Source organism: Ischnura elegans (assembly GCF_921293095.1).
Source record: "Ischnura elegans chromosome 13 unlocalized genomic scaffold, ioIscEleg1.1 SUPER_13_unloc_4, whole genome shotgun sequence".
Lineage (NCBI taxonomy): Eukaryota > Metazoa > Arthropoda > Insecta > Odonata > Coenagrionidae > Ischnura > Ischnura elegans.
The window spans coordinates 8,398,208-8,470,296 of NW_025791660.1; the positions used below are offsets into that span (position 1 = coordinate 8,398,208).

The following is a 72,089-nucleotide window of genomic DNA, read 5'->3' on the forward strand; positions in this document are numbered from 1 at the left end:
CTATTTTATGTACTAGCTTGCAAGTTTAAAAGAAGGGAGTTAAGATTCTTTGCATGACCTTGATATTCCCGGGGTAACATGAGTTTGCTGTGAATGACACGATTTGAAGGCCTTCTCATGGCCCATGTGATGCTATAATAAAGCCATAATAGTATGACCTGAGTTTCACCAAGAATCTTCTTGCCCAATGTTGATTCTAACAGCCATGTAGTTTATGGCTGATTGATTTGCAGACGCATTCCAATTTTCATTTAATGGCATTGATAAAATTGCAAAAATCCTGTTTCATCGAGATTATCGGCATTCCTTAATTGTTGATTTTGAAGTGGGTGAGTTGTTTATCAGTGTTACTCTCTTTGCAGAGTATTGGAGGAAAGGAGGCAGTTCATGACAATTTGAGGTCTTCTGCTGAAACTAAGGACTGCATTCGAGATGCGATTGTAAGCACTTCAGAGAAAGCATGCTCAGTCCAACCAAATGAAATATTCATTCCTGTGCCAGACATCCAACTGCCCACTGCCAATATGTTGGTAAGATTTATTCTCATACACAGTAAAATCTGTGTCGGAAGATTCATTATTTTAGCTTTTGCTGTATTAATATATCAATTGTATGATGAAAATAGGTTTGCCTAGCATAAGTATATGCATTTCTATGGGGACTCTTCTTTATCATTTGGATCATAAGTTGTATGTTAGAAGGTAAAGTGCTTATCCATTTACTCATAATTCAATTTAACCTTTTCCCTACTACACACATGTTTACATGTGTGGAAGTTTCCTGACCCGGGAGACGACAGCCGTATATTTATGTGTGACATTTTCCTGGCCAGGAGAACAAAAGCCATATGTGTATTCTAGTTCTCCCCCACATAGGACGGTGTTGGGTTTACGTTGTCTTTGTCTCGGGACTCAACCCTGCGGGGTTTAGGAATAAGCCTCAGAATCTGGGAGGAGGTACCCGGACCCCTTGTCTTTTATTAACCCTCTTAGCGGTAAGGGACAGGAGTCATACAATTGTTTATTCAGTCAGTTTTCCATACAAATATTTGTTCATTTCTCAAGAAAAATAGACTAAGAATTGAATTCTTGGTCTTTTGAACAGCATTTCCATTTTTAAATGAAATTGTACGAGAAATATTAACTTAAATCTCAAGTTATGTATAAACATCAACATGGAAATTGTTGTTGCATTAAATGCTTTAACATTGACCGTAGAACTTTGCTTAAATTTTGACAATGCTCAGAAAAAAATGAGGAATTCAATTCAAAGTCTGCAATTTACGTGCATGCAACAATTATTCATATGCTAAATACGTATTAGCAATACATAAGTTGACCGCGAACCAATGCCGCAGGTGTGGTCGTAAACCCAGAAAGGAGGGAGCACAACTACTCTCGGAGTCCAAGATAATGCGAAGTCCCTGCGTGGAGGGGTCGAAAAAGGTTCCGCAAGATCCTTCTTAATGAATGCCCTCCAAAAATGCTCCGTACCACGAGAAAGAAGATTCTCTTGGGGCTCAGTACAGCAGTCATGCGAAGACAAAAATTCTGCGCTCTCGAAAGGGTTAAGTTGCACGATACGGCCAATGTTAAATGACCTTGGTTTAAAATATAAGCGGCTCTCAAGTGAACTCTCGAGCGATGAAACTCATTATTAGCCGATTAAAAATAAAGTGTGTCTCATTGATCCCAAAAGAGACTGGCAGGTCGTAAAGGAAACCATTAGGTGGTCCTCTTTGGGACTGCAAGGATGATAAATGTTATTTTATGTGCATTGCTGTGAAATAGCCACAGTAAGTTAATCCTATGGTGCACAGAATTTAAACTACACTGTCTGAAATGCATCTCTCACATACCATGGCACTTTTTGGGACGATATCTGTAGTGTTCAGTGGGAGTGACTGTTACAGTTACAAATATTAGAGGGAAAGAATTATTTGTGGGAGACCCCGATTTCCTTTTAAGAAGAAAAGTATTTCGTGAGGCTCTCAACTGGTTGCGGGTTCATTAACCCGGCCCATTAGACCCGGTAGTCGCGCCCATTTTCCGAACATAAACGGTCGCGTGGGGTGTCTCTGTCACCCCAAAAGATTTTCTTCAATTTCTTTCAAATAGTATATATTATTTAAAAATTTCACATCTCGACATATCCTTTGTTTATTTAGGAATGACTGTACTATATATTTCAAATCATAAATTCAACTTTTATTTTTTTGAGAAAATATTTTTGAATACCCTATTTTCCAGTAGGCAGTCACAGTTCCTCCGGAAAAATTGCCAATTGTTTTTGTTTCAGCCAAAGAACACAGTTAAATGCTGAGATATAAATACATGGCATACACTTTTATACACATCAATCACTGTATATCATCATATTTTCAGCGTCGACCTCTATTTGCCTTACGTAAATACTAATAAATGTACTAAATTAATTTACTTATCTATATTGAATCGATTTCCCAAAATGTATTCTTGAGGAAAATTTTTCAATGATATTACGGTCACTTATTACTATTGAAATACTCCTGTTACAAATTATATACAGCATTGGAAAGAAAAACTAACAAATATATAGTCCTCAGCAGAGGTTCAATTTCGCACTGTTGAAAAGTTTTATTGAGTCTAAAGAATGCAGAAAATAAATTATGTAAACTATTTATTTCCTTCTAATCACTTCTCAAAATTTTCAGCAAAAGTGTACCACGCGTTAGTCTCTAACACAGTTCACAGTATTATTTTGTTTTTATATCTGTCGGAAAAAAAACACATCTTCCAACATTTTTCTTTTTTTCTCCTCATCCTTTTCTCAGGCTCATTTTATGCACATTCCTTTATTTTTCAAGTCTCTAGAGATCGTGTTCGATATCGATCTAATTTTGCTGTATGGGAAAGTTAACGATCGAGTTATCTCATGAAGATAACTTCTTTGCAATGTGATAGTGAATTGGAATACCAAGGTATAACAAATGCACTGATGTCAGCAATGTTTGGCAAATGAAAGAAAATGGCTATGGACCATCTCCTGATGTTTCTGTTTGTATGATAGGTGCTGCCTATTTTGTCTAATGCTAGACCTCCTTCAGTGCAGCTATAAAAGGTCAATATTCCCGTTTTTCTTTTTTATCTGTTCGTCTTGGATTCATTGACAGAAATAGCTATGTGAATTGTTGGCGTAAGAATTACATTCTTTGACCATTTTACGACGCAGGAAACTAGAGCTTTTTTCTTCCTAAACCAAAATAAGCTGCTATTTTCTTCTTTCTTTTACATATATGGCTTTCGATGCCAAATCTCTTTTATTTTTTGCATTCTGTTCTCCCAACCGTCAAATTATTGTTTAGAATTACATCTGCTTGCGGAATATTATTGAACCAGTAGTTCAAATTATGATCCTCCCGTTTCTGTTTACAAAAGAAAATATTCGCTTTAACTCCTTTTTTGGACTGGTATCTACAAAAAATGGACCCTCTGGTTGCCACCCTGAGTAGGTACATTTTCAAATACAATCGAATTTGCCGATGCAAAAATTTTGATGCTATATTTTGCGGGTTTGGAAGGTAAATATTGCCTATATGAACATCTTCTTTGGAAAGGAATCAATTGCTCATCAGCTTTTTTTCATGGCCCAATTCTATAATGTTGCCGTGTATTGCGAGCAAACATCTCAAATACATCTCTACTTTGTGCTAATTTGCCACTTTTCATTTTCTCTACTCTAGCAGTCACTTGTCGAAACGAAAAGATAAAGGGGAAAAGAGAAATATGTTATGGCTCATGGAGGAATAACATATTTCCACTTCTAATCCATTGTGGTTCCAAAACAATAAAAAATTCTGTTACTCAGTTTTATTAGCCTTGGCTAAAAGTAAAATACTATTCAGGAACACTAAGTCTTTCCTGTCTGTTTCACTATCTCTTTTACAAGTATAATTTTGAGTAACTTTCTGTACCTGAATATTAGTGTAATTTACAATTTTCTCTGCCATTCTTTCAATGAACATCATACGAAAACAAACCATTCATGTTTTGAATCCAATTTATTTAGCTAATTAGTCCACTCCTCTCAGTAACACTGCTACAATTTTATGTTCTCATGTTTGGTCTTGATCCCTGCGTATTACATGTTGCAATTCCATACTTCCCGGCGTATATAAGCTCCCTTCCCATTTACAAAAGTTCATCATCTCTGAACTGTTGTTCAGTGTAAGTGTCATGCACAGCTATATGACACCCGTCTTCGTTGTCATCAGAATCAATCTTCTTCCCTCAAAGATTCATTCAAAAGACAAAGACTTTCTTTTAATCTAGAGGTAGCTGACATCTAGTATGAATTGAAAACGATAAAAGTAAGTATTACAAGGCCAACCTACAATGGTAAATTCACAGAAACATGTAAATAATGAATTTTTTAATAACTACTGCACTAACGTAATTGAACGAAGTCTTCAAAAAATCACTTCTAAAAATCGCAATTTCTATAAAAGTAGACGTCAGAAACAAATAATTCCTCATCCAAATTTTCAATCAAAAGTCAAAGTATATTAGCTTTTTCCTTTTTTTAGAAAGACTGCAGGAATCCATAATGTACTGAATGAACGTGCTATAAGTATTACATGATCGATTTTTCGTGGCTCACTTCAAGAAAAATCACTGTAACATTATAAGAAATTACTAACTTTCTATTTGTTTACCTACATTTAGGCGAACAATATACCAATAAATAAATATTTATTGATGTAAACGCAAAAAGACAACTTTCATGGCCAGTTTCCGAAAAGAAGCTATCAAATGCGATGAAAATGGATGAAAAACATTCAAGGCGACTTTAAATACTAGGCGGCAAACTGTAATGAGAACGGTCGCGTGGGGTGTCTGGGGCACCCCACTCTGCATAGCTTTGACGAAAGCATTTTTTCGTAAAAACTTGCATTGACTTTAAAGTAATCTTTTATATGTATCCTCAGAAAGCTTAAAAAATCAGCTAGAGGAGGTTACAGGTCATTTCAGTCTCAGTACCAGGAAAAAATAGTGCTTATATAAGGCTGCCGGGCGACCACTGCCGGGTTAAGGAATAATGCAGCTGCTGAAAGTTTTAGTTTGGATTTCCACAAAATAGTTTCATTGTCAGAAAATTCAATTTTCTAGAAAAACAAACGGCCCACTAAAAAGTTCACCAACAAAATTCATAAAAAAACATTCTATTTGACGAAATTTTCAAATATTTTCACTTAAAACCCCGAATGTCCACCTCTTTAAATTGAAAAAAAAAATAATAATTTTTCCCTCGCTCTCCTCAATACACGTGTAGCAGAATATGAGATCATTTTTAAAATGTATATACTTATTTGAACCGCCGGACGGGAGTTAAAAATTTGGCATAGTTTTATCCAATTACAACTCTATGAGGGTGAGCCAATATAAATAAGTCGAAAATGAGTGTGTGCCTTATGCCGTAAGAAATTACGCGCCCACCTTTAGCTAGCAGATCCATCCAACGTACAGTCCTGACTTAATTGAGTGCTTTTTTCCGTTTTGGCTCCTATAATATCATCTAGGTGACCGTCACTTAGGTACAGATGATGCCGTAATCTAACTCGGCTGCAAGAGCAACCGAAGAACTTCCTTGCTACTGGCTTTCAAGGACTTGTGAAGAGGTGGCATAAATGCCTGAATGTACGTGTTGAATATCTGAAAAAGTAATATAAATTTTAGAAAATTACTTGGATCATTTTTTCCTCAGTGTAGTTTTGCGACTTAAGCTAGAGTGTTGGCTTCCTGCCCCGTGGGCTGGGGTTCAAATCCTGGTGGTGGCATAGAATTTTCCAACACTAGCACATTCCCTGCTTCAATGTTGTGTGGAGGACATTTCAAACACAACACTCCGTCCGACGGATACGTGGTCCCCTTGGCACCTTTCGTTGAGAGCAGGCGGATGCCGACGCCACATTCCTCTCTACTCCTCCTTACCTACCCTACCCTAATGGCGCAAATGACCTCAGCTATCGATCGCCCCATCCAAATACTATGCCATGCTGAAACGTTGTAAAGAAATACATTTAATTTGGAAGTGATTGCCTTTTCCTTCAACACGCTTATGAGGGCTACTTTATACCCGAAATACGTATAGGTACGTCTAGTACCTCGTCCCCTTGGCGATCCTTGACCACACTCTTTTTGGAGCTATTTTTTCTCCCGGAAATGTGAATCCATATGTGGGTGATTGAATGTGTGTGCGGCTGCTTATTGAGTGCACGCGTTTCCGCAAACCACTGCCTATCATTTGCAGGCCTTTAGTGAGTAAATTCCCGATGTTTTTGTGGAACAAGAAGCCTTTGTGGAGGTCCATACAGCCCTTACAAAGGATCTTGTTTTGTGTGTTTGTTCTGGGTAATGTGTGTCTGTGTGATTTTGGTCTATTCGGGTTGAGAGGCTGGGGTTGTGCCCCTGTGGTCCCCCTTCTCACACACCAACACAGTGTCAATTTCTACTCGCAAGGCGGACGAGCTGTGGGAGAATTATACGGCCATTTGAGTATCTCCCTTTTCTACATCTTTGAGGTCGTAGAGCTCATTTAAAAACTTTAAGACCTTAAACTCAAACACACTAATCGATAAATAAACATTAAAACATAGTGTTCAAGGGGAAGAAAAAGTAAACCAAATTATAAAAATTAAGGGGAAGCTAATTAAATGCCTTACTTTTTTACTTTTCAGGATGGAGACATGTCCTCTCCAGGATGGCTATTTCCATGGATTTTTTCGTCTTCATGATTTATCAATTTTGGTTTGGTGTTATTTTTGCGTTATTGAATTGATGACTGTCACACAGGATCTCAAAATCTCAAGGACTGGACATCATGGTGTTATTTATACACCAGTCGTTTAATTGAATTGAAATTTTAAAATGATTTTTTGCTCAATTCCTGATTTTACATATTTTGTTTTGTAGCGTGGTGACAATGTTTTATTGTTACTGGGCTATTCCATTTGTGACAGAATAACTTTTAGAGAAAACTATGCATTAGGATATTTAGATAAAATTGTAAAATACAAAAAAAATCAAAAATTCTAACTGTGCATGATATGGGCTAAAAATATTTATGAAGATGATTTTCGTACACATAAACAAAATTAATTATAGAAATACCTTCCTAATATTTCGTAACTAATATGTGACAAAATTACTATCAGGTGAACCTTCTATGTGTGGTGATTTCAAACATCTTCAAAACTCAGTGAATCTAAGCGAAATTTGAAAACTTTTAATAAGGCTGTGAACAACGTTTGAGTCGTTGCTTATGATAACACAATTTGTCGAAACTAAAAATTATGCAGAATGAATAATTTGTAGTTTCGACAGCATAAAATGTATATCATAGTCCTAAACAAACACGTGACGGAACTACCAATTTCTTCTTGTTTCAAATTATTACAAGTTAAAATGAAAAAGTGTAGCTTCTACATAATCAAATTCCCACATCCAGTGTACTCTGAGCTTTCTGAAGTTTCAAGTCTGTGTCAGGCTAACTAGCCCTTCTGGTCGCAAGACACGCTAGCAAGTTTTTCCAGGACTTTGCCTACTTCTATATGGAGATGCTAAATTTGAAGACATGAAATTGAGACAGTATTAATTGAACCTGAGTTTGTAGATATTTTATTTGTGCTCATGCACATGTTCCGTCTGCGCAGCCAATTTTAAAGCAATGCATTTTTATGGTAGGGATAAGGAGATATTAATCAACTGTTCTTAAAATGGTTTTTACAGCTTACCCACAAATAATTTATCTCTTTACCTAGCATAACCTTGCTACAAAGTTAATTATATAACTTAAAATATGAGCTCAGATGTAGGCAACTATGCGACTTATTCAACGCAGATATATAAAATGAATTCTTATTAAAAACACTTATTGCCTAACTTTAGGTAATTCTGTCACCCAGTTATGTGGCCTCGATTAAGCATTGCCCTACTGCAAAAGCAAAATATCTCCATTGAATGGCTGCTTTTTCGCTTCTATTTCCGTATGATTCTGGTATTCACAACATAAGTCAACGCATGTCGAAAATAATTAGCCCCATATCATTGAAATTTGTAATATTTGTTACAAGAATGTAAAACTCCTAATGTTTTCTTTTGCATGATAAAATAAATTGTTTGAACTACGCTTGAGTTTTATTTCAGTTTAATCCAAAGGACCTAGATCGCACTGAAATTGGGTATTTTAATTAAAAATATCATTTCTATTCATAAAAGCAACTGAAGGCTTTTATTAAGGCTCACATTTTTACAATGAGTGATTTAATGTGTTATATTAATTTATGTAATGAATATTTTTTCTATCTCAGGTTTCATTAGATGCTCATGATGAATTTTCAAACACGCTCTTGAATTTTATCGCGTTGTTTTTCACTTTTTTTGACATCAGTATTTAAAAGGCTTTTTATATCTTTATTGCCGCGGACAGTTATTGGCTGCTACGATCAGTCTACTACGTTGATTAAAGTTGATAATGGCCAATAGTTTGTTAAAACGTTTATTATCTCCAAAACGATAGAAATCCTTTACGACGGCAGTTCATTACCATCATGGACTTTTGAATTTATTTGGACATCGAGAGAAAATAATGATTTCAAGGTAAAATACGGAATGATGGCTGCGCCCACTTGAGGCATGACGGGTCTGTTGATTTACTGGCGTATGATCAAAATTTCCAGCCCAAAACGATTAAAATCCTGTACCGAAACTGTTAAACGATGTACAAAAACGTCGAACTTTAACCCTCATTTGAAAATAAAAACGATGAAATGACCGTTGGAGGCGATTTATTGCATCAGGTGTGTCCAGGTTTATCCATAAAATACACTTCATTTTCCGATACAGCTTCCGCGAAATATATCCTAGTATCATTCAGATTTCCCCAGTATTCTGCATGCTACTCATGCGTCATTAAAAATTAGCCAATAAAGGAATGCATAGGGAAATGTTGTATTATGTTAGGGAACCTTACGTTGTGTTCATAAAGGAAATCTGTATGTAATCTATTAAAAGATACGGTTTTCCAATCAAAGTCGATGTCTTAGAAAGTATAAACTAGCCACCAGTTATTTAACATCGCATAAATTAAAGGAAAGGTTTTCAGAAAGTATACCATTAATGTATCGACACAACTTCACGAACCTCAATTCCAGCACCACACAACTAACCAAAGAACACAGTCATAAAAAAACTATAAATAGCTAATGTTGACGTAACATCGTCCATAACACTAAGTGACACCGAAACATGAGCTTTAATAACAATGGGGAACAGCCATTTTGTCGTCCTGGATCTGAGACTTGTTTATGACTAACTATTGACCACTGAATGAGAAAAATACCTCTTTTTTTGCCTATCACTCGAACTTTTTAAGGTACAAGATAACCTCTTTTGTCGTATAGCTCATTAAGAATATGCAAATAAAAGAATCTAAAGGGATAACTTACCTTTCATAATGTCCATTCAGGAAATTTGTTTGTTATTTATTAGCAGATATAGTTTACTAATGCGCGTAGATTTAAAATAGTAATATATCCTTTTATGCAACCCGCAAAATTCCAAAGCTTCACCCACTTCATGGAAACAAGTCTTATAATAGTATCTTCTGCATAACTTCACTGATGTGAACATGTCACTGGGATCCTATGGCGCACCGTGGTGGTATAGTATGGTATTTGGGTGAGGCGATCGACAGCTTAGTTCATTTGCGCCATTAGGGCAGGGTATGGGAGGAAGGTAGGAGGAGAAACCGGCATCGGCATTAGCCTGCCCTCAGCGAAAGGCGCCAAGGGGACCACGGCTGACGTACCATCCGTTGGACGGATTGTTATGCCTGAAATGTCCTCCACACAACATTCAAGAAGGGATCGGGTAGAGTCTTAAAATTCTATGCCACCGCCGGGATTTGAACCCAGGCCCACGGGGTAGGAAGCCACCACGCCCAGGGGTGCAGCGAGGAGGGGTTTTGGGGGATAAAACCCTTCCAGAGCTCAGAGAAATTTATAAGCTTAATCCATTTCACTTATTTGGATTGATATTACTTATAGAATAGTGTAAGATTTAATTGAATATCCCTCAGAAAGCAGTAAAAGTCACCATTTGAGCTATTTGTCAGCAAAATTTTGTAGGGGAAGGCCCCCGGCCTTCCTGCTTAGCCTCGCGGGAATTCCACACCCTCATGCCCCCAATGTTAGTTGCGCCTAAAACCCACCCTAGCCTGCGCCCCTGACCACGCCAACCCATTCCCTGCGCCCCGTGGGGTCGTCCGCCATTCTGATAAGGCTTACGTGGGGCAATAGTGTGGTTTCCTATTATTTTTTCATTGCCTAAATCGAAGGATTATTACTGCTGGAGTACGTATTTCACGCTTTTAGTTTTTTAAATGACGATATCTATTTTTCGCGATTTAATGAAAAGTGAAAATTTTCAAGTGCGCGAAAACGCGATGCTTTAGTATGAATGCCGGGAAATATCTCCGTACGTCGTATTTCTGGTTCCCCCTCCCGCCCGGTGAGGTGACCTTGAGGTGAGGCTTAGCGCTGATACGTCGCAGGCTGCTAGAGGGTATCTGAGTACCTTGCTGGATGGTAGCGCTTGGCTTAAAAAAGGTTTATTAATACCTTATCAAACGAAGAAAACTTTCCGACCTTAGCCAGTTTTAATAGGTGATTATTAAGACATGTTTCCCTGAGCTCTGCGCCTCATGCATGCATTTGTAACCTCAGACGATGTATAACTCCTATCTAGGTCCCTGTGAAGTCACGTGGAGTGGCATCGCATGGGCGCCAATCTGGCCCTTTTCGAATGAGGATAAAAATGGACCATTGCCATTCGTCTAAACCGGTATTTCAAAAAACAAATAATTTGTGTATTATGAATACAGTAATGGTGGGTAACGAATCGCAATCAATGCCTTTCGTTTTCTTTGATGAAGGAAACTACCCTATTGGAGAGCAATAATGCCCCATTCTCAATCTAGCAGAGTGGTGACAGTCAGAAAAGGTGTAGTGAAAATAGTTGACGTGGTAGAAGAATAATGACTTTGGTTTTGAGATCAGCGTTCCCATTTAAGCACAAATTAGCTCGAAAATTGAAGGAAACAGAAAATGTGTTGCAAAATTTTCCCAAGTGTGATAGAAGTAGGAACTTCTTTTGGGACCAAGCGGCCGTGGCGGTACGCCATACGGGAGGGAGAGTGTGAACGTCAGTGCTGCGTTCGCCGGAAGTTATAGATACAGAAAAATTAGCTATATCCTCGGATAATTTCAGCTGATTAAAAAAATATTTGCTCCCTCGCTCTACTAGTTGGTTTCATCAGATGCGTATGAATAGGTAATTCCTCACCTATTTTAATTAAATAAATTCACTTTGTTTTGAATTTTTTAAACTTTAATATCTATAAATTATTTATACGTCTGTTGCCACTGACAATAAAATATAATTGCTGTGATATGGTGATTGAAGTTGATAATGACTAATAGTTTATTCAAAATGGTATGTATCCACAAAACGATGATAATCCTACAATAAAAGTCTGAATTGATATCAATGACTGTATTAATGGGCACTTAAAGATAATTAGACAATAGCAAGGTAATATGGTATGTATAATATTATAATAATATGGTATAAATTGCAAGACCGACCTGATGCTTGAAAGTAGTGGCGTTTTCGCCGTGTATAATGCTGACGACTCGAGAAGCATTTTGATTTTTTTAATGGCCATTGGTTTTAATAAATTTCAACTTGTATAAGATTAAGCAATCAAAATAGTGTTTCATAAAATTATCTTGGTGGGTAAATGTTCCCAATGTGTGTCACCTTTTTTACTGTAGACACGGAAAGTACTCGATTCCTTTTTTTCTCGGTAGATGCCAGGGTAAAAATAAAACCGAGGCACGTCACTCATGGACAATAAAATCATTTACCTCTGCGGTGAAATTATTAAATGATTCTCTTAGGTTAAAAAATTTCTTTCTCTCAACTCCCTCCGATTTTATAAGATGACAATGTAAGCACTCGCTTTTTATCATATCATTTAGTTTTGAATTTTGCAGAATTTTAAGTATTCGTCAAGACCTTTAGATCTCAATGATCGCTGGCATAATTGACTTTGGCATTGATCTCCTCCCTGTTCATTTAATTTTTAATGATGACAAATCGTGTTAATACTCTGATAATTATCTCCCAAACGAGTAAAATTCTGTGGGACTAGTGTCCTTTAAAATCAATGACTGGATTATGAGCCCGTCATTACAATGAATTAAAATCAAAGTAAACCAGGCATGACCGACCAGAAGCCCGAAGGGTCTCGTTTCCCAAATAAATGTTTGTTAATTTATAAATTTCCATGAGCCTTTTAATTAGTGCCTCTAAGAATATTATTGCACAAAATTATTGATTACTGAAGAATAAGTAATATACTGGGAAAAACAGATAATGGAGGTGCATTTAACAGCTGTACTATATCCCAACAAAAAAATCCTAAAAAATAGAAAATTTTATATCTCATAATTTATTTTTTATTATTCTTTGTCCATCATGTTCAATATTACTACTAAATGTCTAATAATGGCATATTTACAATTCTTGATAAAAATCCTGTAATACGATAAAATATAACTATTTTGTCCACTAAAAAGAGAAAATAGCATTTTAATGTGATATAATATGATGCTATTTAGCATGATATAGTTATTTCTTTCTATTTGAGCCTCTTGTTACCTAATATTAGTGCCAATATTATTATTATATTTGATTGTACTACTACTTTAATGTATTCGTGAGGCTTTCAATGTCAAATAAAGTCATGCATGTACAAACTCAGGTAAAAATTTCTCCCATGCAACATGACTGAAATTGGTCTGAAACTACCTTGAAACTCACTGCCTTGCTTCTATGCTGAAACTGCATTGAAATTGAAACAAACCGGTGGAGTTTGGAAGAGGGATGGCAGTGCAGTAGCAGTGCAATAAAGAACTCCAGCTACTCCAATGAAACTCCCTTGGCTAGCTACACTGTAACTCCCTTGGCCACTAACTAGACTGAAACTCCCTTGGCTACCAGCTAGACTGAAACTCCATTGGATAGCTAGGCTGAAACTCCCTAAAGGCAGCTTCCAGTTGTTTTTAATTGTTTGGCTGAATACATTTCCCCTACCCAATCCATTAAAACTCCCTTGTCAAATCATATGAAGCACAGTAAATTAACAACTTGCGTCACTCAGCCAACAGTGGATGATCACCTAACAGATTTCTCCCACAATTTTGCATTCATGATAAAAGATTAAGGGTGGACAGGTGATTGCGATCAACAATAGTTGTAACTGCAATGACCACAACATTTTTCAAGACACAATTTATTAGAACATGAAAATACATCAATAAATTAATAACTGTCAAGAGCACATACAAAAACATTCCAAATGAATTCATTCTTTTATCTAAGATGCCTTTATTCATTCTGAAAAGATGTTGAAATGTGAAAGTCGACTGGAATTTTTCCTTATTTTTCACAGATAAATTTTTAAATCACATTTGCATACAAAGTATCATAAATTCTAAATATAAAAATGTGAACCTAGCTTTGTGGGAGGAACTTATGGCATTCCTCGGCGATATGATAATGTCAGGATACGCTTAATCTTTTTCATATGTAATCTATAATACATGTTTATCTGTCCGCTATGTGTTTCCAGACGGCTGAACGGATTGCGGCCAAAGTTTGTACATAGATGAATCCCTTGCTCGCTCACTCCGTAGTACTACTTTTGGTTGCGTCAGATGTGTCCTCTGAATCATTTTATCATTACCAAACCCTGCAAGTGCGCTCAGCTCCACCTAGCATCCACTCCCCGCCCTCTGCTTACTCTCCCACCCTCCGATAACATCGCCATGCACTCTGCCAATGTTTGGACATCTTCCACCTCCATTGCTGCCTTTTCTCGCAACTTCACCATTCTAAGGTTAATGGCCCACGATTATCCTTGCTGTCCTATTGACAGTGCATTCCGACAAATCGTGACGAATCGCTCAGCCTGAGTGAAAACAGAGAAATATAAATAAAATTGCATATATTTTAACAATGAAAATAAATGACACGATGAATTCATTAAATTAACAAACTCGGCCATAAGCCTTTTATTGTGCACTAATATCACATTATTTACAAAATGTGGACAAGAATTATTATTTTAACAAAGAATATTCAAAGAACACGTGATTAATTCTAAGAAAATTCGGAACCAATTAGAAGATGACAATGAAGACTAGATTTAAAGCCAGAAACATTGGAATGAATATTGTGGACGTCTTTAATAAAAAATGTGCAGTGTAGGGTACTTTATCCTAATCTGCTAGCCTGAGAAAATGTTGCATGGGCAAAGGTGACTTTTCTTGACAACATGAATAGAGTATCTCACTTTTGAGCGCATGTGGAGGTTGGGATTAGAACTAACAGTGAAAGACAGAGCAAACTACGCAATAATAATGCATCACAATTGTACGTTTACACAAGTGGTGGTCAGGGCCGCTCCTTGTAGCGATGGACATGAAGCGGACTATGCATAAACAAGGCTGCGCTCACACGTGTGAGCATGTATGTGTATCTGTCAAGGTACCCACTCACTGAAAAGCACTTCCAACAAATGTTACATTGACAAGGTTTATCTACTGTGTGTGTACGAATGGGTTACTAGGTCGCATCATGGAGTGACAGACTCGCTGCAGACGTCGCAGAAATAAAGCAACTCTCGGGTTTTTTGTACATATGTCTATATCAAAGAGGCTCTTTGTCGAGAGGGACACTCTACACAGAGAGGGACACATTCGCCGCACGAGTAGGGTTTCTCCTACGTGTTGTTTCGCATGTGACTCTTAAGTGAACGACTCTGAGTAAAAGATTATTTTTGTGGATTCTGCGTGAAAAAGGTCTCTTATGCGTGCGTTTGCATGTGTCCCACCAGATACCTTCTACAAAAAGAATTTTCGCACATTTTGCACGACTAAGGCTTCTCTCCCGAGTGTATACGAAAATGTGTCACTAAGTGGTTCTTTTTCAAGAAGACTTTTCACTCTCGTGTCATGATTTAGGGCTTCTCTCTGTCGTATGCAAACGCATGTGAGAGTCGAGAGAACATCACTTTGTGAAATGATCGCAACAAATGCTACAAGAATAAGGTTTCTCTCCAGAGTGTCTTTGAGTGTGTGAAGTGAGGTGACTTTTCCTAGCGAAGGACTTGCTGCAAAGGTTGCAGAGAAAAGGCTTCTCTCCCGAGTGCGTTCGCAAGTGATTGTCCAGATTACTCTTCCGAATGAAACACTCGCGGCAAATGCTACAAGAATACGGTTTATCCCCCGAATGCGTACGAATATGTCTAAGTTGCTGTTATCCGCGAAAGACTTTTCACACTCATTGCATGAAAAGGGCTTCTTCTTCTCTCCCGTGTGTGTTCGAATGTGACTTTTGAGATTACTCTTCTGAGTGAAAGATTTCTTGCAGATTCTGCACAAAAAAGTTTTCTCTCCCGTGTGCGTACGTACATGTCTAACTAAGTCGCTCTTATCCGAGAAAGACATTTAACACTCGCTGCATGAAAAAAGGCTTCTCTTCTGTGTCTGTGTTCGCATGTGACTTTTGAGAGTACCCTACTGAGTGAAAGATTTCTTGCAGATTCTGCACGAAAGGGGTTTCTCTGCCGTGTGCGTATATACATGTCTAACTAAGTCGCTCTTATCCGAGAAAGAATTTTCACACTGGTCGCAGGAAAACGGTTTCTCTCCCGTGCGCGTGCGTACATGTCCCAATAACTTTCTCGTAATCGAGAAAGACTTTTCACACTAGTTGCAAGAAAACAGTTTCTCTCCTGTGTGCGTGCGTACATGTCTCACTAAGTTGCTCTTAATCGAGAAAGACTTTTCACACTCGTTGCAGGAAAACGGTTTCTCTCCCGAGTGTGTTCGAATGTGTGAGTTGAGGATAATTTTCCTAGCAAAGGACTTACTGCACACCTTACATGTAAAAGGCTTCTCTCCGGTATGTGTTCTCAAGTGACTGTCGAGAATACCCTTCTGAGTGAAACACTTGCGGCAAATGCTACAAGAATACGGTTTATCCCCCGTATGCGTACGAATATGTCTAACAAAGGTGCTCTTATCCGCGAAAGACTTTTCACACTCATTGCATGAAAAAGGCTTCTCTCCCGTATGTGTTCGCAAGTGACTGTCGAGAATACTCTTCTGAGTGAAACACTTGCGGCAAATGCTACAAGAATACGGTTTATCCCCGGTATGCGTACGAATATGTCTAACTAAGTGACTATTACTCGAGAAAGACTTTTCACACACATTGCATATAAAAGGCTTCTCTACTGCGTGTGTCAGCACGTGACTGTTGAGATGATCTCTTTGTGTGGAAGGCTTGCAGCAAGTGCTACAAGAATACCTTTTCCCTCCTGTGTGTGTAAGTTTGTGTACGGTGAGGTCCCTTTTCTGAGTGAAGGACTCAGTGCACTCGCTGCATGAATACAGTCTCTCCTCTTTTCTCGGACCCACGTGATTGCGTACATTTCTAATGCTAGGTGACTTTGAAGATAAACTTTGTGTAGTTGATTTTTCTCCTACTGTGAAACTTCTCGTCAATCCTCTTATGTTTTCCTCATCCCCTTTTCCTCCGCTGGTTTCCTTGGTGAGCACATTTTCTTTTGGCATAGGCTCTAGTCTTTTCCTATCCAGCCCAATTAAAGCCTTTGAGACGGTAGGCTCGCAAGAACTGCTGTTTCCGCTTGATGGAAGTGCTTCCAGAGACACATCTACGATAGATGATTCTGCTGCAGCATCAAAATTACGAGCAACAAAATGAATTTTCATGTGTTTCATTAGCTCCTTTTTGTTGTTGAACACATCACTGCAGTAGAAGCAATTATATGAATCTTCGCTTGAACTGTAACTGTTCCCTGGATTTTTGATGAAGCGATTAAGTATCTCCTCATTGCCTCCCATGATGGTCTCACAGCCACTTCTGTCATTTCCACTTATTCTGATACACATAAGGTTATGCGTGGAATTTGGTGCATCACAACCACTTTTCTCCCCTACAACAGCCATTGCGGCTCCACCTCTGCTGTTTTTAAGTGATTCAATATGTTTGCTATTAAATTGCCTATCATCTGAAATCGAGCAACTTGATATCTCATCAGTTTCAGAAGCACCACATTTCTCCAAGTCTTTATCCATAAGATTTCTTCCTATCCCTACATGGGATGCACCAGCCTTGTTTGCTTGTTGCACCAAATATGTCGGACCAATGCATTCATCGACTGAATGATTCAATATATTTCCTTTCGCAAGCAGATATGAAGTTGATGTTGTTTGAATGGGCATTTCTTCAGGAGCAGGGAGCCCTGGAAAAATAATTAAAACTATCTCAGTCAAATATGAAATTTTCGACTCCTAAACCTACCATTTAAAATCGATTGAATGGATCGAAATAGCCAGAAATCAGGTGGCTAAAATGCTAAATTGCATGAAATTGAACCCAAAAACTCTCGGTATAAATTAATAGAAGGGAGAAGACAGGGAAAGGAACACATTACATAAAAACGATGAGGATAACAGGGTTGTGGTGGAATGAAAAAGAGAAATCACAAGGTAAAATGATGTATATATAACTAAGTAAACACACATACATACTCTTCACATATCTGGCTTACAATCGAAGTAGAAAGAAATCAGGCCCCTTTTAAAACTGGTCCTTTGCATGACAGTTTGTTATTTAATCAATATTGTTTTATTTTAGTTCGTCCAAAAGAAGATATTTCAAAATTGGCAAATAATTTTTTTGCCATTGACTATTTCATGACTGTCCAATATTTTGTTAATAAAAATGATTCTAACAATGATAATTGTAAATTTTTTGGCACTACGTATGAGTACAAGCAACAAATATCTTGATACTTTCCTGAATTATTTCTATTTTTACCCTTGAAAGCACTCACCCCGTGTTTCCATTGTGGATTCATGGGCTACTGTCGAATTCTCAATCAGTGCAATAGTCACAGTAAAAAGTGCTTCTAATAAAGCATCAACAAATACATCACCCACAATTAGTAACATCAACTCCTCCATATATACAGTAACTCGCACGCTCCGCGCGCTCGTTAAGGGGCTCCGCCCCTTAAAACCCCGGTTCCGGCTTCGCCGTCTACATTTGTGGTCGTTCGAAGACTTTTGAAGTTCGAATAATCTCAACACGGCTAGGGGCCGGCTTCGCCGGCCAGTGGGTAGGGAGGTGCCCCACTCATTCCTCGGAACGGCTTCGCCGTTCCTCGCTGAAGGGCGGCTTCGCCGCCTGGGGGTTTAGTGTGCCAGAGGGCGAGGGCATTTCGGAACTGTTTCACCGTCATTCGTTTAATGGGCGGCTTCGCCGCCCAGAGGTGGGGGGAGTCCACAGCGGTTGCGCCGCTTGAACATCGGGGCGGCTACGCCATCCGGGGGTTGCTGAAGCTCCCCCTCGCCTACGCCAGTTCCTCGTTGTGGGGCGGCTTCGCCGCCTTCGGGTTGAGGAGCCCCCCCGCGGCTGCTCCGCCTAGTCCTTATAAATGGTCTTCCCCACCGAGAGGGGTGCCCAGGGGGATTCGGGGATTTTAATGTGTTATGCATGCGGTCACCAAAAGTCCACAGTGATCATGTAGCGATGATTGTAAAAGGTAGTGCAATGCGGATTAATAGTGGCGACAAGTACCCATAAAAGAAGACTTAATGGCAAGTTTTTCATTTTTTTTCGGGGGGTTCCTACGGAATACCGGGGGTTTTATACTTGTGTTAAACCAGTGGTCACTAAAAGTTCTCATAAATTCCGTGCCGATAAGTCCTAGGGGACCGGAAGAGTGGTCTTACGATTCTTTTCCCTGGAGAGGCTATTTATTAGAAATTTTTTGGGAGGTTTCACGGGGTTATCGGGGGTTTTAATAAGTGGTAGGGGCACCGGTTAAATAGTGTCGAAAACTATTCGGAAAGGCGAGTTTAAATTTGTTTTATTTTTTTTTCGGCGATGTTCCAGGAGGTAATCGGGGGTGTTCTGGTATTTTTTCCCGTATGGTTTACGGTGGCTCGCCCTCACCAAATATTCCGGATCTAGAGCTCAGAGGGGACGGGTAGTGCGGCGTAATGTTTGCGAGAAGTTCCCAAATAGGAGACTAAATGACACATTTTACATTTGGGGGGGATTTCACGGGGATACCGGGGGTTTAAATGTGTGTACTCCTGGCGGTCACCATCCATTCACATAAATTTCGGGGGGATGAGTCGTTGGGGGCGGTGGAATAGTCACGAAAAGTGCCAAAAAATAGACTTATTTGAAATTTTTTTTTTTTTTGGGGGGGGGGGGTGTATGTGGGTTTACCGGGGGTTTATAGGTTTTTACTGCCAACGGTCATCAATCGTCCACATCAATTCCGTAGCGATGAATGGTAAGGATTGGAAAAGCGGCGGAATTGTGACGAAAGGTACCCGACAAGGCTACTTATATGCTAATTTTAATTTTTTAGGGGGTTTCGGGGGGTTAAAAGATGACGGTACTATATGGTCACATTCATTTACTGTCATGTATAAAAGAATTGTGCCCTATGACATCCATATTTCGAAAGTAATACAATAAAAAGCAAACCAGTCCCTGAAAAATGTTAGCAGTGCCCGCCATTTTTATTTTTTCGCGGTTAAATCCATTAAATTATTGTTAAAATGTTTATGTTTTCTGAAAAACAATGCATAGTTGTATGTAACTACAAAGTTTGAAAGAAATCGGTTGAGTTAAAATTGACAAAACCTTGTGTTAATCTTTTGAAAATCGTAATTTTCGGTGATTTTCGGAATATTTTAATTTTATTCTCAGTAACCAAGGACGATGAAAGAAAAACGTTACCTACATTTCGTAGACTATGTTATGAGCATATATAATAATCATTTTCAATATCCTACACCTGTAATTACGACTAGGGGAGCGGAAGTTATGAAATATTTTTCGAAAAACCAATTTTTGGACGCCATTTTGGCAGCAAATTTCTTAAAAAAAAACTTATAACATAACAAAATTACGTTACTACATTTACCAGCTTTCAAAAAATGCATTAACGATCCGTGTGGCACACACGGTTCGCGCGCAGTAAAATAAAAACCGGAAGGTGGTCCCCGGAAAAAGCGCGATTTCGGCCATTTTGTCGACCTAGCGACGACACGTGGCGGAAACTTCCGGTTTTCGGATTTTTCCTCCGAATCAGTTCCGGTTCCCCGCACGCGTGCCAAATTTCAGCTCTCCAGCACTTCTAGAAGTGGTCGGGAATTTGTATCCATCAGTGAGTCAGTCACCACGAGGGCTGTATATAGATAGGATTTGCAAGCCTTTTAGAGTACTCACAAAATGACTCTGTTGTAGTCTTCTGGGGCATAGTCAAACTCTCAATTGGCTCCCCATCCACACGTCCGGTAGGCTAAAAGTAAGCATTCAAATAAGAATAATGTATTAACAGCAGATTTACAACTTTTATGGATAGGATTTACTGAAACTTATTTTACACATTCATTTCCTATGGGTATGTTCTTCAGGCTATCCTGTAAGCTGCCTCAAGGAAATTATTGTCAGGAATTTAAATTGTTTCGAGTTAGTTTTTTTAAATTACCACTTAACTAAACACAAACTACCTTTTTTTACATATCAAAATCCATGTAATGATCCTCAGAGCATTAGAATATGGAGATGTAAAATGTCTTATTTAATCTTATTCATGATGATTTAACTCCAGATTTTATCTTCATGACATACATTCATGGAAAATAAATAGGGTTAACAACGGAGAATAAACTTAAGCATATTTTGGATTACTATTCAGTTTAATAACACCAAACATTTTGACAAGTATATATAAATTAAGCAGACGAGATACAATGGAGGGTCATTCTGAGTAAGGTAATGAAAATCAGAAATATATGTAGATGACCTCCTCATGGAACAAAAGGTGCATAACTCCAATGGGGAAATATGATGGTTCAATTTACTCTGCAATGAAATTTGATATTTGGTGCTTCCTTTAAGTGCTGTTACATCTATGGACTGAATACAAATTCTATTATGTATATTTCAGTACAACATCATTAGTTTGGTGCTTTCTTTAGGTGCTGCTGCATCTATGGACTGAATACAAATTCTTTTATGTATATTTCAGTAAAACGTCATTAGTTTAGTGCTTACTTTAGGTGCTGTTATATCTATGGACTGAATACAAATTTTATTATGTTTATTTTAGTAGGACATCATCAGTTTTTCTGGAAATAGATCAACCATTCACAATTTATTTGCTTAAATGGTATAAGACAGTGCTTTCTTGTATATGACATTTTTTCACGAGTAATTGCAATATACCCGTGATAAAATATAAACAACAAATGAATATTTCCACACTTAAATATGTAACTCCACCACTGACCAAGGTTACAAAAAACTGCGTCATTTTCAAGGTCTCATATCCTCACAGCCAGTTGGATATGTTAAGCAATGGGAAGCCAAGTTACAACTGATGGATCAAACAAGCAAAAATAAAGTGAGTTGACTAGTACAGGCACAGAGTGCATTCCACAAAAAAAAATCTGATCACAAGTGAGGATACTGATTCTAAAATAAGGAAACAATGCATCTGACATTACATTTGAAGCATATTTAAAAATTGTAGCTAAGTTTCAAAATGGAAACATGCAGAAAAGTCAAAGCTTTGAATGTATTGCTCCTGATGAATGTTAAGGATAAAAGGGATTGAACAAGGAAGTACAGAGAGGAGCGGTAAATAAGAAGAGTATTGGGTAAATCTTAACTTAAAGGTCAGGTGGAATGTGAGAGGGGAACGTTATGCTTTTGAATGTGTTTCAGAGGTCAGATTATTAAGGGTTAAAAAGAGATAAATACCATAAATATAATAGGTATGCAGATAGGAGAGAGGAATGGGAGGGCTGAATGAAACCAATTCTAGGATTGAAGACTTATAATGACAATACAGTTCATAAGCTAATCAAGGTCAACGTTCAATAAATAGTTCATTAATAGTATTACCTGATTAGAAGAGTCTTGATGCATCAGGTTGCTTGTGGTGACATAAGTGCAATCGTTAAGCACGCATCCTTCGTCATAATCGCTACTCTGATCTTCTTTCACAGAAGAGCACTTGTATGTTACTGGATCACTCTATTGGAAAGAGGAAAACCCATTGATAACCTCTTTAATGAATTGATACAAGAAGCAAAAGAGATGATGATCAAAGCTTGAATTACAGAGTGTCCGTACAAAATAAATAACCGCTGATGAAATATTCTGGCATATTGATCAATAAGCATAAAAACAATTGAGAAGGAAAGTCAAGTCAAAGAGTATGATTGAAATCTTCAATCATAGTACACGACTGTGATGACACAATTAAAGTTCTGGAATTAACAATATTCACACAGAGCTTACAAAAATTGCGAAGGAAAAGAAAGTAGCTCCACTCTTGTCTAGCAGCTCTTTTTGAGTCGACACAATGCAGAGCAGAGAAGGTACTATTTCTCCCATAATTTCTTCAGGTTATCAACAAGAATTGTTGCAAAGAATTAGTCTATTTTATTTAACCTAATATTAAAAGTTAGTCACAGAAATAAATTTAGAGTTCATTTTTTCATCATGCATCAACATACTACACCACAAGCTGCCTTCGCCTTTTTCTGCCTATGAGAGGAAAACGTTTTCTTTTTGGGTACTCTCTTTTCCTTAGATGAGGGTCCCTAACTACGGGGCACATGGCCCTTGCCCCCACGACTGGACCTGATCCTCTAACCCTATCTCAGCACAAATCTATGGTCAACTTATTGCAATACTAGCGTTTTTTTCAAAGAAATATTGCATTTGATATTTAATAATCACCGTATTTAGTCATGTAAGCCGAGCTCTCGTGTCTCCCGCGCTTTCCCATTTTTAGGGCTGGCTCGTGAGGAAAAACTTATCAGTGGTTTTGGGGTGTGGTTTTTTATAGAAACTTGGAATTCATTGGTCAATCGATAAATTTGAGTTATGAAGCCATGGCTATTAAAGTTAAACAATGTCAGAATTGTTATTGTAATTCTGACATTATTTACCAATGCTAAACTCTGGAGAAAAAACTATAGGAATTGATCAAAGAGTAAAAAGAAAAGCATAGTGAAGAGTTTGATCTGGAGCTCTCTATGGTGCGGAAACGTGGACAGTGTGGAAAGAAGACGAGGGAAGATTGGAGGCATTTGAGATGTGGGTATGGAGAAGAATGGAGAAGGTGAAATGGACAGAAAGGAAAAGGAACGACCAAGTGCTGTATATGGTTGGCGAGGTGAGGCAGCTTTTAAATGAGATACGGAGAATGCAGACGGTATAGAAGGGAGGAGCACTTAGCGGTGAGGGGATGTTGAGAATGGAGTTAGAGGGTAGAACGTTAGGGAAACAAGGGAGGGGAAGGAAAAGAATAGGATTTCTAGATAGATTGAAAGGGAGTAGGGCTTACAATGAATTGGAGAAGACAGTGCTAGAACTAAAAGGAGGCTCCCAATGTGGAAAAGTGGTGCGCAGCTTACATTAAAATTTGGAGGATTCCTGTAATCTGCACACACCCTTTTTTCAATGGCATTAATGGAAAAAAGGTGTGCGGTTTCTCTGAGTAAATATGGTAACTCTTCTAAAAGAATAACATTTTTTGAGCACTGGAATTTTACACTGATTTCTTGCGTTGATAACAACAAAGTTAGTTAACACAAGGTACTAAGACTATAAGCCCTGCAGTCTGTTATTTTTAACACAAAAATTTTGTTTCAAAGTTGCTTATGCACACAACAAAGTGAAGAATTCATTTATTGTATGGAGTAAATTGCAGTATGCAACAAAATATATCACTGCAAAAACTAATGGCAATATAACCACTTCACAATGGATTATTGCTGTGAGGATGATCATTAATGGTAGGGAGGATCAGACTTAACTGCCAAAGAATGGCCCTAACGTCTTGCTTAGCTGGGTCTCAGGCCGTGACTGAATGCAAACGACAATTGCTTCCCCAGCGGTTCCCTCACATTGGCTATAGCCGACATCTGCTCGTTTTCCATTGGAAAATCCATGACAACTATACCTAACAACAGGTCTTCTGCATATGAAAATGCCCGTCAGCTCCACCCACCATTTGGTGCAAAAGGATTAAGGAAAGTAGTGCAAGGAATTTTATTTTCTTGTAAATTCGGTTTGCAAGTTTGACACTAGGGCATCTTCGCTACATACTTAATACACCACTTTTGTAATACAAAATCTCTCAGATGATCCCCAGAGAAAAAGACCCTGGTGTTTTCAACCTCCAGATACCATGTTCTTTGTCATGACAAAATGTGTATGGGTATTTGCTTTGCTTACATCAGTGCTGCTCTCATACTGGAATTTTGTCAGTTAACAACTGACGAAATGGTGAGTGAATGCATGTGAAATCCAGGAAATTAGACAAGGAAAGGATATTTAAGATTTCATGCATTAAAACTGCTTTTTTGTATTACTTCCGCTATTATTTCCAAAACGATATGCCTGTGTTGAATACTAATAAATGAGTTTCACATAAACATACTTAAGTCCTACCTCCAAAGAAAACTTCCCAACTAGAAAACATTTTAACTTAATAAACAAACAATATTCCACCATTAAAGGCCTTATTTGTTCTCATATAATCTAATGAAATCCTTCGTAACAATCCTTAGTCACCACACGAACAACAGCACAAACATGAAATACTACGGGCCACCGAGATGCCCCTCGTGCCCACTGAAGGACTAATATGACATAATTTAATGGTCCCATGATTTATTAACTTAAATATAAGGCAAGTAAACTTTAACACAAATGTAGAACATAAAAAGGAAAAAAGCTTATTTCGAGATAATAAAAATATGTTTGAGTTATTAGTAACTTAGAATCCAATGGGTTACCTTTAAACCTGGGAAGAAGATACAACGTCCTAGAATGATAATAATTTATTTTACAACCTATTATTAGATTCGTTCATGAATTAAAGTCCATAACAAGGATTCTGTACATACCTGGGCATTCTCCTCGGGAGATGGTTCCTCCTTTGTCCCAGCCAGCGTCCAGTCCATGTCTGCAAAATTTGCTCCTGTGCCCAGAGCTTCCAACTTTTCGCTTTGGGAAGCAGTTAAGGCATTGGGCTGCAACTTAATCCACAATCATCATCATTCATGATTGAAATAAAGTAAAATAGAAAAACTTCAGCAAATATGTCACAGGAATAAAATGAAAGTTCGTTTCACATGGATATATTTTTCATACTTTCCTGCAAGCTGCCTTAACGTAATTAATGTCAGGAGTTCATAATTTTTGTAATTATGTTTTTAAATTTACCACTTTATACCTCTTTTTTTCACTGCAAAATCCCTGCAAAAGCCACGTGATGGCTCTCAGGGCAATGGTTTCTGGAGATACAAAACTCCAGTTATCATCTTATTCGTAACAGACACTTATTTTATGGGAGAACTCTGTATGAGAATCCAGGGCCCATAGTAATAAAACACACTCATGGAAAATAAATAGGGTCAATAACGCAGGATAAATTTAGTGTATTTTGGTTTATTATGCAGTTAAGAGACTAATATATAACTGTTTCAAAATAGTTTAAAAATCTCCTCATAGGTCAAATGTTGCATTACTTCAATTGAAAAATATGAAGGTTCATTTACTCTGCACAGGGATCTGATAAGCGGTGTTTTCTTGAGATGTTTCTACATCCAGGGACTAAACAAAAATATATGATGCATATTTAAGTAGTGCATCATTAGTTTGCCTGTAGGTGACTAAATCTCTTACAACTTATTCGCTCGAAAGGTATACGAGAGTGCTTTTAAGCATATGACAGTGTTTCAGGTGTAAATGCATTATATCCATGATAAAATATAAACAACAAATGATAACTTCACCATTCTCAAAGTATATATCAACATCTTACCATGGCTTCAGTATTATGTCATTTTCACATCTAATTACCTCACAAATAGACTAATATGTTAAGCCACAGAAAGCAGAGTAAACAATGATGGATGAAGCAAGAAAAAAATTACAATAATAAAGGCACGGGGAGCATTCCACAAAAAAGAACAACCTACTAACAGCTGAGAATACAAATAGAGAAGCATGGAAACAATGCATCAGACACTACATAAGGAAAATACTTATAATTGGTAGGCAGGCTTCAAAATTTACAGCTGCAGAAAAGTCAACAGTTAAAGCTATGGAAATGTGTTGCTCCCAAAGAATGTTGCAGGAAAAAGTTTTGACGAAGTAACACGGAAATATGAAGACGAATGGGAGACAAGAACTTTAACTTAATTGCCCACGTCATGAATATATAAATATTAAATAAAAATCAGTTTGCGTCGCTAACAATTGATGTCTTTTGGCAATCGACTTGCACGGCCAATGACCAACACCCCATTCAAAAATGGTAAAAAGGACAAATCCCTAGTCCCCATCATAAATGCCTGCTCACTTTCATCACAAAATCCCAATCTGCACAACCTGATTCCTGTGAATATCAAATCTCTCATTAGGGACTCATTTTATTGTCAGATCTGAATAGCAGCTGCATCATGATGTCATGGCCATTCTGTCAAGAGTACCAAATTCAACAGAACTCAGTAATACTCTCAATTCCCTAGCCCCCTTCTGCTTCGTGGTGAACGGAAAAGAAAATTGTGTTCGTATGTTCACAAAAAATATAACTGCTCAGTGCCCTGATGATACAGAGCTGATACAAGAACCTTAATTTAATCGCCAGAAGATTAATGATGATACTTGCTCCATGAGCAGAATAACTATCAGTTCGGCAAAATACACCAAATCCGTTCCTTACAATGAATCACTTATTTTAAACAATTATTCATTAAGGCTCCTCTGTATTTGTAAATGACTGTTCAGGTGAAGAAAATGCTGTAGGTTTCTGCTGAGAGGTTATGTGAATATTCCACTACGAATGATATTTTTCCCTAAGAAAAAAGGAACTATACAAGGCAAGAGTTAACTCACCAAGTCAGATGCCAATGGTTCTGAGTCGTAATTTGTTATTCCAGCTGGATCTGATGTGTACGGCTGAGGATTATTCCCTTCACTGAGAGGGTCTTGGTTCTCCTCTTTCACATGAAACTAGGAGAGAAAAATGGGCGTCACTTCAAAGCAAATCCATAATAACCTCCTTTGATAATAAAAGCTTCTCTTTTACTTGCAGCCATCCAATCCTGATTAACCCTTTCCCGCTGGTGCCTACAATAGAAAAAGTTTTTCGTGCTACGAGTAGCAAAAAAAATATTTTAAGCCTCTCTGTACTGAGCTCTTTTTTGGGGGTGAGTAGCCTGGGTATTTTTGTCCCTCAGATTTGGAATCCAGCTCAACGAGGCACCTATCCCTTACCCCAGCCACCAGACTATACCTTCTAACACTATCATGACAAGAATCCACAGTAAACTTATTGCGTTACCAGTGTTTTTTTCAACCAAAATTTTGTAGTTGATTTTAAATGATTTAATCTTCTAAAAGAATTACTGACTCATTTTTAAGCATTGTGGAATTTTAAACGGGATTCTGGTGTTAATAACAACCAAGTTAGTAAATATAAGGTAATAAGACTATAAGTCTGTTATTTTTAACACTAAAATTCCATTTAAAAATTGCTTGGGCACAAAACCAAACAAAGACTTGATTTCAGAGTATAAAAACATAGTAATATGCAATAAAACATATCACTAAAAAAACTATTGAAAACGTAACTACTATGCAACGGATTCCTGCAGTGACGACGGTGATTAATGAGTGGGAGGGTCAGGCTATATTCCGTAGGAGTGGCCCTAAGGACTCGCTCATCTGGGTCTCAGGCCAGGCCTGAATGTATGAGACAATTGCTGCCTCAGTGGTCACCACCCTCCCATTGCGTCGGCCAAAGCAGACGTCCTGTCATCTGCATTGAAAAATCTGCGATAGCTATACCCGACGTCAGGTATTCTGCATATGAAAATGCCCGTTGGCTCCACTCGAAGTCCGGCACGAAAGGGTTAAAAAAAAACTTGAAATCTGCTAGAAAAATATTTCCTAAAATCTAAGAATAATATTATCTCACAATAAAAAAATGCTGAAATGTTTCAAAACTTTGAATAACAGCAGCAGAAAATTGAGTGAAATTAATCAAAATCACTTCATGCCACCAACAATTGAAATATTTTGCAATCGACCTTAATTGCCCAGCCCTGGTTATAAATTCCTGCTCACTTTCATCACAAAATCCAAATCTGTGGCAATCCAATTCCTGTGAATATCAATCTCTCATAAGGAACGAGTTCAGTTGTCAGATATGGCTAGCAGCTACATAATAAAGTCATTGTCAATCTATAAGAGAGTACCAAATTCAACAGTACTAAGTATAATTCTCAATTCATTTCCCCCCTTCTGCTCCAAGATGATAGGAAGTGAAAACTGTGTTTGTATGATAACAAAATTAAAGACTGCTGATGACAGAGAGCTCACTTGCTCAGTAAACTAAGTTGAGCTGTCAGTTTGGCAAAATACACCAAATCTGTTCATTAAAATGAATCAATCATTTTCAATGATACATTCATGAAAGCCCTTCCACGGTTTCCCATGACCTGGCAAGAAAAAAATGCTGTTGGTTTCTGCGAATATTCCACTTCAAAAAGACATTGCCATGGCAAAACAGTACTATATCAGGCAATGGTGCACACATACAAAGCCATCAGTGGCCAGCGGGTCTGAGGCATCACTCGTTATTCCAGCTGGATCTGATGGGTACAGCACAGGATTATTCCCTTCACTGAGGTGATCTTCACTCTCCTCCTTCACATGAAACTAGAAGAGAATAATGGCCGTCACTCAATAAAAGCAAAACAATAATAACCTTTCTGATTATGAAAACTCCTCTTTTACTTGAGACCTCTCCAGCTGGCCAAAATACTTGTGGGATTCTTGCAACTCACAGATCTAATTCTGGAATATTTATGTCCTAATAAGGAGGGGGAGCTGCATCACCAAGAGCAGTTTAATGACAGTTTCGGAGGTTTGAATGAGAGTTTTGGCCACTTACACCGTTGGCAAAACAACAGAAACGATAGATCAAAGTTCCCCTGTACATTGATTTGCCTTCACCTTTTCTTCACCTAGACTTATAAAGAGGTGCCACAACAATCTATGCTAATTCCTTAGTAGAATTTAAGCAGGAAGATGGGTTGAACAGAGATTTGACAAGGGTATCCAAAAGTCTACTCCATGGGAAAAGAGACATTTTTGTTGACAGATTAGAAGTGTTTTACAACTGATATTGACTTGCATGAAAAAAGATTTGTGTGGTATGGCTTTTTGCCTCATAGGTTACTACTGGACAAGTCCAACAACTGAAGGTTGCATAATGGTGAGTGACTTCCCATAAAAATACTTATATTCATGACAGACACACCCTCTTTCTTCAAAAAACCAAGAAATTTGTACAACTGAAGATGGTTAGACTTGGGTTTCACTGAGTATAAGAATAAAACTCACCAACTTGTCATCCCTGGGCAAGAGACAGTCTGGAACTGGAATATATATTTCAGTTGTTTGGGCTGAGCATGTGGGCTGTGAATTGATTTCAATCGCATCTTGAATGCAGTCCTCAGTCTCCAAAGACTCCTTATCAGCTGCCCTTCCTCCTTCAAAACTCTACAGACAAAGAAACACTGACAAAACTCATATCTCCCTAAAAACACATACATGGGATGCACTAAATCATAACAAAAAAATGGATGCTGAAAAAATTGTATCTGCTTTCATATAAAAATGGAGAGGTGCCTGCATGCCACATTAATCAATCACTGAAAAGCAATCACTATAAATTCTTTTCTCAACAGTACAGCTATGGAAAAAACAAGTGGAACATGTTTTCAATGCATTTATTATGTTCTAGACCTCCTGCTAATATTTAAATATAAACTCTGGAGGAGAATACTGGGTGTAATATTTATGGAGAAAGGAAAGAAACCTCAAAATCATCTTGTCTTCCAAATCCTTTTTTATGAAACTGTTTTTTGAATAACACAGATACTATTATCCTTAAAACTTGCAAAACCAATCATACAACAATTATGTATTATGCACTATGCAAAGTTCTTGCTGTCTGTCAACAGATAGCTATAGAACTGATTGCTCGTCGTTTTTGAAATACCAGAAACATCATGACTCAAGCTAAGACATTTGGTAGACAAACAGCTCGATGGCCATGATGAATACACCTTGGTAATATGTAATTAGTGTTGTGAGAAAATGCCTAATTTTGAGTCAATTAACCATCAATTGTGGGAGTAAATGATTTCCTTCTTTCACTCAAAGAAAACAGGGGATAAAGTTCATGAAGAGTCCCATTAAGTAACCCAAGATGCTGCTACAAAAGAAGCAATGTTAAATGATTAGTATCATTGCTTCAAACACAGTAATTCTAATGATGATGACCGTCCATTTGAAGGAAGACCAAAAGCCTTCAATGAAACTTAATTGGAGGTATTGCTTGAAGAAGACGAATGGAGAACTTAAGAAGAGTTTGCTTTGTATTTGCAGTTACCCAACAAGCCTTTTCCAAACCATTGCATGCGTTGGTAATTTAGTTTAAGCAAGGAACTTGAGTTCCCAATGATTCAACAGTAAATCTATAGCATATAAATGATCCACCTCACAATAAAAAATCCATTAAAACCTATCTGGAAATAATCAAATGTAAAGGCCAAACGTTACCTGCAGATTCTCCAGGCATTGCACTGTCTGATTATTACTTGTCCCATTCGATGGTACATGGTCTGACAGGTCCGCACTTGCACCCACATGAATACATTGAAAAATGTCTTCATGCATGCATAACCTCAAAAGATGAACACTTTAACCATTACGGAATTCAAGCTCTGCCACAATGATGCAGAAAAATTGCATCTGATGATGGACAACTTCCTTCCTTTTATATGTAAGCCATTAGAAATTCGGATATATAGCTCCGTTTTTATCATTGGGTGGACAGAACCTCATTAATCACCCAGATTTTTAAATTATTAATCAAATTGTAATGTATGTAAATGGATGCCAGTTACTAAGTAGCCGGATGTTTGTTTTTCTTTTAAAAATATGATTGTCACCAATTTTGATGCTGATGTAATGATGAATGAACTGCACCTGTGAGAGATATTGTAAATTGGCGATGAGGAAAATTAATTAAATCATACACAGAGTAAAACTTTGGTTGAGAAAATGACTTCACCAGCTGGAGATGATGGAGGCCTTACTAGTCCACAAACAGGAACTATGAGTATTGTCCATTTTTCTGCTAGCAGCATTGGTTCCCTGAATGAATACCGAAATGGAGATGATTGAGAGACATACCAAGAGAGATTAGAACAGTAATTTGTGGCAAACTATATAGATACTGAAAGAAGAGTGGCAGTTTTACTGACTCTGGTTGGTGAAGAGGCATACAAGACACTGAAAGACCTGTGCAACCCGGTACTTCCCAGGGAGAAATCTTATGACCAGCTGTGTCTCATTTTAAAGCAGCATTGCTCAAAGAGGATATCAGTATTCTGAGAAAGAATTGAATTTTATGAGGTGCGGCAATCAGCGCAGGAGACTGTTTGGGAATGGTATGCACGGATGAAGAAGAAGGCCGGTGACTGCAAATTTGGAACTATGCTCGACGAGATGCTAAAGGATAAATTTATTTGTGGACTATCAAGAGGACCGATTCTGGATAAGCTGTGTGAAGAAGACCACACTACACCACGGCAGAACATCTTGGAAATGGCCATTAGGAGGGAAGCGACTTTTTCTACCATGACAGCAGCATGTGGGGAAATGGATTATATTAATGTCAAGAGAAAGCAGTGTCACAACCTAGACCGGGCATTTCAAGTGGCCATGAATATAGGAAGCAGGACCTAAAGAGAACTGACCTTCAGACCCACCCTTCGCAAGTTATGGGAGAAATGAACAGGTGCAGAAGTTGTGGTGAATGTAACCACAATTTCTCGAGTTGTAAGTTTAAGAAATATAGGTGCCGAAATTGTCAGCAGATAGGACAATTAGCCAAGGCCTGTAAAATTTTGGGTAACCATTCTGTTGATATTAGCGACAAGTCTGAGTCTTGGTTGAATATTGTTCAGATGAATTATTGTGAAAGCAGTAAGGTAATAAGGCCTTCGACTGTCAGTGTAGTCATTAATAATAAGCCTTTGTGTATGGAGCTAGACTCGGGTGCAGGGATTTCAGTAATTCCAAAATCTGTATATGATGAGCATTTCTCCATGTGTAGGCTTAAAGAAACTGATAATCGATTAAGAATGTATGACAATAATATTGTAGTTCCTGCTGGTGAGATCAATGTTCAAATATGCTATAATCACATATGCAAACTTTGCAGGCTTATTGTGGTTAATGGTGGTACCCACTCCTTGTTTGGGAGGGATTTGTTGGATGTGTTTGAAATATTTAAAGGTAATTTATTAAACTATTCAGTGAATGCCATGAATTGTGATAGAGATTTAGTTATACTAATTAAGAAATATGGGGATTTATTTAAATCCGAGCTGGGTAGGTTTAATTATGAAAAGGTTTCTCAAAAAATGAATGGGTCAGTCAAGCCAATATTTGTTAAACCTCGTCCTGTACCATTTGCTTTTAAAGCAAAAATGGATGAGGAACTGTACAGATTGGAGAAGGAAGGTGTTATTTCCTTGGGAACTAATTCAGAATGGGGAACACCCTTGGTCCCTGTGATGCAGCCAAATGGCCGATTGAGACTGTGTGTTGATTACAAGGTAACAGTAAATAAGCACTTGGATGATATTAAACATCCTTTACCTCGCATCAAGGAACTCTTTGCTGCTCTGCAGGGTGGGGAGTACTCCACTAAGTTGTAAGTTGGATTTTTACCAGGCTTATAATTAATTAGAATTAACAGACGAAACTAAAAGGTTGTTGACTTGGAGCACTCATAGGGGAATATTTGTTCCTAATAGGCTCCCATTTGGTACAAAACCAGCATGTGCACTCTTCCAGAAAAGTGTGGAAAAGGTTTTGCAAGGGTTGACAGGTATTATAAATTTTTTGGATAATATTGTGGTTGCTGGAAAAACTAGAGAAGAACATTTTAACAATCTGGATATAGTTTGAGAGGCTAACTAAGGCAGGATTTACTCTAAATTTAAAAAAAATATGAATTTTTCCAGCCTAAGATTAAGTATTTGGGTCATGGATTGACAAGGAAGGTTTGCATAAGGACCCAGATAAGGTTAGAGCTATGGTTGAAGCGCCTAGACCACGTAATGTATCTGAAGTCAAGGCCTTCATAGGAATGGTGAATTATTATGCTAAATTTATGCCAAGATTAGCAACTGTATTAAATCCCCTTCAAGAATTGCTTAAGACAAATACACCATTTAGGTGGACGATTGATTGTGAAAGATCTTTTCAGCAATTTATGGCTATTATTAAGTCTGATCAAAGTTTGGCCCATTACGACCCAAGTGTTGATATTAAGCTAGTCTGTGATGCATCCAATATGGGATTAGGAGCAGTTCTGTTTCATGTTTATCCTGATAAAAGCGAAAAGCCAATATGCTTTGCATCACGAACCTTAAACCCTAGAAAGAAAGAAGGTACTCAGTCATACATTGGGAAGCATTGGATATTTATTGGGGTGTTAATAAATCCTATCAATACTTGATGGGCTATGAAATTATACGTTGCTCAGATCACAAACCTCTCTTAGCCCTTTTTGGTGAAAAAAAGGCATACCCCAAATGGCTGCAGGAATGCTACAAAGACGGGCATTGTTCCTTAGTGTGTTTGACTATACCTTCCCGTATATGAAAGGGAATATGAATTCGGCAGCTGATGGTTTGTCCCAACTGCCTTCAAATGTTACTAGCTTTGAAAATAATGATTATGACTTTTTTAATTTTTTTAATTGAAGATAAACTCCCAATAACCTCGACAGAGATTAGAAATTCAATACGAAGAGAAAAAATTTTGGGCAAGGTGGCCCTATACTGTAGAGATGGTAGGTCAAGTACGGTGGCTGAGGAGTTAAAGCCATATTTTAGGCGTTTAAATGAGATTACCCATGACAATGATCTTCTAATGTGGGGTTACAGGGTTATAGTTACAACCAAATACCGGAGACAGCTATTAGATGAAATTCATGGGGCGCACTGTGGAATGGTTAAAATGAAAATGCTTGCCCATCAGTACTTTTGGTGGCCAGGGCTGGATGAAGATATTGAGCGTTATGTTAGAAGCTGTCATCCTTGTCTAAGTAATTCCAGGTCTCCTGGAAAATCAGTTTTAATTAAGTTTGATGATGCTAAACATGTATTTGATAGAATTCACCTGGATTTTTTGGGACCTTTTAAGGATAAAATGTACTCGATTATGATTGATGCTTTCTCTAAATACCCTGAGGTTTGTGAAATGACAAAAACGGATTCACAATCAATGATTGAAAAGGTAAGGGATAGTTTTGCCCGTTTTGGACTCCCTAATGTCATAATCACCGACAATGGCCGTTCGTTTACATCCCTTGAGTCTAAAAATTTCTGTGCAAACAATAGAATTGTACACAGGTTGTCTGCTCCCTACCACCCATCTACAAACGGAGCTGAAGAGAATTTTGTTAAAACCTTAAAGGAGGCTTTTAATAGGGTGTTAGAGGATATGAGACAGGCAGGATTAAGCATGTGTTCCCTAGTAAGCAAGTATCTGTTTTCTCACCACACAACACCCCACTGTGCTATTTATGAGACTCCTGCAAAATTGATGTTTGGACGTGAACCAAAGACAAGGTTATCTTTTTCATCAGCATCCTTTGTTGCTAAGTATAACAGAAAACAGATAGAACACCACCATGGCCAGAGGAATACAAATTTTAATATGGGGAGGTTATGCATGTGAAAGATTACTGTGTGTTAAATAAGACGACTTGTGCAAAAGCAACCATTGTTAAGGTGTTGGGGTTCCAGACATGTTTGTGTGAAGTTGCTGATGAAGATAAGGTTCTTTGGAAAAGGCATACAGACCAAATAATAAAAGTTGATGAGTTTCACAATGACTGTGAAACTAAAGATAGTTGTGAAACAGATATTATATGTAGGCCCCATAGACTGTCTAAACCACCTGACAAACTTCATTTGTAAAGTGTGACATGCTGTATTCGTCCTTCTGTTTAAATGGTTATTGACTTTGATTTTCTTGTTCTCCAAACTTGGTTATTTTAACATTGATTTTTATTTTTTAAGCTAGTGTTGGAGAGATGTAATGTATGTAAATGGATACCGGTTACTAAGTAGCACGATGTTTGTTTTTCTTTAAAAAATGTGATTGCCACCAGTTTTGATGCAGATGTAATGATGAATAAACTCTGGCTGTGAGAGATATTGTAAAAATGAACCATTAAAATACAAAATTAATACATACACCTAGCAAACAAAATATTTAACTCTACAGTTACATGAAAAAGTTTATCAACACAGTTATCTGCAAAAACTCAAAGACACTCTAGAAAAATATGAGTTAAAACAATAACCATTCCAATAAGTACTTAGAAAATATTTCTGTCGCCACACTTCAAACTCTAAGAATAAAATGGAACCACAAATTAAAAGAGCATCCCATTCAAATTATCACACAATCACTACACAAATGTCATAAAAACAGATTTAAAAAATGGTTTCAAGAAATTGATCTCAAAAGAGATTATAAGAATTTAAATACATTGATCATACATTATTACACCTTAATAAAGTCGATAGCCCCAAAAAATTATACCATACCTTGCCAGGCATGCATATCATACAGGTATAAAGGGTTATCACAGGTTTTCCAAGAGTAGAGATTTGTGGAAGGTTACTCAGGAATTCCACCGGGTCAGGGGCCGTATTCTGTATCTCCAAACTGATCTGTGCGGCACCGATTGGCCAGGTGGGACATCATACAGACTCCGGGTAAGTAGTCCTGCAATTCTGTAAGAAGCCGATGGGTGCAGCACCGACGTGAAAATAGAAGGTCATCGCTAGCCATACCAACACAAAAAAAGGTGTCTATACAGCCACCGCCTAGTCGGTTTCATGAATACCCCATGCAAATCGTGTGTTTTATTTCGTTTTCCCCTCATCACCAAGTCATTAAAGAGGTTTGTGACAATTTATCTTTTTCTCCATTCTATTTCTAATTATCTCTCTCTTTTATTGTGTGGAGGGAGTAAATAAATTATGATTGAGTGAAATAAAGCCTATTCTAAGTGAGTGAAAGTGATATCATTAATGAGAGAAAATGATAAAATGATGGCAGATCTCATATTTATTAACCAATACCTTATATTTATGCTAAGGTAATGAGTATTTGATGTTACAGTAAATTATACTGGCCTATTCAAAGGTTGACAAAGATTAAACATTGCAGAAAGCCTCACATTTATTTGTTGATGAGGGAAAAACAAAATAAAATGTACAATGTGCACGAGGGGGATTCATGAAACCCTCTACTCGGTGGCCATTCCGATACATTTTAGGTGTCCGTACGGCTATCAATGATCTCTCTTTTTCTTGTTTGTGCTGTTCCGCTTGGGTTTGCACAGAATCACACGACTGCTTACCGGGAGTCGGTGTGAAGTCCCACCCAACGATCGGTGCCACACTGATCGGTTTGGAGATACATAATACAGCTCCTGGAAAACTCGAACAAAGAAACGTCAGCCAAGATGGAGTTGGAGAATCTGACCAGGTATAATTACAGGGCAACCTTCTGCATATCATATATTTGCCACGATTTTGGAGACTGTTATGTGGGATGAAGAACTCAGTACCTAAAAATGTATTTCCCAAAACAGGTAACCTTTAAACTTATTTATATTAAGGTCATATTTAAAGTTGTAAGCCACAAAATTCAAAGAAAACTTTTAAATTTTATAATGCATTTTTAAAATCAGAATACAGTTTATCTGAGAGATTTTTTAAAGAAACTATTTTTATAACCACAAATACAAATAATTTTAATGAAGGCACTAATAGAAATGCAAATATAAAAATAATATTCAAATATAGGAAGATTTTATGTAAAATAGAGTTAGCAATTACAGATAAGATGTATCACATCAAAAATCCTAATTGCTTTTATTTTACACCTATGGATGAATATGTTTTCTAGCATAATTTTTGCGCACTTAAATTAATTTCCAATACTTTACCCATCATGCCTTCATTGTACCCACCATGAAATGCCTTGAATAGAAACAATGAATTTCCGAAACGTCGCAAAGGTGCTTAATTATAAATAACCTTAGCCTTATGAGATCATAGTTAAAGGTGAGGAAGAGACTCCGAACAAAAGAAAGAAAATATGTTTATATGCATATGAGACTTTATTTGACAACCCATAAACAATTTCCGGGTCTCTGACACTTCAATCTTTAGCAGCAAATCGTCAGGGATTTCTTTTTTCACTTTAGCATGCTCTGATTACATAATCAAATAGGGTCATTCCATTTCAAATCAACCAGGCCATGACACCCACCGACTCGGATTTTCATGAAACTTACCATGGTGGCATGATTAGAAATTGTGTGCAATTTTAGCCTCCAATTGTCATTTGTTAATGAAATATGAGCAATTGAAATTTGAGCGTGACCCCTAAAGTGCCGCAACGTGCAACACGTGGTGATTTTTATTTTCATCCATAACTCCATTCCTGTGAGATGAAAAGCCATGATTTTTTTCTAATGCTAAGTGGTCCATAATGATCCCACTATTATCATTAAATATTCACTGCTTGAAGTAATTCAGCTGCAAAAAATAAAGTTTACAAAAAAATCTCCCTTGCACTATTTTTCATTATCAGTATCCACAGGGAAAGGCCATGTGAGTACAGACTCCTGGTTTAGTTTAAAGTAATCACTTATGTATGAGCAAAGATCCTGATGAAAAAAAATCGTGAGTCCGGCGTTCCTTTAAGTAAAAAAAATTACTCGTTCATGTTCACGGGGAAAAAATGGCTCTTTTTCAAGGCACCTAGAAATTACACAATTAAGAGGAGATATAAGCTAATACTCATTATTAAACAATATTGGATCATGTATTATCTTACTATTGTGTATTCTACTGGTTCTTAGAGTAGGAAACACAAAGGCAATCATGTGAATGTACTCCCCCACTTACTGCTAATTCGTGCTTTCAGGACTATTCCTAATTAGCTGTATCTTCCATGAGTAATGGGTAACTGAATAGTATGGTATAAAATGCAAAGCCAGAAGAGAGCCATCAGAAAGTTTTCCACTTTAAGTCTACTTGAAGTTAATTAATTTCTCATTCATATGGTGCTGTCTTAGTGACATCCTGGTTGAATTTCAGACTAAGTAACTTATGTTAGTGTGACTGATAGCTAGGCTTACATTGTAACATCTATTTTTCACATTGAGGTCTGTCACGCCATGTAAGAGATAGCATTGTGCAGTGTTGGGAAAGAACACAGTTCTGAATGTCACAAAAAGAACCCAAACTTTTTATTTCAAGGAACTACCAGAAGGTAGCTGATGATGCTGTAAAGCGAAACCCGTTGTACCAATAAATTTAAAACTGTGGAAATCGCTCCTTCTTCTTCATTATGTCACGTTTCCACTCCATCTCACCTGAAACCTCAGATTATATTGAATTGTGTGCTCTCATCATCTTCATTGCTACTTAAAGAAATGGGAGTGTTATCAGCTTAAACGCTGCACCCCTTTGCCATGAAGTCTAAGTCTATGAGAGCAGCGGACATCCTGGTGAAGCCTGGAGAAAAATTTGGTGAAGTTGTTTCCAATGGCAGTGAGGAAAGCAAGAGAGAACTTACATCAGTTAAGTCTGTGTTGGAAAGTGATAGAAAATAAGAAGAAGCCAACTGCAGCTTGGATGCTTTAGACTGCTCTCCTTTGAAATTACAATCTTTGTCTTCTCACATTAGACACTCATATGGAAAAGGAAAGATAACACAGGCTAAGCATTATCTTGTTTCATAAGTGTCTGGTGCATTGAAATAAGTGAATCCATCCCTGAAAAATATAAGTAGTAATGAAGATGAGAGTGGCAGTGAACTCATCCAGCGAAAGGCAGCCAACTTGGATGGCCTGTTGACTAAAATTAAGACTAATTGCCAACAGTTAGTTGGCAGGGTAAAATTCAAATGCTGACCCTGGCCCCTTTATCTTGGTCTAGGAAAAGGATTATTAGTGAATTACATGTTTCAGACTACACTGTGAGACAGTCAAAAGAGTTACTTGATGAGAAGGGAATTCCTGCTACGCCATCACCACATGCTGGGAAACCACGTCTAAACTCCACAGAAGGGCTGGAGAAAAATTTTTACCAGCTTGACAAGAATCCTAGACAGATTCCTGGAGTCTAAGATAAAGTCAGTGTGAGTAAGTATGAGTAGGTATATGGAGAAGAGGTTGATTTTATATAACCTCAAGAAACTTTATGTGCTCTTCAAAGAGCAATATCTACAAGAAAAAATTGGGTTCTCCAAATTTTGTTCACTTCAGCCAAAATGGTGTGTGATGGCTGGTGCTTCTAGGACTCATTAAGTTTGTGTTTCCGTCATACATCAAAATGTGAAACTGCTAATTAGTGCATTGCAATTGAAGGAAGCATAAGAAGTTGATTGCTATCATCATCTGTGACAAAAAAATGCAGATTGTATGCTCAGAAAATGTTTTTACTGTCCAGATCCTACCAGGCTAAAGGATATCATCATTTCTAAATTTTGTGAATATGACCCTTCTGATAAAGTGAAATATAGGCAGTGGGTTTCCACTGATAGAACAGAACTTCAATTATATGTATCATCCATTGATGAACTCTTGGACATTCTATGCCTCAAAATGAATAAACTGATACTACATTATTACGTCACCTTAGAACAATCCTCGTTTTTTAAAATAAGAAAAGAGACCCTCAGTCATGAAAAGGCAGTTATCGTGATGGATTTTAGTGAAAAATTTTCATTTTTAATTCAGGATGAAATTCAAACTTATCACTGGATCTATCCGTCATGCACCACACACCCTTGCTTGATTTACCTGAAGAAAGATGGTGCACTCACTACCTCATCTCATTGTTTCATATCTGATGACCTTAACTATAATGTGGCATTGGTTATGGAAGTGCAACGTCACCTGGTAAAATTTTTAAAGAGAACTTTGCCTATGAACCAAGAGGTTCAGTACTTCACAGATGGATGTGCTGGGCAATATAAAAACTTCAAGTCTTTTATAAATTTGTGCCATCATTATAATGACTATGGAATGAATGCAACCCGGATATTTTTCCACATACCATGGAGAGTCCTTTTGTGATTGTATAGGTGGTACCATTAAACGAATGGCACAGCAAAAAACAAACAGCACCGGGATGCATGAATTCTGTAGAGATAATATGAAAAACATCAAAATCATTTACGTTAAGTTTAGTGATGCGGCAAGGTCATGTAGTAAACGTCTTGAGAGATCCACCAAGGCAAAAACAATTCCAGGAACAAGAAATTTCCATCATTTTATGCATTTATCAGATAGATAAGTCGCTGCAAAGTTCACTGGCCTGGATGATGAGTACAGCATTATATTTGATTTTTGTTCTGAAACAGTGGATTTCCCAGATAATTTGGCTGTTGGTTCATATGCAGTGTGTATTTATAGCAAGCAGTGGTACATTGCAGCAATGAAAGCTCTCAACCATGAATATGGTGATATTTCAGTTAAATTCATGACACCTAAAGGGCCTTCACCTTCATTCTCTTGGCCAGAGAGATATGAAGTTTGCAGTTTGCCACAAGGGCACTTATTGTGTGTGCTTAATTCTCATGCAACCACAAGCTCTAGGAGGTCATACTACTTCTTGAAGGAGGAAGTGGACAACATTATAAAAAATTTTTTACACTTTGTGAAAAACAATGAGACATCCTAGAATGTGGTCAGCCAGTTAAAAAGAGAAGGTTTACTTTCAAATCAATTGGTAAGGTTGTTAATTTAATTTTACTGTTTCTGCCTAAATTTCAAATGATATAGAATGACTAAATGAAACATTGAAAATAAGCATTAAGATGAAGTACCTGAGAAATTTATCAATTCAAATAATTTGAAAACGGTACCCTTTGACATTTGATAATGTACATTCCTGTGATGTCAATACATCTAGATATGAAATGTATTTGGTCTTTGGACACAGATTAAAAGATATGTAGAATGTAATAGGGTACAATGGATAATGCAATTTTTTAATAAAACTCCCTCTGATCGAATAGTTCTGATAGCACGAAATTAGCAGTAAGTGGGGGAGTACATTCACATGATTGCATTTGTGGAAGGCAGGAACAGGAATGAACAGGTGATGATGCGGACTTTACAAGAATAGGCTATTTCAGGGTGATTTCAGCACACATCTCCAGGATTTGAATTCTAAGCCAGTGCTTCATGGGTTGCATCTTTCAAGAAGAGACACCGAACCGTGCAATGCAAAAATACATGTCAGCGAGCGAGCGTCTGCTGAAGAAATATTGCACAAAGCATAGTAAGACACTCATACACAACAGAGTATGATATTATGGCCTCAGGAAAGCTGCTTCCTAAAGTTTTTTGTGCATGCCATAATCTGGTGGTGATTTTGGAAAGACAGCCATTAAAATTAAAATGCAAGATTTCCCAAAAATATAAAAGAAAAGAAGACCTTCCCATTTATGTAGTTCATTCCAATCTCAACTCCAACAATTTTTCCATGCACTTCAAATTCATTAAACAAAATAGATCTATAAAATGAAATACATCCCATTCCCTATGCCATGAAGCTATTTGCAAAAAATTCATCTGTACAAATAATAAGCATTTTCAAAAAAGTTGACCGAAAAAATATATCATGAGAATCAAAATCATCACCTCATATTTTTAAGGCCTGTTCACTCAATAACATATGCAAGTTGATGTGTGAATGCATGAACAATGAATTCAAGGACCAAATCAGACAGGTTCTATTTTCTATTCCACAAGAAGTGTGTGTTACACAATGCATTCTTGTGTAGATTTCTGGATTCATTTATTTAGACAATAACTAGCACAGGTAAATTCATGGAGTAAACAGACCTTTAACCACGAACCGTAATGTTACATCCCCTACCAATTTAAAAAGCAATACAGTGTTTAATATCCCCAGCCACAAATATTACGATTCTTACAGGGGAAAAACATCTCAATGCATAAAAAATAGTGTTTCACAGCGAGAAACATCTCTTAAAATTAGGATACCTATAGAAATGTACCCATTTTTACAAAGTAATAACTAAAAACCAAACTCTCAATAAATAAAAAACACAATTTTGTGTACATGATTTTTGATAGCACCAAAATCATGTACAGAAAATATTATTATTGAAGAATTGTATGAATTAACGGTTTATATAAGCAAATACATAAAAAATTTGATAAACAGCTGACAAAGATAATTTTAGCAAATAATATTGTTATTAAATCAATCAGATATGTAACAAATATAAAAAATGCATACACTTAATATTTTAACATTGCGACGAACAAGTACACTAAATAGCCAGGTATGTCGATCATGCACAAGGGTCTTTAGCGCCATCTTATGTTGTTCATTAACAAATTTAATACCCCATTAACTTTTGATGCCTAATCAAAGCGATTTTTAACAAACGTTGCACGACCAGTTTGATACAGTCATAAAGCATTATACTTACCCCGTCGTAGCAAGTGATTCATCAAATACACAATTAAGTTACTTTGTAAAGTAACTGTTATAACCAGTTCAACCAACAAATACAAACATCTTGCTACATTTTTCAATCTCGTTGATATAAACTTAAAACTACTAATACCGGGCTACACGGTACATAATCACGAACAAGTTAATATCTGTTTGCGAGAATGATTTAACATCATATGGAAGTTAAACGAGGCATCCAATGAAAAAAAAGTAAGAAGCACTCACCTTGAAGTAATTTCTGGACGAAAATTTTCTCAGTTCTGCGTCCGATTCGTGACAAATATTTCTGAAATCGTAGAATTCGATGAGCTTTTTCAAGCACAGTGGACATAAAGTGGCAGGCAGGCCATCTCCCACAGCAATCTAAGAAAGGAATAAAAATATTTTCAAGAGATATCAGACGTACCGTGGAAAACATGTACTCATAGAACGGAATAAAACAAGAGGCAAGGAAATCGATAACCTGTAACCCGCCACTTACTTTTAAGTCGACTAAATCAAATAAGGCATTCTCTACAGTTATCTGGCTTGCTACAATTGAAGTGAATATGTTATAATAATAATCATTTTTCTTCATGCAAAGTCTGCACGGGGTGCCCTCGGAATTCCTGTCTAGAGAATTCGAATAATTCCCAGTGGTAGCATTCATGTTGTCACAGTCTCTAAATCAGTTCACTCCTCAAACTAAGCATCCACACAGCACTCAGTGATTACTGATTTCCTAATAAATTACGATCATTTCCATGAAGTATAACAATGCAAAAACATGAGACTTATTAAGAGAAAGGGCGTGTTAGGCTCACATTTAAATGTGACCTCAAAAAGAAATCACATCGCAGCAGAGTAATCAGCAAATACTTCAACAAATTTCATGTTTATTGACGTTCTACGATATAACAGACCAAGGTAGAAAGGTTTAGTTCAGATACCACACTTTAGTAACGTTTCTGACCACTAGAGAATAACGTACGCAATAGGCCTACAATCGATAAATGAGGTATTTGCAACGAGGAGATATATCTAATTGAGCTAAATTGCATTTTTGTAAACATGAATATTTTAAAACTCTTTAAATTCAGCGTTCAAGATGTTTTGTAACCTTTTTCATATTTAAAGACCGTAAATGAACTGTGACCCTGTGGAAGCTGAAGTCGGCCTTAAATTCAGTTTCTGGCTTAAGCATAGAATAATAATTAAACATAAATTATAATACTACCAAAAATTGAAAAAAAATTGACGAATATATAATAAATATCCCTTTATTTTTTCAAATGGAAAGAAATTTGTCTTGAAACGCGGATGCTTGGCCTGTTCTATAGGTGTGCTATTTGCGGATAAAATGATAACTAGATATCATCGATTCTAATCTGTGGCTTGGTTGCATGTTCTTGTATTAACAAGTAAACGTTGCGGATCGATCTTTGTCGTGCATGTTGTGTTCGTAAGATTTACAATCATGTCATAAATTGTTGAAAATATTCTCAGCCCTTGCTATTGAGTCGTGAAATGTCACTCAGGCGATTGTTGTTCGTTGTTGGCGTCGTTGGTCCTTTCGTTCAGCATAATAATCATAAGTATTTTCATTTTCAAACATCAACGTACTGAATGTAGTTTCCTTGTGTGATTTTGAGATCTTTGTCAGTGAGTAGATGATGTCTTTGACGATGTACCTGATTTAAACAGAGAATGAGATTTTGAAGTGAAAACATGAGTCGCACCAGCGGGATTTTCACGGAATCTTCAGGAAGGAATTGCTGACTTAGTAGGAAAAATCATGATTATTATTACAACATATTCACTTCGGATGTAGCATGCAATAGTAACTGTGAAGTATGCCCTACATCAGTCAGTCGGCTTATATGTGAGTGGCACATTAAATGCTATCGATTTTCTTTTAATGGTGCTTCATTCATTTCGTTTTTTCCAAGATAATTACGAGATCTGTTGATGTATAATGATGCATGTGCCTTTATGACCAAAATCACTTTTGTAAACGCTTAGTTTATTTTCTGTTTTTAAGTTCATTTGTTGTTTTTTTATTTGTGAGCATGTTTGCTTTTATTTTGATTTCTTTTATTTCTTTGTTTGATACGATGCTATGGTGATAAAAGATATATAATGAATTGTTAATGAGAGAGCCATCTTGAAGTGGGCGTAATAAAAGTGTATTGAGAATAAAACAGAGTGTCTAGTGATATTTACATGAATTTAATCGCTGTGATACGTTAATAATTTGTTTATTAATATCTCAGATTGCTGTGGGAGATGGCCTGCCCACTACCAGACCAGTGTGCTTGAAGAAACTTACGGAATGCAGTGTTTTGAAAAAGATTTTATCATCATCAGACGCAGTTCTGACAGAAAGTTTGCCGAGTAGTTGCTGCAGGGTGAGTACTTTCCCTTTTTTCTTATTTGATGACTGACGTGGTGTAAGTATGGCAGAGTTAAGGGTGACACTCTTCGGTTTTTGTCGACAACAGTAGGAATCTTGAAAGAAAAATTTTGCGGACTGAAATATTTGTTTTATAAAGTTGTGAGAATTAACTCTATATTTTAATCGATTAAATTCTTGGTGTTACAATTGGAGAATAATAATGTTGTAGTACTACCGGTGGCCATTAATTGGAATACTAACTATAAAGGCGCTTCTATTAACGGTCAAAAGATAATTTAGCATACCTTTTGGTAATCTACAATAATAGGGCACATGAAAGGTCCTCGTCCATTGTCTACGGAAAAAATGTAACAAGTCCAAATTCCCATAAACGATTTTTCCTTATCTCTGAGCACTTGGCAGGATGCTATTTATGTTGCAGTTGGTTTTTCAGTGCCAAAGACTGAAGACATTTCATCTTCTGGTAAAACTTAGTGTTTAATAGACAATGATATTCAGGAAAGTATGGGATTCGAATTCACCCTTTATCAACTTAGCAAGGCAATGCACACACATGACTCTTCCATACTCTATTTTTTTAGAACAAAGAAACCTCTGACCATATGCTGCTAAATAATGAAATGTGAGAGACCTTGAAAATAGTTTGTTGATCGGCTGTCAATTTTAGTTCCAAGTGAATGTAAACATATTATGTTTCTTTTTTCTGTGTAAGAAAAGTTTAGAGGGTAATGCATAATTGTTGCATGATTGGTTTTGCAAGTTTTAAGGATATGAATATCAGGGTTGTTTAAAAAAATATTTTCATTAAATAATTTTGTAAGAGAAGACGACTTTGAGGTTTCTTTTTTCTTAAATAATGTTCTTGGTGCAACGGTAAAGGCCTGTTTACATGGTACTTACCTGTACTAGTTAATGTCTTCATGTAGGAATGCATAAATGGACACGAAAATGCACAGTTTGACCACCCAAGTCGTATAAATGCATGAAGAAAAAATAGAACCTGTTCTAATATGGTTCATAAATGTGTAATTGTTCCATTCTGGTATACTATAATCGCCCACACATTATCTTGTTCAAGTGTATGCATGGTGTGCACGGGCCAGAAAAGAATGGTGGTTATTTTTTTGCTCATGATTGCTGTGTTATTGTTTTTTTTCAGTTATAAGGGTTATTTGAAAAAAATCATAATAAATAAAATATTTTTAGCGTAGAAGATTATTTTGTGTGTCGTTTTTGCAACTGTATTATGTAGGTAATTAACGGTATTACTCCCACTCATCTCTATGGTTTTGTTGAAGAATAGTGGAAACCATACCTTTGATCATGAAACCTCTAAAATTTTCTATCCTGGAAATAGTGTATCACAACTGTTTAAAAAAAGGGTTGTTTACATGCAGGCATACTAAAATTGTAATGATAGAAGTCACAATGCTGGTTTAAGTAAAATCTATGGTAATCTGGATAGTCGAAGTTGATGTAAATATAATAAACGTGATTATGATGTCACAAATTAGCAACTTGCATACAAATGGAACTAGTACATGAAGGTATGTCGGATATATTTTGTTAATTTGAAAATAGAATTTTAATTTCATTTTTTAGAATTCAATATTGGACATTTTGTACTACGTAAAATAAGTTCTTAGTGCTTGACCACTTTTAATTTTTTATGCTCTAATCAATTCACATGCATACTAGAAAGTAAAAAATAAATTTCTGTAAGCCAGCAAGTATGTTTTTCTTAATGATGTAAGCCTCAGAGATAATCTTTAAACATAAAGAATACATCAAGAATGAAAGAAGTATATCGAAAGCAGATGCTATGTCAATGGTTTCTATGGTAAGACTTGGGCTTAAATAAAATACATTAAGTGATATTAATAGTTTATAACTCTTTACTCAGAAAGTCCTGATTTTCTAATTGAGTGCAGGAATAAAAAAATTTTCTTTTCATTCACTTAAATGTGAAAATGACAACCTTCATCAACATTGTTGTTAAGAATATAATTACAATTAAATTAAGGGAATAAAACCACATCTTCATGACGTCTAATACTCTAATCCATATGCATAATATATTTTTCTGTGAAAGGGCCCACTTTAAGGCCTTTGAGGGCTCAAAGGTCGTTGCATTGCCTGAATTAGAAACAAGTTTACCTAGTTTCTTCCTGCCAAATTTAATTTCATTTGGTTCGGTAGTTTTCAAGCCATTTAGCAACAGATGGGCAATACTCAATATTTAGTTGACTGTGTATAAAGAATACTTAGAAATCCTGTTTCATCAACATTAGGAGCATCTCTTCCTCTATTTACTTTGATGGAGGTGAGTTGCTTATCACAGGTACTTTCTCTGAAAGGAAATGAGGCGGCTGGTGACGAGTTGGATTTGTCTTCAGAGACAAAGGACTGCATGGGGGCTGTGAAGTGCCTTCAATCGCATCTGCATTCGAAATTCGGTTGGAGGCACTTCACAGCTCACATGCTTTGTCCTTACAACTGTGACGCACATTCCTGTGCCAGACTGTAATCTACCGAGAGCCAATGTGTTGGTTAGTTTCTTTCTCATCTGTGATGAAACCTGAGATAAAAAACCTCCAGATGCACTAAGTTCTTGGTGAAAGAAAGGAAGTGGGTTCACCTTGTGGAAATATTTCTGCGGGAAGTCACTGTCAATTGTGCGAACTTCGGGGGTATGACTTGAATGATATGAGGCAAAAAGCGTAACCGTATTTATTTTAATTTAAGTCACTCTTAGTTTTAAATCACTAAAACACTGCTAATCTCCTAGGAGAAATGTCTTGTATCTAATGTAGTAGGCCAATGGCAAACAATCTCAATTCTATTTTGAAGGCAATAGTATTTGGTAAAACATGGCTGGAATCAAAGATTGCTCTGTAAATGTTCCAGCAATCTTCATGCTTTACATCAGCTAAAGCACTAACTCTAAACCTACTGTCACCTCTTAATTAGAATGGGAAAAGTGAAGGAGAACACAATCCAATGTGTTAATGAAGTAAATGGTTCTACTAAAGATAATAATTACCTGGATTTTGTTATCACTGTGCATTAACAACTTTGCTCTAAAATCTAAAATAGCCCCAGAAAAGTCATCTTGTGGTACACAGGATATAAATTTTATTGTTATGCATTAAAAACACCTCACTTATCATGAAATGTGCTAGCATGACACTCTTTAGGAACATGTTTATAGTTAGGTGAGGGGTACCTGAAGTAGAATCAAAAATATTATGGGAAGAATTTTTTTCATTTGCATGGTCTGATTTACTCACGAGAAGGCAAAAAATTTAAATGAGAATACAGACTTAGTTGTAAATGTTTCACTTTTTGCTCTGAAATTTGAAGACTAATTCATGATAGAGTTTTTGAAATTCCTTTCATCCACAGCTCAACTCCACACTCAGATATTTGGGAGATTACTTTACTCGGTTGCAAATACTTTGGGTACTGTTTGTTAGATAACTTGTATGTTTAATCAGTGTGGCCCGATGGTGTGCCATCTATGGCGTGAATGCATCCAGTGCTACATTGAGGCAGCTTTCAGACAAAACAACTTTTCACCAGCCATCATTCACAGCATGATATGCTCAGTGGTACGAAATGGTGACATGCTCAGTTCCAGTTTAGATTGACCAAATGCTTCAGTCTGCTCCTGAATCATTGAAATTAAGCCAAATGAGTTAGGCTTAAATTTTCAGCATTCTTTCTGTAGCAGGCATTGGGGTTTATTTTTGGTCTCTCTGTTTATGCCTCAGCATGCCTGATGTGAAAGGAGATTCCATGGGTGATGGCGTGACCAGCGACAACACTAGTTTTTTTACTTAAAATAATTGAAGGTTAAGGTTGAGTGATTCTCTCTTTTATAACCTCTTACCAGCTGCATTGAAGACATTATGCATTGCATAACAGTACCAATAGGTATTCAATTGAGCCATTGTTTCTAAAACTAGCAGACATTTGCATTATTAAAGCATCATCTTCAATTTTCATGGTTTTTAAAATTTGTCACTCTCAAACAGATGGGAATAATTTTAGCGTCCTTGCATCCAAACTGTGAGTCATTGGAATGAAAAATAAGGGATATTAAGGCTCGCAAACTTGGGAAACATGAATATAAGTGCAATAATTATAATGAGAATAAACTAACATGTAATGAATGAAGCACTATGGAACAGAGGATTTTTATGACCTATCGCAACTGTGTACTCTCTCTCATGCTTCTGGTGGCAATGAAATTGATTGCTTCGTTCAGGCAAAAGAGCTCCTCAGAATTGGTTTTGTTGTTTAGTTATACACTTTGAATTAAATTTATCACATTGGTATGTACAATGTAATCTTGAATTCTTTGAATGAGGACCTTTTTCCTGGTAACCTTTGGTCATAAATCTCGTCTAAGATAACAGTGTCTCCATGGGTTTCCTTTACTATGTTGGGCAGTGTCTTTTACTGTTGCAAATTTATTTGATCTAAATGTGTATAATAACGTTTATTTTTTTCAGGGTTTGTTGGCCTACTGCTATTAAAATACAAGCCATGGACATTTAATGATACCCTTGCTGGGAAGTGATGCACACCTGTTGATGTTCATATTTTAAATTGCAACTAGTGCCAGATTGATCTCAAACATCATCCCAAATTTTATGCAAATTATTTGTTGACTAAAAGCAGATAGTTCTGTTTGATTTGTCTGTAGTGTTTATAAATTTGAATTAGGATATCATGAATCAATGTAAATCACCATTATACCCCAAAACTGATAATGTGGTAGTGCATCTGGGAAGACTTCCTAAATGGATCAGTGAACAAAAAACGGTGAAAGTGTTGATAAAATCTCAGGAATGTGTAATTACCTCTCTACCATCATCTATAACATGGAAGGAATATCGATTTATGAACAGCTTTTGTGGGGAAAACTTGTTGCCGTCACAAAACCAAGATTTGGTCAATGGCCAGAGGTTAACTCACTCTACTGGTGGGAACGTGACAGTGAATGTCATGGCCAAGTTACCTGATGACATAAATTATTGTTGTAAAATAATAGGGGCTTGCATTAACCCTTTCGTTGGATTTGATTTGTGTCATCATGCAATCGACTTACTGAACAATGAGGCCTTCCAGTGTCTTAGAAAAGTACAGGAGAACATGGATTTTGTGCTTAGTATGGCCATCACTGAAGCTCAGTGTTCTGATGTAGAGTGCAAAGAATGTATATTGCTGATGGATGCACCGTGGCTAGCAGCATCAAATCCTGGAGGCAGCCTGGTAAGTTTTTGAGAGCACCAGGGAAAAGGTGGGAGTGAAGTTAAGTGGAATACATGTGGTCAAGTTATTAAAGAGTGAGGAGACATAATTTTGTTCTGGTAATGGTCCACTGAGTAATAGGAAAGCAGAATGTGGTAAAGACTTTTGTGGTCTGGGATGCATGGGTTGCAGATAGAAAGTTAAGGGGAAGTGTGTTCATTGTGGCCATGCTGATTGCATGTTTTCAAAACCTTCTTTAACTGCTTCTAATTTTACCGCAAGAGACTCCATTTTCTTAACAGATTTTAGTGCTGAGAGGTCATCTGAGAAGGGAGGGATCATTTTGATGGCAATCAATAGTGCGTAGTATTGGGGAAATATTAAGATTCTTTATTGCTAGCCTATTAAGTATTCAGGGAGTGTGTTGTTCTCCAATAGTATCCTGTTACCTGGTCGGTGGGAAAAGTTGGTTTGCTAAGATAGTGTTCAATCTCTTTCTCTCTCCCAGTGTTGAAATTTCCTTTGCTGCTTGTTAATTCATGGAAGAGGCTCAGGTATTCAGCCAAAATGACCCTTCTCTGCTTCACGTCTCCCTTTTCTAGCAGTTATTTGGGTAGAATTCTTAAATAAACCAAAGAATGAAATGTTAGCTGAAGAGTACACCTTAATAACCATACCTCTGTACGTGTACTATTGTCACCCTGAAATATCCTCACCAACGCCTCGTGACAGTGTTTTCTAGGTCTTTGTCCTTAAATGCAGTTGAAGTGGAGTGGCTTACCAATGCATGCTTGGCCCTTAAATCTAACATAATCTTTCTAGTATTAGAGGTAAGATTTCAATAATCCTGTTTCATTATATCTAGGTGTGCCCCTAATTTGTTGACTTTGAAGAAGGTGAGTTGTTTATCTCCATTACTTTCTCTGCAGAGTATCAAAGAAGAGGAGACAGGTGATGACAATTTACGGTCTTCTACTGACTCACAGGACTGCTTGCAAAGTGCGAATGAAGGCTCGTCACAGCTCCCATGTGCATTCCAAACTACTGAAATATACATTCCTGTGTCAGACTGCCAAGAAACGAGACCAGATGCTTTGGTAAGTTTTATTCTCACCTGCAGTAACACCTGAGTTGGACGACCTTGTGTTGTGTAAATTTCTCATCTGTATAATGAAAATGGGTGTGCCTGACATGAATAGATACTATTCTCAATTCTATTCTACAACTCTCAGTTGTACGGAACAGCAAGTTTATGCGAGTCAAATAGCCTAACCACTATTATCTATTTACACCTGTGGCGATGTTTGTTGCAGAACAGTGTTAATCTTATGGCACAAATTTTGCTTATCCAATGTAGGCCGGAACTGAGATAGCTTGAGTCCGCTTGCAAGCTAATAAATATTCTTATGCATAACACTGATTGGTTTCAAGATACTTCCATGTTTGTTCAATCTTCCCGCTTCACCTTGATTATGAAACGTGCCTAAACTCTCATGTTACCTCTTTATAGGCATTGGAAAAGCAAAGTAGAACACAGTTCTATGTATATCAACTGATATGAAGTAATAATCTCTACAAAATTCAATCCCTACCCATCCTTTTCCCCTATTCTGGTGTCAATTTTAAAATTCATCGAGTAACAAGGAAAAAATAATAAGATAAACAAATTATAATTTGCACCTGAAGGTGATGATAATCTGTTGAAACCCAGGTTGCGCTCTGTAAAAAATAGGCAGTATAAGTAATTGTGTGATATCAAGGAAAACTGATACGTAGTTTCTCATCTTCCTGCTTTGCCTCAACTAAGGAACTGGCGAAAACTCATGGCACCTCTTTTTAAGCACGAAAAAGGTAAGAAGAACACAATTCAATGTATTTATGAAGTGATGTGCTCTAAACATATTATGAACACTTGGATTTTGAATCACTGTGCCGTAACAATTGTATTGATGGCTATGGATGTGAAATAGCCTCCAGAAAAGCCAGCCAAGGGCACAGAAAATGTAAGTCATACTGCTATGTTTGTGTTATGTGTTGGATACCGGTATTAGGTACACAATATAATTTCAAGGGATTTTTTTTCCTGGGTATCTCCTCATTTGCTTGCAAATGGTAAAATATTAAAAAGAGAGAGCATGTGTGTAAAGGATTCATTTACAGTCACTATTGACAGTTTCATGGTAGATTGTTTGACATTCCATCCATAAGCAGCTTCAAAAATGTGCATGGATAATTTATAGTTTCCTTTCCTTATGAGGAAATATTTAGATTAAATTGATCTCTTTGCACTTATTGCTATGCTGTGCACATTTTGAAGACCCTTTCAAATGCTTCCTAATGAAAACAAATCAAGGTTTTACAGGATGGAATGGGGCCTTTCTTTATGCTTTCCTAATGACTATCTATGGAATATTGAAGGTTTTCTCTTCCTCATTGGAAAATATTTCCTTTCTGTGGAAACAGCTAATTATGGTTTTGCTAATAGTGGCCCCCATTGCCCCTAAGATGGGTTTCGGTTTCCACATCCCCTCCCTTCCATCCCTATCCTCTCCCTGGAGACATTGTCAGGCTCTTATCGAGGTGGCTCCTGCTATTCTTTTTCCTTCACTGTCCTGCTCCCGAGGTGGGCAGGTAAAAAGGGAAGACATACAGACCTGGCCTTTGGAAGAGTAACCACGCAAGCCCATCCTGGATCCTCATTTCAATTGTCCTGATGTTAATCTTACTCTAAATCCCATTCATTGCTACCATCCAAGCCTCAAACGTATTGTTAAGAGTAAGGATAGAATTATATGACAGGTGACAATACTACCAAGATCCCAGCACAATTGGAGTGTCTCAATTGTAATGTTGTATTGCTTCACATGACATCTGTGAGATTAGCAAACAATACACTATTGTTGTGCATGTGAGTGGCAAGTATAATCATCTAAGGGAAGCTAAGTGGCCATTCATAGGTGATTAAAGTTAAAAATATTTTTAACGTTAATTTAAAGTTAAAAAGTAAATTCGTTGATTTTCATTTATACATATGCCTAATATTCCTCCTGGGCTCAATGATGCGTACCTATCTCACATCATGAGATGAATGTGATCAGTAAATCTCTTTAACCCTTATATGGATTTAGGAATTTAGTTACGTTGTTGGATTTAGGGGGCTGCAGCAGCACTGCATTATTTTTTGTTATTAAAGTGTCTTTCAAAGGTAACCTTAATTTACATGTTGTCTGATACATTATGGTAGTGATATCTTTTAGTTTTATTTCTCATTGTGTTTTGCTAGAATTAACCTGTTATTGGGGAAGTGGTAGCAAAAAACCTTGAATGCTGCATTGTCATCCATTTGTTGCCATAATGCTCTGTATTTTTGTTCCCCTTCTCTGTTATTTTAGAATGAAAGTTTTAACACTTGTAGATCCAGCTGCTAATTTTAAAGCTCTACTGAAAAATCCAGCCATTTTTACTAAATTTGTACATTTTTTAAAACATTAGTATCAAAAATATATTTACATCAATGTGGGTTTCAGTAAAAATGGACTTTTCTCTTCTTTATGAATGAATTGAATAACATTTACTGCTAATTTTTAAATATATAATTTAACAATGAAAACCTACTGTTTTTGAAAAGTAAAAAAGTTGCAACACATAATGTACCGCCATAACATGCATAGTATTTTTTACTACTCTCAATTTGAACTATTTTAAGCATGGAAATCATAAAAAAAGCATTGTTCCAAGCAAAGCATTATAAATCCAGGATGACAAAAAGGGTCACTGCACCCTCAACGAACGGTTCTTTCCACAAAAGAATTTTTGCACAATGTGGCCTAAGATAAGGATGCCAGTAGCTACGGAGGATTTTTCATCCTCAAGACATGAAGTGAACTCTTTTTCCATCGAGCTGTTGATTTTTGAAAAAGCAGAACCATTAAGCAGTAAATTGGAAAAGGACAGTGAGGAAATATTATGGCTTCACGCAAACAAAGTCAATAAAATAGACAGACGTAATATTACGTCAATGGCATTCTTCAGAAAGATTAACAGGATGTAATATTACGTCCATGGCACGCAAAGTGTTAATTTTGTGTGTGATGGATGCTTGGAATACTTTTTCTGATATGCGTTGCTGGAAAAACTCCGCTTTTTAATGTTTATATTGTCTTATTTTTTACGCTGAAAGTGAGGACCGAATAAGTCTTAGGTGACCATGTGATATGTAATTTTGCTTCCGTGTGTCCCCTTATATGTCATATCTTGGCAGTGTACGTAGAAGGCTAAGATCTTAAACATTAATAATCGAACAGGTGTAGGTGAAGTGAGAAGAGACAAGTGTTACTTTTGTAATTTTTACAGTGATTCTGGCAATCAAGACAAATCTTATGAATATTCTGGGAGCTTATATCCTGCAATTTAAAAAAATTAGGTCTTATGGGTTTTGAAATGTAAAGAATATGGGATAATAAGCAACGTGTCAAATAACCCAATGCCACTGTGGAGTGGAGCTAGAAGAGCTGGTATTTTTTTCGTACCGCAGAGACCCATTCCCTCACTGAGGACGTTTCCTTAGAGATGGACGGGTAAATGTGATGTGGTGTAGTGCGGCAGATTAGGTTTCACTCCTGGATTGGTGGGAGATAAAAAAAGTATGGGTTATAGATGGTAAGAAAGAAGGAAAACTATGAGCTCTTCGAAGGTGAAGAGAATCCATATGAGGGTTAAGGAAGATTGTTAGGCTCTTGCCCTCTATAAAGACTACAGGGTGCATTTCAAAGGTAATTCAATTCATAGCTTTTCCATGCTTTCTCTAGCAACCTTAAATACTCTATTGCCAGTTATGAGTAGAAATTTTACAATCTACACTTACTGCAGTGTTACCAAAAATGCAGTGGCGGCAGAATAAAGTACTTGCCTGACTAACTGAAGGTCGTGGGTTCGTGTGATCGTTGTTAAGTTGTTAATATCCGGGATATTGGTGATTATGATCATCTTTCCTTAACATTTGATAGATTTCCCTCCTTTAAAGGCACTGTTTTGGGGTGGTGAAGATAAATATATGGGTTATTCACCCTTAATCCATTCATTATTGTAAGAAAGCTCAAATTTACTTATAGCATGGAATGAAGTTTTGTGTTTCAAGAGGCAGGTGTAAAGCTGTGATTGAAGATGGATATCATTATATTAAGTGTCTATTGTCACTTGTAAGAAGTAGCATAGAATACTTAAGAATTTGGTGGATTTTGCCCGCCGGAATATAAACCTCATTTTACAGATCTAAGTACATATTGGATCAACTCGTAAGATATATCATAGAAAACTTAAGCATTTGGTGGAATATGCCATCAGAAATTTTAACTTCATTTTACAGATCTATTGGCAGCTTGGATCAAACAGTAATTAATATTCAGTATGTGTTTTTAACGCCTAAATACCGAAAAATGCACTGGTTAGAGCCTGAATTGAATATTTTGCTTTGTTATGGAATTCCAATAAAAAACTCTTCTTAAAATAATTGGAAACAATTCTTAAGCTCCTCCTAAAGTTCATGCTCTAAATAAAAAAAGGGTATCAAAATTTCAAAAGTATTAACTCATTCTCTAATCCATTGAATTTTTATGGTCTCATGATTTTGATCAAAAAAAGAAATGACATTGGGCATAATTATTTATATGAAATTACAAATAATGGAAAGGATCGTAAAATTATTGCAGAGGTTGAACTAATTGTTCCTAACTTTGAAGTGGGAGTGAAAAGAATCTCATGATTACATGCATTTGGTCAGCTTGAGTGGTCTTGAGGTGAAAGAGAAAGTTTTATAGTTATCATTCAACACATTCAGTGCGGAGCACCTCAATTGACGTGCTCTGCTAGTAGGGTCGGGAGCCCTTTCTCCGCTTCCATATGTAACTAATATCCACTTCCGAGTCTTCCGATGGTGTGTATGGCCTTCAACAAGCTTCCCTCTTTCGAACCATGTGCGCCGTTTGTAAAAGCAGTATTTGAACGGAAATTATGTTGCAGAAACCTTCATGATTTTGTTCTTTCTTATTATCTCGGCCAATTTTGATGACTTTAATGAAAATCAGGCCTACATTGAATGTGTTAAATAGGGTCTTAGTACTATTATTTTGCCTTTATTTAGTGACACCTAGTATTCTATTCTAGTTTCATGTGAAAAAGGAGAACGAGGACCCTCTCAGTGAAGGGAATTATCCTGTGATGTACACTCCAAATCCACTGGAAATTTCAAGAGATGTAACAGATCCATTGGCAACTGATGAACTGGTGAGTGTACTCTTGCATGGGTCAGTGAAGTTGCACTATCATACAAATTCACTCCATGGTTGAATATTCCCAATGCCCCTCAGCAGGAAACCAACATTTTCCCTAAGCTGATGAAAGTTGAATCATAGAGTACAGAGGTATCATTAGTGACTGCATTCTTCAAAACGAACTGTGCATTTTAATGAAAAGAATAGGTTTGTACTGCCGCTCAACTTTGCTCATTGCTGGGGCGATCCAATGAATGCCACATTCACTCCAAGATACTTTGGACAGAAGTGTTGCGAAGCAGCACGCAGTGGCTATGTTCGCTACAAGAATTTCTTTTCAGATGGGTCAAGAGCAAAGTCAAAATGTAGGATGAATGAGGGGGGCTTAAAATATTAAGAGATGGTTTTGATTGCATATTGAGGCTATAATTATCACTGAATATTAATGATTATGGTCGAATATCTTTAAAATGAGATTTTTCCAATATTCTTGTTCCACAAAGTTAAGGCTGAATTTGTCACACCTACCCCACCTGCCATGAATGTTGATGAAACTCATAACCCTGAACAGTAAAAAGTATTTTATTGCCTTAAAAATGTTGAAGTTGGCACTTTTTTCTGGTTTTCAAACAATTGGAGTGTATATATTTCCCAACTAATTGAAGTTTCAACTTCTGTAATAATATTTCCTGAAAGTAACAACAAATTGATCTTTTACAAGAATCTTCCAAAATGATGGTGTAACTATTGCAAAAATTATAAACAAGTGAAAACTGTTTCCCTTGGGATCAAAAAATAGGCCATTTTTATAATTTTACTAAATGGCCATTGTGAAATAAGGACTTAGATTGATGAAAATGAGTATTATTTTATTTGCCAAAATTGATGGTAATAAAATGAAGTATAACCCGAAATGCACTAAATCTCTAACTAAATTCTCTGATATTGAATATATTTGTTTTCTGTAAATATTTTTTAATGCATGGGTACTGAAATCATATGCCAGGTACTCCCTTGAGCAGCTCTCAAAATAAAAGAATATGATCTCCATGCAATCAGCAAGTAATACATGCATCTAAATTTTTTTCCACTCTAAGCACCAAATTCAAATACACGTGACCGTTCTGAGCTGATTCCAAAGTACCGACACTATGTGATTTGTTCTTGATACCAGTTCCACAGGGCGAGAACCAGGTACCAGAACTGACCTATATCTAATTAATAACTTCCACCACATCATCATCAGTTGCTTTCCTGTCTTTCATTGGCAGGTGTCCCAAACTCCAAAGAGGTCTCCGCCTCATTCTGTTCAAGGCCTCCGTTTTGGTTCCCCTTTCGCTTCATCCTAATCTCACCTTGTCCATCATCTTCGGTCCTATTCTTCCTCTTCTCTTTTCTCCTTCCACTGTTCCCTAACTGCTGTATTTAAAATCCCCATCCCTCTTAAAACATGCCTCATCCAAATCTTATTCCACCATATAGTGCCACATAATTCTAAGATTGGTTTGACGAAGCTCTGCTATTAGTTGTTCTTGTATCACCTAGCCTTTTAACACTAACATAATTCTTCTACTTTACATCCTTGGACACCTTTCTGTACTATGCTTTTCCAGAAAATAACATTTTTAGACATGGCACATCAGTGGGTGGGCTTAGTGCCACTTTCTTTGCGTACAAGTGCTCCTACACTCCATATGCGACCAGCCGTGGTATCCAGCCAGTTGTGAATTGAGAGTTGTGAAAAGGTTTTTGTCAGCAAAAATCACTAACCTATGGGGTGATTTCCTTTATCAAAGAAAGCAGAAGGCATTGGTTGCGATTTTTTACCCACCGTTAGTGCATTCATAGTGTACAAATTGTTTGATTTTAGAAATCCCAGCTTAGATCAATGCTAATGATCAATTTTAACCTCATATGAAAAAGGTCAGATCGGCTTCCATGCAATGCCACTCCACGTAACGTCACAGGGACCAAGAGGCTATGCGAGTGTCAGAAGTATTACATTGTCTGAGATTAGCAGTGCATGCATGAGGCACAGAGCTCAGGGAAACATCTCTTAATAATCACCTAATAAAATTGCCTATGGTCAGAAAGTATCCTCCTTTGATAGGGTATAGGATAGGGTAGGGTAACTCATTAAATCCCAAGCATGTTAACAATTTAAAAATTCCAAATATTTTGATGAATTAGCAATAAAACAGACTCAAATAGGGCAAATTATCCATTACTATATTTTTATTGTTTTTAGTTTGCCGTTAGTGAAGCGTTGCGCATATGCAACATTGGGATTTCCCGTGTCGAATGAGCCGTGTTGCACTTTTTTCAGAACTCTATTATTTTTGCAAATAATTCTTTTTTTATAACCTAAATAAATAATTAACCTAAAGTATTTATTAAATTTTGTATTGTTCTTGAGATTTAGAAGAGCAATCAGTATGTTGATGAATATTGCACTTTTGGTAATCACTTATCCTCTGGCTGCTAGGAACCTGGCATCTTCGTGGTTAATTTTTTCGTCACTATAAATATTGTGGCCAACCTGTCTTTCCTTACTGTATTTCACAAATTATTTAATCTATTATGTCCTATATTATGGCAATTTTAGTGACTATGAGGGTGGTTGCTCAAATCAAAACTTGAAGCTTGTACGTGGTGGAAGTCTCCATGTTATCAGTTAGAGACACTTTGTGACTTCCACTAAGTATTTGTAAAAAATTAAACTATTTGACCAGTTTCGGCTATTACATCATTATAAAGTACAGAAAATATAAGGCAACCGATCAAATAATATACATTTTTATATCGTGGAAGTAACTTAGTGTCTGCTATTGATAAAGAGTAGTTGCTCCTTCACTTTTTTCTTTTTTCTTGAGGTAACATATTCTTAATAAAAATTCTATTTCTTAATAAAAATATGTGTAACTGATGGTTAATCCAATCACAACTTCAAATTTACAAATGTATCCAATGTACCAAAATGTGGTAATACTTTTAGTTTCATATCATGCCAACTCAAAGAATAATGCATTCTTTTTACCGATCATATGATCAAAAAATCCTTACTTTCACTTGGACAGTTCCTTTTGAGTGCGAAGAGGGCACCTTATGACTCGGTTTTCTCTCGCACTACAAGGGATTGTTTAGTCATAATTTTGAAATATCCCATTAGAGAGTGCCATTTGGAGCCTTACCAGCTCATTATCGTCAGTGGCCAGTGGGCATGAATTTCTCAGAAAATACTGCGATAATGTGATCCCTCCTGACTCTGCCTCCTTTTTGCTCACTCGCCAACCCCCACTGTGCACGGAGACGCACTGGTGCCGGGATGTCCCCGCCCAGCCTAGCTATGCTTTTTTCCCTCCCACTGCCTTCTCTTTGAATCCTAATCAACAACACCACGTAAATACGAATTTACGATCTATTTCCTAACCCTCATGTACTCACTTTCTTTTAGCATAATTGTCAACTGTGGTAAAAAGATCGTTCTTACCTTAGGATGCCAGCATATCTTGGAATTGCAGACGCTCACAGAAATCATTATATTTTCTGGACAACTCTATTGCAAAGTTTTTATGCTTCTTTTATGTTTAGGTCACAATAAATTATCACTATGGCATAAGTAAACGCTGATTTAATCTTGCTCGATACGTGAAGTTAAAAATATCAAAGTCCCAACTCTGTGAAAACCCACCAACTGCCAAACATTCTATTAAAGACCCTTCAAAACTTATGAAGATATATATGTAGGGCTAAAATATTGTACAATTGCCTGAAGCTATAGTGTCACCATAAAAATGTGACTTTTTCGTGATAACTTTTTTATTTTTCAGTCCAAAAAGAAAAACTCTAAACAACTACTGCCATGGCTCACCCTTTCCCTGGATTACCGGGGTCCTTCCAATTTTGCATGAACGGAACACTTTCTTTATTCTTTAAAAATTTGAAAACCACTAAGTCAAATTCACTCAATTTGTTGTAATGGCCTAGAATACAAATTCATCATTATATTTGCATAGAGATATAATCATCAAGATCGTCAGAATTTTCATAATATGTTAACTTAGAAGATAATGTAAAATAATGACTTACATATAAATGAAAAGGTCAATGTAAAAACAAAAGTTATACACTTTCTTCCATAGAAAAATTATAACATTTTAGGAAGCATTGAACTACGTATGTTAAAAATGTTAACTACTTATCAACGACAAATACGGAGAAAAAAAATTGCAAAGTCTGTGTTGCGTTCATGCAACATTGAGAAGAAAAGGGTTAATAACCTTTATTCAACCTAAGTGCTACCTGCAGGCAGGGCACTCTGCTACCTGCTAGCATCCTGCATTGTAGAAGCATTCATAGCCTTTCACCAAGGTGGCCTCTCACAGCTGAGACCAGAATGACATCGCACGGGCTTTTCTCAACATTCATACTTAGCCGTCGTGATTTCGGGTGCTTGAAAATTTTCACTTTTCATTTAGTCGCGAAAATTAAATATCATCATTAAAAAATCTAAAAGAGTGTAATACATACTCCAGGAGTAAATAATCTTTTGATTTAAGCAATTTCTAAAAATAGAAAACCACCCTTTTGTCAAAAAGCACCCCTAGCGATCTACGCACCAAAACAAAATTTATTTGTGGGATATCCCTCGTATTTTATAAAAATTGCTATTTTCAATGTATATTTTTTATTTCAATATTTCTGTTACTATCTGGACAATCCTTGTATGTATCTCATATGAGGCCCACATTTGCCATTCTTCCCTTCCACAAGCTCCTCAATGATAATTTTCACTAAACTTTACTGTACATTGTTTATCTAGCATGTTTGGAACATAATATAATCGCTTACCTCTTTATGCCCCCTTGAAGGAAGAATATGTGGAGGAATTGGGTGCAGAGGAGGGGCCGTTTGAAGGGACGGTGGGTAAGGAAGAGTCCTATGACGAGTATTACGAAGGGGGTTATGAGGAAATGATGGAAGAGGACACTGCTGAGGAGGGGCAACTAGATGAAGTAATGGATGTGAGAGCAGTTCCTGCAGATGGCAGTGCGGTTGCTGTTGCACTGGTGAGTTCCAAACATAAAGCGTGAAGATATCAGTTATAAAATTAATACAACTGAGTCGGATTTTGATTGAACATCTTCGCATCTAATTTTTTTCTGTAGTTAATACTTATTTTCTGTGGTCTTGGTTCATTCCATTAGAGAACAATGCACAAATTATCCTCACTTAGCATTTCCACATTGCACATTAATTACCGTAAAAATGTTTACCCCGTAAACAACCCGCCATGTTGTTGTTTAAATGAATAAATTAAAATTAACAATGGTAGTGAGGGACGCAGAAGGAAAAATAAGGGAGTCGTGTATGGAGAGAAGGAAGAGATAGACGTGTTATAAAAAGATCGGGAGAAAAGCAAGCGTAGTGTGGTATTGAGAGACCGGAGGAAGAGATACGGCAGAACCCACTGGTGCAGTTCATGGCAGTGGCTCAGTGAGTGATAGTAAAAAAGGGATTGTAATAGTCAGGGCAGGAGGATGTGTATTTTTTGCTCCAGTGTTTTAAATTATAAAAGTTTTTAATAAAGTGTAATTAAATTATTTGTTACGTTAGAGAAAAAATATTAAACAAAACGTTACAAGCTCTAGTCTATTGAAAAAAGGAATCATATGTCATGAAAAAGAATTATATTTACCCAAAAAATTCAGTACAATGGAATGGATGAATGTGTCTGACTTTGTGACACAGATCCCATTTTCAAGTTACATATGTATTATATACAATTGCATACAATCATGTATGTTTTACCAATTCAGAAAGTACCTCACTCAAAAATTTTATGACAACATATTTAATTTCCAATACTATTTCCCAGTGGGGAAAAGTTAGTTCAAAAGATATGCAAAGAATATTCTCGAGCGAAGCAACTTTAGTGCAAAGAATGTTCTTCATGAACGTCCAAAGAATCAACAAATGGTGCACTATCCGAGTTCAAAGAACATTCTCCTGCTGTAGTTCAAAGGATGTTCTTTGGATATTCATCTTGCACTACCTATGGCCAGATCGTGCAATAAGGAAGTTTGAAGTAGCTTCTTAGGATATGCATCGTGAACTATCTCTTGCCAGAGGGTTCAAAGTTGCTTCATAGGACATGCATTTTGCACAACCTCTGGCTAGATGCTTCATTGGGAAGGTTCAAAGTTGCTTCATAGGATATGAATTGTGCACTAACCCTAGCTAGATGCTACATTGAGAAGGTTCAAAGCTACTTCTTAGGACATGCATTTTGCACAACCCCTGGCAGGATGATTCATTGGGAAGGTTCAAAGTTGCGTCATAGGACATGCATTTTGCACCACCCCTGGCTAGATGCTACATTGAGAAGGTTCAAAGTTGCTTCATAGGACATGCATTTTGCACTACCCCTGGCTAGATGCTACATTGAGGAGGTTCAAAATTGCTTCATAGGATATGCATCGTGCTCTACTCCTGGGTAGAAACTACATTGAGAAGGTTCAAAGTTGCTTCATAGGACATGCATTTTGCACAACCCCTGGCTAGATGCTTCATTGGGAAGGTTCAAAGTTGCGTCAGAGGACATGCATTTTGCACTAACCCTGGCTAGATGCTACATTGAGGAGGTTCAAAGTTGCTTCATAGGATATGCATCGTGTACTACCCCTAGCTTGATGCTACATCGAGAAGGTTCAAAGCTACTGCATAGGACATGCATCGTGCACAACCCCTGGCTAGATGATTCATTGGGAAGGTTCAGAGTTGCTTCATTGGATATGCATCGTGTACTACCCCTAGCTTGATGCTACATCGAGAAGGTTCAAAGCTACTTCATAGGACATGCATTTTGCACAACCCCTGGCTAGATGCTACATCGAGAAGGTTGAAATTTGCTTGATAGGACATGCATTTTGCACTACCCCTGGCTAGCTGCTACATTGAGGAGGTTTAAAATTGCTTCATAGGATATGCATTGTGCTCTACCCCTGGCTAGAAACTACATTGAGAAGGTTCAAAGGTGAAGACTTAACCCGCTTATTTTGTGGCAGGTAAATGGAGAAGCAGTCCACACCAATATGTGCAGAACAAACTTGTCATGTCAGCCATAATATGGTAGGAAAATGGCACATATAGATTTAACTTCATATCGACATATCTTGATAGGGGGATGTAGTTTTGCAAAATAAGTTATATGTATGAATAGTACGTTGCCTTCTAGCATACTGTTAAAAGCCCCATCCCAGCAACTACAGTAACAGGTCTGCAAAAGATATCTATAAAATGCACAATTTTATCGATCATAATTTCAACTGTAACAACTGCTTTAGTTTTCTTTAACTTATATTTTGTTTTGTAACTTATTTTTATTTACCAGTTAGAGTTTCAGTCCCTCACCTTAATAAATAAAAAAGATATAAGGGAAAAATCGAATTCCAGCATTTTTGATTCGATTTTTTTTTCAGGAAAATGTGTCAAGCGGAATGTGCATCATTGCTAAATGTGACCTATCTGTCAAAGATGATGTCTTTATATTTTTTGTTAATATCGCAGAAGAGGAAACTTGTATAAAACGATTTTAGTATATTCCCATTTACTTTACATTGGAAATATATTTTGGCATAAAGTTAAAACTATGGTTGCCATGGAGACCAAAAGATAACAGAAATCTAAAGTCACCAATCACGTACTATCCTGATAATTTCGGGCAGGCACGGTCGGGCTTTGTGAACTCCCATGTTAAAACGAGGTAGCCTCCCCTCACCTCCCCCCAGTTTTTCCTTAGACGTCGTAGTAATGGTAACTTTCATAGATGGCAGAACTAGCAATTACCGGAAAAACTGGTTATTCAATTATGTCATCCAGTGACCGCAGTAATAGTAATACTCGCATTTCCTGAAACACAAAACTTTTTGTTTCTTTTAAATAAAAACCTATATTAATTAAACTTTAAGTCATTTTTATTGATAAAAACAGTAATACATAATAAACAAGGAAACATTAAAATTTGAAAAAGATCACTGAAAAACGATAGATCACCACTTCAACGCCTAACGTTCGAAACTGTTTTATTAAAAATTAAAATATACTAAGGCAATTAAACAGCGTCACATTCAGGGATAAGGAAAGAAATATCGCTAACTCTAACACATTGAGCAAAAGGCAGTTGTGAATGCAATGCATTAATAGGAGCATGAGCAATGAATAGCAATCAGACAACTCGCTTAAACACTTGCATATGAAGCAAAAGGCAGTACACCACAGCATAACTATGCAGGACAATTAAACCAATAGTCGGGGGCACTTGAACGCAATCAGCAAATGACAGTTGTAAATGCAATGCACTGAAAGGCGCGTGAGCACTGAATATAAATCAGACAACTGGCTTTAGCACTGACATACGAAGCAAAAGACAGTACACCACCTCCCATCCGAAATATGGGCACCACTTTCCGAAACACTACGGTAGTGCTTCATTTTCACTTTATAAAAATAAAGACTTATCACACGGATCACGAGAGCTCCCCCCCACGATCGGCAGGACATCTTCCGCCTGGGGGCCCATCAAAACTGGGTCGGTCCTTAAAAAATCTGTCTCTTTCTCATTCAATAGCTAGGCCCTGCTCTTCCGAATACGATGAGGGGCAAAACCCCGACGTTCCTAAGGCCTGCGTCCTTCGTTGGGTTAAAGGATTTCTCGAGTCGCTTTGCCCAAATGGCCAAAATTCAATTTTGCCGACCGGGGTCGAGGCACGGAGACCCTCGCGCGATCCGTCTCGCCACTTCCCCATCGATATTCGCTAGCCGGTGAGAGTCGAGTGACTCCACATAGCAGTCAAAACGCCAATACAAGGGGAATTCCACTCACGACAAAACCGACGTCGAATTCCCTTAAGAAGAATAGAATCGGCAATCAATACACACGAAAACGGCAAAAAGCGCCAATTTTCTTCTGAAAAGCTTGTATCTCGTGTGACATTCCATTAATAACGCTTGTTTGTATGAAAAAGCCCATTACAAGAACCAAATACTCCAGTGCTTCAATCACGACAACTTCCATATGTGATTACAGCATTCTACTTCATAGCCCTCAACAAAGGACTTCTTAAAGTCTCTATTGAACTCCAGAACGTCAGATGTGGTGAAAATTACTTCATCCATTTTTCACAACTGAGATATACATCAGTATTCGCTTCACAAAAGTGATGAAAATACACCCGTTTCGCTCACCGCTAGACTGTAGCATCAGCATCAGTAAACAAGCCGGCCGAATATCTACGTCTCATTTCTGAAATTGGCCACCAGATGTGAGCTACTTTGATTCCTGTCGCGAATAAGCCTTCGCACAGGCTGGGAACGGTAAATAGCAAATGAGAAAATGAGACCTATCGATATTATTTTATTTCGATATATCTTTATATAGAAACGTTGCTTATCAAAATAGTTCATATGCATGTAGAGAACATTGCTGTCTAAACAATCAGTTAGAACTTTTATCCCCGTAACTATGTAAAGAAGTCTGAAAAAGGCATCTATCGAATGCACTCTTGGATCGATAATATCTTCCACTCTAATCATTCGATCCGCTAGATTTTACTTTTGTCTGATTAAACACGTTGGCAGTAATATTATACTTGAATTTCGTATTCATACTTTGAATAACAAAAAATTTATCAGCGAGTAAAGCGTATCCAAAGAGATTTGTATCGATATAACTCACATGAATCGATCCGGTGGAATGGCCAGCATTGTAAAAGTTGACTTTTTTCATAACAGTTTTACTTTGAGAATTTCATTCGTCTAGCTTGAACGGTTGCCAAGTTATTCAAGATCGTGTACTTCACAAAATAATGGCAACTGTGATTTTTTATGTGTAGGATATTTTTATGGAATTTTAGTATGAATTAACCAAGAGGTTTACGGGAAAATCAGGGTAAATCGTGAGGATACGAAGTACCCTCAACGGTTTTTCCAGAAGATTCCAAATTTTCATATGGCACATGTCTCAAATTCGAGTTCGAAAATTCGTCATCTCAACAATGGAAAATTGAAAATCGTTTATTCCTCGGAATTCTTTCAACTTATGAATATTCCAAGAAAGGCCTGAAAGATAAGCATAGGAAATTTTCAAAAAATCATAAAAAATACTTTTTAACAAAATATCGCAATGACAACCACATAAAAAAATCAACAAAAAAATCTAGTTTTCGTCAGAGGAATTTCATTTTCCTCAGACATTCGTAATTACGCAATGAAAGGAAAAAATTCTTAGTCCCATAAGGCTCCCATCTTAATTCAAGTTGATATATCTCGAAAACTAATCGACTTTTTCGCGTTTTTGGAATTTTCCGCTGGATCATATCCGGTCCCCCTCCTGTGTATTAACCCTTTCGAGACCGCGGAGTTTTCGTCTTAGCTTGACTGCTGTACCGAGCCCCAAGAGACTCTTCTTTCTCGTGGTACGGAGCATTTTTGGAGGGCATTCGTTAAGAAGGGTCTCGTTGAACCTTTTTCGACCCCTCCACGGTGGGACTCCGCATTATCTCGGACTCCGAGAATAGTTGTGCTCCTCCTTTCCGGGTTTACGACCGTACCTGCGGCATTGGTTCGCGGTCAACTTATGTATTGCTTATATGTATTTAGCAAATGGATAATTGTTCCTTGCACGTAAATTACAGACTTTGAATTGAATTCCTCATTTTTATCTGAGCATTGCCAAATTTTAAACGAAGTTCTAAGGCCATTATTAACGCATTTAATGCGGCAACAATTTCCATGTTTATGTTTATACATAACTCGAGATATAAGTTAATATTTGTCGTAGAATTTCATTTAAAAATTGTAAACGCTGCTCAAAAGACGAATAATTCAATTCTTAGTGTATATTCCTTGAGAAATGAACAAATATTTATTTCTAAAATTGACTGTATAAACAATTGAATGACCGCTGTCCCTTACCGCTGAGAGGGATGAAAAAAGACGACGGGTCCGGGTACCTGCCCCGGATTCCGAGGGTTAATCCTAAACCCCGAAGCGTTGGGTCCCGAGACAAAGGCGACCTAAACCCACGACCGTCCTGAAAGGGGGAGAGCTAGAAAACGTATATATACGGGTTTCGTTTTCTTGACCGGGAAGCTCTCACACGTATATATACGTCCGTGGTCTCCCGGGTCAGGAAACGTCCACACGTATATATACGTGTACGGTAGGGAAAAGGTTAAATTTCAGCTCTCCAGCTCTTCTGGAAGTGAGTGAGTGAGTGGTTACACATGCGGTTGTATATATAAGGAGAAGATTCTGCTGTGTTTCTGTACATTTTAAAATTATTTATCTGAGCTTTTCTCCCTTTATATGCAGTATAACGTAGATTATTTAATTGAAATGATAAGTAGTAGACGATTCGCGGCAGTGTTTTTTAAGGTGTAAGGCATGCAAGCCTTAGGAGCTGTTTAGTTAGAAAAAATGGCCATGTATAAGCTTGATAATGCACATGTAGGGCAAGATCAGTTTATGCTGGGGCTGATGGTGTTCCAAGGGTCAGGTGGCCCTGCAATGTCGATGAAACAAATGGCCCTTATTCTAAATAAATGTGAACAAATGGTGATAATAGCTTTATCTTTATTGATTGATGGAATTCAAGACTTTGAAGTCCTCTCCTACAATCAAGTTGAGAACATGCAAATATACCAAGGCCTGGACGGGGGAAGGCCACCAATTTGGGATTCGAACCTGTAATACCTGAGTCGAAAGGTGAAGATTTTACCCACTTCTACTGTGACTAGCACATTGAGAAGCATTCCACACCAAGGCGTGCAGAGTAAACTGGTTCTGTCAGCCATTTCATTTTAGATGGTCTCTAAAATCTTATGCAAACATGATTTCAGCCAGCTTGAGTGGTCTCAGGTGAAAGAAAAGGTTTTATTGTTTTTTTTATAATTATTTACATTTTTATTTTTCCCCATTGATTGGCACCCAGCATTATCTTCTAGGTATCTGTGAAAGAGGAACAAAGACCCTCTCAGATATGATAATTATCCTGAGATATACACACCGTATCCAGCTGCAATTTCAAGTAATGCTTTGGATCCATTGGCAACTGACGACTTGGTAAGTTCATGTTTGCTTTGTTTAGCATAGCTTTGCTACTACACAAATTTAGTCCTCCATGGATAAATTCAATATCATTTGCCATACTAAAAATGCCTTTTCCATTCCTTCATCAAATGATATAGTAAATGTTAGATGTGTCGTAAGTCTTAATTAGAACTTTCAGTGTTACTCATCATGTTGGTTAAAGAAAAGCTCCTCCACTATGTTGACATGCTAATTTTTTGCTAACCCCTATGTTTCCTGACCTATTTTGGTTGCTTTTTCAAGGAAGATTAAGGGAATCACAGTTCCTTAAGTTTTGGAAAAATGGACCAAATGTTTTTTTAAGTAACAAAGAGATGTGTCATTCTTGACGAAATCATTCAAAATGAATGGGTCATTGCACTGAACAGAATGGGGGCATACAGCTGCTCAGATCACACACCTTTGCTCACTGAGCAAGTGATACCATCTTTGGAGAGAGTATTGGATGTTGGCAAACCAGGTTGGTTGTTGACAGGCATCAATTATTTTCTGTAAGCTGATTTTGATGGAGCATGCTATATGTTCAACTTTGATTGAAATAAAATGTAATGGTTTCCTTAAAAGGATGAAATCAACATTTTTGTCTGGACATGTAGACAAAAATTCTTGGTTGCCGATGAATGATGTCATGAGACCATCATTTCTCAAAATATTGCTGATAAATTTGTTCTTCATTCTTGGGAAGATTTTCCTATGGCTAACTGGCAAGGCAGAGTAACTTGGTGGCCTACATTTTGTTGGTCAATACATTTATCATGCCTTCCTCTCTTGAGGTCAGAATACCATTTCAGGTAATTTTTCATTTGTGCATACATTTAATGTTTTGGTTGTGACATTTTTACTTCTTGTGCCAATTGGTGAAAACCCGTAGCAATTTAGTGTTAATTCTCTTTTTATCAGAGTGGAATGGGAACATGTGGGTCCCCTTGTGTAAAAGTAGATCAGATCAGTGATGATGGAGGAGGATATGTGCACAATGATAGCACAGATGGGGCCACAAATGGCCTTGTGGCCCAAGCCTCTGTTCAGGTAATTATAATAATAATACATAATAATAATATTTAAATTGGTCCCGTGATTTGTATGGACAAATATAGGGCATGTCAGTGAGTATGTAAGACACAAAAACAGTACTAATGAAAAAAGAAAAAATTTTTTATGAAGAAATTCATAATAATTATAAATATAATTTTTTGCACAAACATTAGCAGAAGACATTAATGCACATGTATGAGGTAATATAGTCAATTTTTGAAGTAGAGTGAGTCATGCTGTTTAAGCAGACATTTTACCTATAACCTATAATATCCTCGTATGAATTATGAAGATTATTTTATAATTGGTTTTAGAGCCCCAGATGAGGATACTAGACATCACATTTAGGTAGAATTCACTATAATTAATTGAAAATAATACATCAATAACTAGTTTCTCTGATAGAATAAAAAAAACAAGTAGATGTTATTTTCCTGTATAGCTTCTGAATTTATTGCTCCAAGGAGACTTGATTATTATGTTTTACACCCAGATAAGGAGAACTGTGATTATGTGGGTTTCGTATCAGTTTTTACAGAGATAAGTTAGTGTAGAGTAGGTTGCATACACCGTTGAGCCCCATGAATTGGTAAACCTTAAAATTAAGTAAAATTAGTAAGATTAACCTGGATCCGCCCAAAATATTTTTTTTTAGATTAATAATTCATATTCTAGGGGAATGGTAAGGGTCTCATTTTTACTACATTCTGAAAATATTTTGTTGATCGGTTGTGTAGTTTCCAAGATACAGGCTGTGACATAAATGTCACATTGGGCGGATCTGTTGTCTTTTGGTGCAAGGTAATATTTCCCCAGAAAAAGCAAATATTTTTCGCATTTGAGCTGCACTGTTCATTTAAATGATAAAAAAACACTAGAAAAACATATTATTATTAACGTACACTATTTTCAAGCCTTTGTTTAAATTTAAAGTAAATTGTTTAAAAATTTAGCAGTAATTTTCAGAATTCCATTAACCGTGATTCATAAATTTTTCGATGTAAATTGTGATTTTTTAAGATGTAGAAGTGTTTTGGATTTTTTCAATGCTATTTCACAAGTTTGGGGTATATTTAAATTTATAATGTTTATATTATAAACTTGTCAAATACACATCAAGAAAAATTATTTTAAATTTATGTATAAATTAAAGTTTTCGGCAGTAGTGTTACGAATTTACAGAACCTTGAATTGACACAATCAATGGATTTGTTGAAGGTACATTTAAATAACATTTTTATATGGCTAATTAGTAAAATAGTTGAAAATGCATTTCCCAATTTTGGAAAATACATAGAATAAATATACATATTTGAAAAATATTCTCACAACATATAAGGGTGTAATACCTTATAAAATTGAATTAAATTTGAATCAATTTCTTTCATATAAGCTAAAGATTGCTTTAGAGTTAAATGCCGGCGTACACGTACCATTTTGAGTGGTAAGTAGTAAAGCAATATTTGTCCATATTTCATGCATCGCATGCAGTGCATTTGACGGAAGCGCAATGTTCTCCAGCACAGGGACGCAATCTTTTGAGACTATTTGATCATTAGCATCGCAACGTATTTCACTGTCTGCCTCTGTTGAAAATGAAGTAGTACGGCGGCTATACTTGCCTTTGCATCGATGTATGGTCAGTAATGTTTGCATTATTACACGCCTGATCTCTAATTGTGACATGCAATGACCAGATTTTGCTCGTGAACAGATTGTGAACAGCTACATTTAAAAGTCAAGGAAAATATTCCACCATTACCACCAAAACGGATTGTCCTCCGCCGAATGAATTACATGCAAGGATGGATACCAAAATACTCCACAATCATACTCCTGCCAAAAGAGAGTTTTTTCAGTGGGAAAAATCCCTCTGAAACGTTCTTTCAATTTAGTGATCTACGGCGAAGCTCCCACAATTTGTCTATTATGTCGGGCATCGTATTGTCTGCACAGTGAAGGTATCTACTCATCACAAAGAACCTATTCCTTCGCTAGGCTATGGTAACCATTGAGTTGTGAGCACCCCCAGAATCTTCCCAGG

At 37.0% G+C, this 72,089-nt stretch overlaps 1 protein-coding gene and 2 long non-coding RNA genes across 3 annotated transcripts; 1 reads left to right on the forward strand and 2 right to left on the reverse strand.

The window, feature by feature from the left end:
- Positions 1-14,470: 14,470 nt before the first annotated feature.
- LOC124173072 (oocyte zinc finger protein XlCOF6-like) lies at positions 14,471-25,207 on the reverse strand. The gene is made up of 4 exons (XM_046552584.1): positions 25,151-25,207; positions 22,131-22,262; positions 20,448-20,520; positions 14,471-17,436 (listed from the first exon to the last, which is right to left on the reverse strand). Exons 1-4 carry the CDS (start codon positions 25,205-25,207, stop codon positions 15,875-15,877), a joined length of 1,824 nt encoding a protein of 607 aa, XP_046408540.1. The 3' UTR covers positions 14,471-15,874.
- Positions 25,208-28,898: 3,691 nt separating this feature from the next.
- Positions 28,899-29,970, reverse strand: LOC124173225. The gene is made up of 2 exons (XR_006868461.1): positions 29,661-29,970; positions 28,899-28,973 (listed from the first exon to the last, which is right to left on the reverse strand). It is a non-coding gene; the product is annotated as an uncharacterized LOC124173225 (long non-coding RNA).
- Positions 29,971-44,367: 14,397 nt separating this feature from the next.
- Positions 44,368-50,146, forward strand: LOC124173091. Its single transcript, XR_006868379.1, has 3 exons — positions 44,368-44,798; positions 45,190-45,324; positions 49,850-50,146. It is a non-coding gene; the product is annotated as an uncharacterized LOC124173091 (long non-coding RNA).
- Positions 50,147-72,089: the final 21,943 nt, after the last annotated feature.

Bases quoted from the DNA above. Each gene is read 5' to 3' on its own strand.
- LOC124173072 (XM_046552584.1), bottom strand. From the start codon at position 25,207: ATGGACTGGACGCTGGCTGGGACAAAGGAGGAACCATCTCCCGAGGAG. The intron at 22,263-25,150 runs GTATGTACAGAA...TCTTTCCAATAG, and splicing joins CTCCCGAGGAGAATGCCCAG to AGTGATCCAGTAACATACAA. The intron at 17,437-20,447 runs GTGAGTACTCTA...TTATTTTTCCAG, and splicing joins GACTACAACAGAGTCATTTT to GGCTCCCTGCTCCTGAAGAA.